The sequence below is a fragment of the Tasmannia lanceolata genome, unplaced genomic scaffold (genome assembly GCF_043159265.1).
Source record: "Tasmannia lanceolata isolate RefF3 unplaced genomic scaffold, GAP_Taslan_0.1 ptg000018l, whole genome shotgun sequence".
NCBI classification, from domain to species: domain Eukaryota; kingdom Viridiplantae; phylum Streptophyta; class Magnoliopsida; order Canellales; family Winteraceae; genus Tasmannia; species Tasmannia lanceolata.
Genome location: NW_027518695.1, coordinates 61556202 through 61617747, shown reverse-complemented (window position 1 = coordinate 61617747; position 61546 = coordinate 61556202). Strand labels below are relative to the sequence as shown.

At 37.3% G+C, this 61546-nt stretch overlaps 2 protein-coding genes and 1 long non-coding RNA gene across 5 annotated transcripts; 2 read left to right on the top strand and 1 right to left on the bottom strand.

Moving 5' to 3' along the window:
- Positions 1-3293: 3293 nt before the first annotated feature.
- Positions 3294-27892, top strand: LOC143849660 (Xanthine/uracil permease family protein). 3 transcript variants are annotated; one of them, XM_077358772.1, is made up of 10 exons: positions 3294-4256; positions 14063-14160; positions 14250-14420; positions 18103-18173; positions 20242-20377; positions 20594-20644; positions 20820-21107; positions 23626-23860; positions 25757-26037; positions 27456-27892. In XM_077358772.1, exons 1-10 carry the CDS (start codon positions 3563-3565, stop codon positions 27675-27677), a joined length of 2247 nt encoding a protein of 748 aa, XP_077214887.1. In that variant the 5' UTR covers positions 3294-3562; the 3' UTR covers positions 27678-27892. The 3 variants fall into 3 exon arrangements, with proteins under 3 accessions (XP_077214887.1, XP_077214888.1, XP_077214886.1); XM_077358773.1 differs by having other exon boundaries at positions 18103-18203; positions 20820-21008; XM_077358771.1 differs by having other exon boundaries at positions 3295-4256; positions 18103-18203.
- LOC143849661 (uncharacterized) lies at positions 25513-29964 on the bottom strand. Its single transcript, XR_013235756.1, has 3 exons — positions 29393-29964; positions 28694-28785; positions 25513-26056 (listed from the first exon to the last, which is right to left on the bottom strand). It is a non-coding gene; the product is annotated as an uncharacterized LOC143849661 (long non-coding RNA).
- Positions 29965-38022: 8058 nt separating this feature from the next.
- LOC143851173 (Inositol monophosphatase family protein) lies at positions 38023-56117 on the top strand. Its single transcript, XM_077360515.1, has 3 exons — positions 38023-38665; positions 54363-54759; positions 55492-56117. The coding sequence occupies exons 1-3, from the start codon at positions 38279-38281 to the stop codon at positions 55890-55892; spliced, it is 1185 nt and encodes a 394-aa protein (XP_077216630.1). The 5' UTR covers positions 38023-38278; the 3' UTR covers positions 55893-56117.
- The last annotated feature ends 5429 nt before the right edge of the window (positions 56118-61546 follow it).

The following is a 61546-nucleotide window of genomic DNA, read 5'->3' as shown; positions in this document are numbered from 1 at the left end:
TGTATGATGAACAGCAAGACATAACAGGAGCACGATCAAGTTTACCAGAACTAATGTGCGGGCTTTTTCTCTATAAGTTGGGCGGATGGGTTGAAAGTGGAGAGTAGGAAGGAGGGAGCGGGCATCCAGCGCCTTTTCCCTTTTCCCTCCCTTTTTGCTTGGAATTGAATGGTCTTAATGGTGGTTAAAGTTCCCCTTTAATGGTGCTTGGTTTAGGAATTTAATTTCCCTCTCTCCCCCTTAGGTTGGATCGGATCCCCTTCTCAGGAGTTTAATCGCTTATTTATCCCTCTTACCTGCATGCAAACTTCCTTCATGGGACGCCACGTGGTCCTCTCTCATCATTTTGGAGATAAAGCCTTCTTTTGTTGGATTGGATTGCCCCATGGCTCGGCGGCGCGCATTGCTTTGTCGTGTAATCTTATCCATAATCGTAATGATGGGTAATTATGCTTAAGATTTTGGTGGCGGGGAGGTGACACGTGGCGAGATCACATGGCTCTGCCGTGTCTTAACACCTTTCTTAATCATAATTAGATTCCTCTGATGCAAGGGTGACACGTGGCGTGATCTAATTGCCTCACCGTTTCTACTTCCTATCACCAAGTGCAAGCCGGACATCACGATACAAGGATTTTACAGCCATTGTAGATTCCCTGAATTAATTGTTATGAAGGCAAGATAATTAAAATTATTCAACACCAAAAGAACTCAATGAAATCAAGTAAGGATTGGTCTGAGAAGCCGTTATGGTGAAATCTTTGGTACGACATAGGGCACTATACAGTAAAGAAAGACGAATGACCATGCTAGGAATTGAAGTTAAGGAATTAGCTGTGGAATTCCCAATTAAATTATATTTAATTTGAGTGTCTTTAGAGGTCTCAAAAGATGCATGATAATTATTTATAATTACCTTAGTGGTATAGTACTCACTGAACCATCATGCCAAATTGAATTTTTATGAGAACACCTTTTCTGAAGAAAATTAGTAATGTATTTTTTGCAAAATTAATATACTATTAAATATTTATTTTATCAAATGATTATTTTGCTGGAGTTTATAAAACGAAAATATTCCCTTTTTTGTCTCTACTTTCCCACGAAAATCCCTCGTATGCTAGGCAACCTTATAATTCAACTAGAAAATGTGAGTGATAAATTTCCCCCCTTTCTTCTCCATCCAGCCCCTATATTATATTTATGATTCTCTTTTTTACACAAAAGGGGGCTGCCTGAGAAGAAAAGGGGGCCAATCTATCATTCCCCTAAAAAAATCCCACATTTTTTGGGGTATGGCCCATCCATAGTCGGCCACCACAAGATGACACTTGCCTCCAAAAAAAAACAATTATCACAGTCAAATCAAGATCAACATTGATTTAATAAGTGGACCCCACTTGCTTTGGATTTTTATAATGTGGCTAAATCAAGTGACCCTTTCTTATCCCCCTGCAGTGTTTTCTTCTCAATTATCATTACCTATATAAATTTCTTATTTATTCCTTTAATCTTTTTAATATATTTAATTAGAAAAAATGGAGACTATAGAATCTAATCAAGGAAGGGTCTGACCCTATCATAACTCACTACAAGTCAAAAGACTCAAAACTCGCCCGAGTCACTGAGTTAACTCTCCAAAGGTAAACGTTTTCGCAGCTGGCTTTTTTTGCATGTGAGAACAGCCACACAGATTGACTTTTTGATAGGTTTTGTCTTATTCATTTAATTCATATGAGGCGGCTGTTCTCATGTGCAAAAGCCGGCCGCGAAATGGATTTCCACGAAATTGCCCAACAAAATTCTTTTCTTTAATAGTCCTAAGCCCCAGCTTTGTATGTTCTGAGTTGGACATTCAAAAGATGGACCGTGGATATCAATGCTAAAGATTATTTTTTTGGGTCCCATGTCTAATCTAGACCTTTGACATTGTAGATCATCATAAGGAGACTCACATTGTCCTAGCAAAAATCAAAACTTTGTTTTAATTGATGAAATCCTAGACGAAGTTTAAAGAATCAAAGGCTAGGATCATCCGATAAAGGTGGGAATGATAATGGTCATTAGTTGCGGATCAACGGATTTGAACCGTTAAGAAAAGAGCCTTACTTTGAATAATAGAGGAATGATATAGCAACCCAACCATGGTTTAAAATTTCGGTTTCGGTAACCGTTTCGGATCCCACCAAAAACCGAAATTTCGGATTTCACCGAAATTTGGTAATTTGGTTCCAAATTCCGGACCCATGTTTCGAAAACACTTTTTTTTTTAATAAATAATGTCATTAAATTGAAATTTCGGTCCGAAATTTGGTAAATGGTGAAAAATTGAATTTCGGAAAAATTCGGTTTCGCTCAATTTCAGTCCGAAAAATTGAATTCCGAAATTTAAAACCATGAACCCAACAAGAAAATTCCTTAGAAAAAAAAGCATACAAACAAAATATAATAGCTGAATAAAAGTTTTTAATCAAATAGAAAATGTACTAACAAAATAAAATACCTGAATAAATTTTTCAATGAATCTTATCACCACTGAATCATGGTCAAACGGAAAATATAAGAAGCAGGCTCCACTTGCATTGAATTCTTAGAAGGTTACCCACATTAAGTGGGCCCCATCCTAATCACCTTGCATTCATCCGAGTGACCTGGATAATTCTTGGATAATTGTATTAAATACGTCATTGAATTTGGATGAGAAAGTACCCCTTAAGACATTGCCTGTTTGGTTGAATTTGGATTTTAAATTCAAATCACTAGTCCTTTGGCAAGCATTTTTGAGATTTGATTTGAGCCAAATCCACGTAAATTCCAAATTCTTTATTGGGCCCCAAATTCTAGCTCATGTATGTGATCATATCCGTTGATCCAAACGGAAACAATAAGTACTACAAAGAACATCTTGATCAGGTGATCCTAGGCCCTTGATCCATCAACCCAAGCTCAGGGTTCTACTAATAAAATCTAAACCATTGATTTTTCAATCCTTTATCTTACACATGCGATCTAAATTGGGGATGAGACCAAGATCACGTGGTTCACTTCATAATATACTGCAAGATCAACGGTCTAGATTTAACCTACCAAAAACTATTTTACCGTTGATGGTGAAAGTGACTTTCTGCCTACTCCTCTTCTTCACTGTTTTCCAAAAAGAGGGAAGGAGAGTAGTTGAAACGCCATTTTCAGAATTCAATACTTTCGGCCACACAGGGGCATTTATGTAATTTCATACCATCCAAACTGCAACGGACAACAACTGGACCTTACCAGACCTGAAAAAGATGCCTCACTCACTAGTCACTATGCACAAAGTAAAAAAAATAAAGTGTAACAGATGATGCTCTCTATTTCTCAATCTCCATCAAAATCTTTGTAAGTCAAAATTCTCAATCTTCTGATTACTTTGCTTCTACTCTTCGCTTCCTCAACATGATTTCAATGTCTGGCAGAGGAATTGTCTCCTTCTTATCCATCTTAAGGTAAAACTTGAAACATTCTTCAGCTTGTACAGTTTTTTACTTTGTATTCTGAAAGACCAAATTCACAAAAAGCTTCAATGGAATCTGGGTCGAGCTCAAAAGCTCCAGAAAAATTAGACACCCAAAAGGGTAGGCAAAAACCTGATCCCTGGTCGGATAAGATCGAACCTTTCGTCCCAAACACTGACCACAACCCTAGATTTTTGAAATCTTGGGCTAAGAGGACTGGTTTCAATCCTAATTTGTCTGGAGAAACGGTTAGTAGCATCGGAGAGAGAGACCCAATTGAGAAAAATGGTACTGATGAGTTTGATTTGGATGAGGGTCTTAATCGGCCAGGTGGGTCTTCGCCTAAAATCGAGATTGATCCAGTTTTGGGTGGGAAGGTTAGGCGTGGGAAGAGCGGAATTGAAATTGAGCGTGTTCGTGGTTCGGGGAATGGGGATCGGAGAACTGAAAGTGATGCTGTTTTGGGTTCAGTTGAGGGGCAGAGGGGAGTTGAAAAGGAGGCAAAAAGAGTTGGGATTGAGCCTGCTTTGGGGTTTAAGGATGATAATAGGAGGATTGGGGTGGAGCCTCTTTTGGATACTCAGAATGTTGGATTGAATGGGAATGGGAAGGGAGTTTCGCCGGCTAATCCAAATAAGGACTCTGGCAAGGCTGAAACAGGAGTTGGAATTGAAGCGTTTTCGGAGTCTCAGGAGGTTGAGATTCCGGCATTGCAGAGACCATTAGGAATGAAGTGTGGGTTGACAGAAAATCCGGGTTTCGGTTAGTGCATTAAACCCTTTTCATATCGTTATTCTTTTGGTTTAGTGTGTCCGATGCCTATTATGTTTAAGATAGTTATATAGGTTTATGGTTGTTTCATTAAGAATAGTTATTTGTTTGGTAACTGGTTACCTTGTTTAACCAATTTTGAGGTGTGATGTTACAAGAATTGGAGCTGGAAAGCAAGAGTCTCGAGTATTAAGCTCCTCTTATCTTTTATTTTCTGCTGTGAACAGTTTTTTCGTAACCTCAAGTAGACCAATAGTCTGCTTTCTTATTTTTGTTGTTCTAATTGAACGTTTTATGCTAACTTATGAAAAACGAGTGGTATGTGCTTGCTAGAATCAAAACCTCCCCATCTTAGTTATCGATTCCATTTCATTCGTTGTTTCGTTTTGGTCAGTGGAATGGAATGTTTCAGCGTTTCGTTCTCGGAAAAGACGCTATGACCGGAGAAATATTTTTGAATAGTTAATTTTTTTTAAAAAATCTAAAAAAATAAAAAATTGGTAAAAATTGGAACAACCAGGTCATCCTATGCAATCCAATCCATCAAACATAAAGGTTATAGAGATCCAAATTTCTTAAGATTCTTTTCCAATGAGGGTAAATACGAGGGGGAATCTATTTCAGGGTAAACCATTTCGGTGTAATCTACTTACCATGTATTGGTTTACTTCTGATTTAATTTTCGTCGTTCCATTGTACAAAGTAAATAAGGAGAGTATTTTATTTCTATTGTCCCAAGACCACATATTGTAAAGGGTAAATGTCATAAGAGTATTTTAATCATATTCCATGACCTAAGGGTATTTTGGTCATTTTCACTTGATATAGAGGTATTTCTATCATTTTTCATGATGGTCACGAGTTGGCACAGACCTGGTCGTCACGGGTTCGAGTCACGGAAACAGCCTCCTTGGAAAGCATGGGTAAGGTTGCGTACTGAAGGAAGATTATCCTCTTCCGGCAAGATCGCTATGCGCAGCAGAATAAAAAACGCATAGAACTTTAAAATTTTCTTTTTGATCTTGCAATCGCCCAAGATCCTAGAGTCTAAATTAGTTAATTATATTAATCAAACATAAAGAAATACCTCTTTGAAGAAGAAATCAAACAACCACGCTGCTTGATCTACTCCTCGAACAGTTGCGATCGTTCTGAACGTCGCGAACCCCGCAAGTTGAACCGATGGATTCTTTTTCTTTGCTCGGACTATTGGGGATGTGAATAAATCTTATTCACCTCTTTAAGGTCTGATCTGATCTAATCAATACCTTTGGGTGTAGAGAACAGAGAAATTGATTGGAAGCCTTTCTCTTTGACACTATTTCAATTGGAAGAGAGATAAAGAGAGAGAGATGGAAAACAATTTTTGCAAAGGGAGAAGCAAGGGGAACGAATTTTGGAGTATTCCTAACTTCAAATTTCGTTCAACCCTCTCTCATATATAGAAAATATAGTTTTGGTTTGATAAATCCTTGTTTCTCTCTCCCAATTCCTATCCAATTGAGAAACCAACTTGAATTGAAACTCTTCGAGTGAATAAGACTCTCCCAAACCTCTAAGGCTATATGGGGACACTCAAGATACATGGGAGAATGGGTATGGATGCCTCTCTCCAGCCTTTGTGGCCTTATCTCGTAAGAGTTGGTGTTGGAAACAATGTTCTGAAAATCAGAATCGTATCGTAAATCGTAAGAAGGGTCGAATTGTAAATCGTAAGATTTTTTCAATTTTAAATCATAAATCATAAATCGTAAATCGTAAGATATTATTTATATATAAAAATCTAAAAAAAAATAATAAAAACTAGGAAAAATTATAAATAAGAATAAAAATAGTAATTATCAATTTTCCATTCAAAACTATTAAAATAAATAATATGAAATGCTTGATAACAACTTAATCGATTGTCATAATTAAAATTAATTAACCATTCATTACCAAAATGGCAAAATCCATTCATTCTCCAGACTAACACTAGCAATAAGCATGGTTTCGGTGGAGACCGAGACCGAAACCACCAAAACCCGAAACACTCATTTATTTCAGCCGAAATTCGAAATTTCGGTTTTTCTGAAATTTGACCCAAAAAATCTGTTTTTTTTTTAAATTAATTCAATAATATTGAATAAAATATTAGTTTCCATTTTTGTACCAGATTTCAACCGAAATTTTGAAATTTCAGGATCTGAAACCTGTACCGAAACCGAAATTTTAAACCTTGGCAATAAGTAATAGTAAAATTAATAAACTTTGAACATGCTTTGAACCATCTTTTAAAGTTTCGGTTTCGGACCCTTGATTTTTCGAAATTTCAATCGAAAATAAATGAAAAATGAATATTCAAGAAATTCTAAAATTTCGGCCGAAATTTTGTAACCTTTTTTTTTTAAAATACATTTTCTCAAAATTTCAGACCGAAATTACCGAAATTTGGTAAAGGCCGAAATTCAAAATTTAGGCAAATTTCGGTTTCGGTCTCCACCGAAATCCGAAATTTAAAACCATGCTTTGAACTAACACTAACAATAATAGAAATATTTTTGGACATGCTTTGAAGTTTGAACTAACACTAACAAAGAGTAATACTAAAAATAATAAACTAACCGTAACATAAACAAGAAGCAAGGAAAAACAGGGCCTAAAGGGTATTTATTTTGGGCCCAATCAATAAATTAACAGTAACATGTTTGTTTTGGATTTTCAGAACTGATTGGGAGTGTAAAATTGGGTCCAATAATCAGTTTCAGACTCGTTTTGGATTTTAAGAACTCAAATCAATTCTCAGAATCCAAAACAAACAGGGCCTTAGGAATTTGAGAACCAATTTTGAGTCCAAAACTGATTGTTTTCCCTAAATTTAAGAATCCAAGAATCAGCTTTGGACTCACAATTAATTCTCAGAATCCAAAACAAACAAGGCCTTAGGAATTTCAGAACCGATTTGGAGTCCAGAACTGATTAATTTGGGCCGTCCAATAATCAGTTTTAGACTAAAAAATTGGTTGTCCAAATCCAAAAGGAACAGAGCCTTAAAGGGTCTTTTTACTTTAAAAAAAAAATTATTCTCAAAATCTAAAGCAAACATGACATACACCTAAGTCAGTGTTTGCTTTGGATTTTAAGAATTGTTTGGAGTTAAAAAAAACCTAACTCGCAAGAGGAGATTAGAAAAAAGTTTGCGCCAGTGTGTTGACTAGTGTGTTGACCAGTGCCTGACAAGATGAATAAGTTTTAGAGACCAAATTATGAGATTTTTTATACCGGACTTTTGGGATTTAATAATGTTTGGACATGATAGATTTTATGAATTTTTAAAATTTGAAAAATACCCCACCGTTTGGAAGTTATGAAAGTTTAAATTTTGACCCGACCCTTTGTCTTCGAATTTTGTACTAGAACAGGAGAGTTGACCTTTTTTCCTTTTAGATTTGGGTCTTGAAACTATTTTTAATAAATCCAAATGGGGGTTATCCCATTACTTATATGTAAATCTTAAGGAAATCTTAAGTAAATGGACAATAAAATAGTACAGGAGAGGAGAGGAGAGAGAAGAAGCAAACCCTAAATTGATATTATAACAAAAAACAAAAAACAAAAATAACAAAAACCAAAGGTAAAATGAATCGTACGATTGACATTCACTCCAAAACCGATTCAGTGCAACGATTTGAATCGTTACCTGTACGATTCGATTCAAATCGTACAATTTTAATCGTAATTCGTACGATTTTGATAACATTGGCTGGAAACAAATTGCTTGCTTTGTAGATCCTACAATTTAGCAATTCTTATCCAACAAGGAGTTTGAATGCAACTCAAAGTCTTTGAGCAATTGGGACTCTTTTCCCCCAGCTCTCCAACTGATTTAGGAGTGTTGTGGGCCCCACAAACCTTATCCAAATGTGTGTCCTATCCCAATTCCCAATTTCGTTCTAATTCTGCAACTTTTGCAAAACCGGTTTCAGAATAACTATCCTCATTCGGATTACACATTATTATGCTTATTATTAATCAAATTAATAATACATCATAATGTATAATAATTAATTAATAAATTTAATTAATTAATAACTCACATCCAATGGGAGTTATTTCGGCTCCAATTTGTCTTCGAAAAATTCTCTTACTGTCTCTTGTTACTTACTTAACAAAGACATGTATATATACATATATCAACATATATATATATATATACTTAATATCCACATTAATCTAATGGATCATATCCATCCGTGCAATTACATAAAATGCGGAACCCTAATCTGTTTGGATGTTACAGGGTCATTCGAGTTATGAGTGGGATCGTTGCAGGTATCCGATGGTCGATCCTGCAGTACCCTATGGTGGGCCCCACTGCGATCTCGCTCTGTAGTTAAACCACATTCGCATTAGGTCACTGGCCTCCATCGAGACGTAACCCTAAAGATGACCGTCAGATCATCTTACCCCTAATCACATCATGCATGTGCAAGTCCTTTCTTCAAACTACATCTACTGAGTTGAGTCATACGGGAGGTGGACACCATTTACCCCCTTGGCCCACTCTTGGTATACCATTTTGGTCAAGCGGTGTTCGACCTCCAAATGCATTTGTAAAATCCTTTGAGAACAATTCAATGTTTCATAAAACTTTCCGATAAACATTTTATCAAATCCGTCTGGCCAGGTTATTTAATAGGCTTACCTCTCTAACAAAATTGTAGATGTCAATCCCTAAATGCTAGAGCTATATCCAAGAGGAAACCCTCGAGACCAATAGTGATACTCAACAAGGGATTCTTCACCCTAAGACCTTAGAACGAGCCAACAGACCAATAAGATCCCTCAGGTATAAAGACATGTGAAGGGTCCTGTCCGGAAGAACAACTTTATACTTTCTTGTCCACAAGTTGTTCTTTATTTGATCCGGTTCGGATGCGCGATCCAATAGTCGCACCCACTCTTCTTGCTTAGGCTCCACTACCCAGATGACAGAGATAAGTCACCCCACGACACGTGCATGTAGGCAAAACTGGTGCTAGTTGTATACAGAAAGAGATGTCCAGTCTCCTTTCCCAACTAGGAACTATTAAAGCTTGCATAGAACTGAGATGCCATATCTCCTTGCTCCCTTGGATCTATGAATCCTTTGAGCATAGCAATTCTACAATGCTACCTAAGGACAAACATATGTCAATAAACAAGCACATCACACACATTCATTAATATACCCATTCATGTCATGAAATAAACCTTTATTAATTAATAAACATCATTCTACTGGCTTTTCAGGGCATATACTTTAACACGTACATCTAGCCCTCCCTAGACCCCACAATGGCGGGAGCCTCGTGCACTAGGCCTCCCTTTTTATAGGGGTATTTCTATCATTTTTCATGATGCGAGAGTATTGTTCGAGGAACCCTAGATGCTGATATTGGGGTTGGACTTGTCAATCGATTCATAACCTTTCGAGCTTCTCACCGGCAGTCTGTTCAGAGTTCCAAACGCCCTTCCTCGTCTCTTGGTGCCTAGGTATCCACCATAAGCAAGGAAGGGGATTCTTATTTGTACAAATAGAGATCGGAAAGAACACCAACGGCAAAAGCACTCTGCTGCAATCTTTTTCTGTTCGTGAGGATCCCACCAGAGCGCGGCTGAGGAAGAGTTATGGGAAGTAAAACACAAATATGCCGGGACATTGAGGAATATCCAGAAAGGCATTTCGGTAATCGGTGAGATAAAAAAATATTCGGGTAAAAATACCCGATACGACGTATTTTGATAATTTTTTGTCACAAGGTTATTTTAGTCATTTTTCATGACTCGGGGGTTTTCTAGTTTTTACCCTATATGGGGGTATTTTGATCATTTATGTCACAAGGGTATTTTACTCATTTCCATGACTAAGGGGTATTTTGGTCATTTTCACTTGATATAGGGGTATTTTAGTCCATGATGCAGGGTTATTCTGGTCATTTGTTTGAATGGTAGGGTATTCTGGTCATTTTTACCAGATACGACATTTTGATCATTTTTTATGTCATGGGGGGTATTTTAGTCATTTTTATGACTTAGGAGTTAGGAGTATTCTGGTCATTTTTACCTTATAAAGGGATGACTTGGTTATTTTCCATTGCTTGTTGGGTGAAAATGACCAAAATATCCAAAATGACTAAAATATCCTTATGACAAAAATCCTTATATTGGGTGAAAATGACCAAAATAACTAGACTGACCTTCTATGGGGGTATTTTGATCATTTTTATGTCACAAGGGTATTTGTCATTTCCATGACTCAGGGGTATTTTGGTCATTTTCACCCAATATAAGGATATTTCGTTCATTTTCCATGATGTAGGGTATTCTGGATATAGTGTATTTTGATCATTTTTTTCATGTGAGTATTTTAGTCATTTTCCATGTCTCGGTGGTATTATATTCATCTTTATCTTATATAGGGTATTTTGATCATTTTTGTCATAAGGGTATTTTAGTCATTTTCCTGGATCCAAGGGTATTTTGGTCATTTTCACATGATATCGGGGTCTTTCAATCATTTTCCATGACGCAGAAGTATTATAGTCATTTTACTCGATATGAGAGAAGATTTGTTTGGGTCGAGATTTCGCACAACTTCTGCGACTTCCACTCAACGCTACTCCGAATTACGTAGTTTCTAATTACTACCTCGAGGGTGTGTGCATTTCTCCTCTTTAAGGGTAAATGGATGGCAACACGAAAACAACTTACGAGGAAGGTTGCTTATATTTTGATTATTGGAACACCCTTAAGTTTTGTACAAGGGGTAAATGAATGTTTTACCCCCTATTTACTGTCACTGGAATAGAATCAATGTCAGTTGAAATGCCTGTGTTGACTAGTGCCTGATTAGATGAAAAAAATTTAGAGGGGATTTGCTAGCGTCCATCGCATAAGGTATTTCGCAGATGGGCTGTTGCATCTGACGAGCAGCCACCTCGTGAATGAAGACTTTTCTGCTGAAAAGTGAGCCTCCATGGCTGTTGTCGGATGCACAGACCATCCGCAAAATGCCTTCTGCGATGGATGCTAGCAAATCCCTTTTTAGAGATTACATTATGTGATTTTCTTACCAGACTTTTGGGATTTAAAAAGGTTTGGGCATTATAGAATTTAAGAATTTTTAAAATTAGAAAAATATCCCATCATTTTGAACTTAAGATTCTGAACCAGTCCGAAATGACTGAAAAAGGGTAAATGAACATTTACTTAAATGACTTTGCATGTCAAGAAGAGGCAAGAAGAAGAGAAGAGAAAAAAAGAAGTAAAAACTGTTTTAGCTGACCTGGAACGAAACACCCTGTTTCTTTTGAAACAAACCGAAACACTTGGGGTGAAACGAAATTGTGCCCCCCAAAGTAAAAAAGTGTTTTAGCTGACCTGGAACGAAAACCCTGTTTCGGTTGAAACATACCGAAACTGGGGCGTGGGCGTGGGGGTGGGGGGGTGGCCAGTTCCAGAATTCCAGACGAAACAAAACAAAATTGATAACTAAGCTTCCCATCGTACAAAACAAACAAACAAAAAAAAATTGTGCTAGAGAGATTTGGACACGTGGCTGGAAGACGGTGAATCTGTAGAACACTTATTCATACATTGCAAAGTAGCTAGAGAGATTTGGGGTTACATATTGATGAGGTTTGGCATTTCTTGGGTTTTCCCGTTTACTATTCCCGGGTTGATATTTAGCTGGGAGTTGGTGCCATGGAAAAGAGAATTTGTCTTCTGGCCACATGGTGAGTTATATGGAAGGAGAGAAACTCTAGGGTGTTTAATGGGGAGACTAAATCACCTTATTGGCTTTATATTAAAGTCATTTCTTTAGCTATTTCATGGGCGAAGAGTTTACCGGCATTCCGATTTACCTTGGCTTATAATTTGTGGGAAGGATGGGCATGTGGTGTGTGCTAGCATGGAGATTAAGCTGTGATTTCTGCAAAAGTGGGAGGATCCCACCTTCGGGTTTACTCAAGCTTAACTTTGATACATTGAGCTTGGGGAACCCAGGGCCGGCGGGCATAGGTCTATGTCGTGATTCGGATGGTGCCGTGTTATGGGCCTATTTGGGTCCTATTGGAGTGTGTGATGCTATTGAGGCGGAGAGTTAGAGCGGCATATCACAGGGTATTAGATGCCTCAATAGAGATATTCTTGATAGTATTATTGTGGAAGGATATTCTCAAAATGTGGTTTAGCTGTTCCTCCTTGGAGATTTTCCTCTCTCTTTGATGAAATTTCAGATTTGACTTTGGGGTCTTCCATTGTATTCAATCATGTGAGGAGATCTCTTAATAGTGATGCAGACTCCTTAGCCAGGTCCGGGGTTTATCGGGCAGGTGTCAAGTGGTTTGATTACTTACCTCCTTGATTTATCTCTATATGGTTTTTAGGTGTCAAGTGGTTTGATTACTTATCTCCTTGATTTATCTCTATATGGTTTTTATCTTTTACTCTATATTGTAATTCAGTTGGTCCATCTCGGTCCTTTCCTTTATTAATGATACTTTTTACCATTTCAAAAAAATAAAAATAAAATAAAAAATAAAAATTGTGCTTGTTTCTAGGTATGCGTCTTTGTCTTTTTTTTGGGTTTTGGTGGTTTATATCCAAAAGATGGAACTTTTATGTCGTTTGAGTCATAGTTAGAAAAAAACATATGATGGCAAAAAAAGGACAAGCCATAATGACAGGTAAAAAACATCTTTTGATAGAATAAAACAAAGTCCTAAAAGAACGATTACTGCAAAAAATTGGTGGATGGAAAAAAATTGGATTATAATGGCAGCTTCATTTTAATAGAATGTGATACAAAAACTTGTTTATATGCATCGAAAATTCTTAAATACTTGTCGATACATGTCATCAAATTTGAAAATATAAAATACTAACTCATGATCATTCCTCGTCATATTTTACCAACTAAATTATGCATAAATAATATAAAAAAAATTAGGACATTTTGAGAGTTACAAAAGTACTATGGAAGTATGGAGTGGTCACATGAACTAAATGGTCTCAACATCGGTTTTGTACCTCCTAAAATGAAGAAAAAAACTCATTTTTTAGTGCCAACAAAGCACTTGGAGCTTATTATCATGTATAGAATTAGATTATTTAACCATTTAAAAAAATCGAATTAGATTATTTAGAAGAAACCTCTAATTTGGACAGTGTAAAAATGTTTGTTTTCTACATCCAACACTAGATCTCAATTCAACACATCTTATATTTCACCCAAGACCTTAGGATGAATATAAAAAGACCTTTATTTGTCTCAGCGTCATGAATTTCCTCAGCGAGAAAAGCCTAATTCAAAGGAAAATGTGAAACATAAAGGAAAAAGGAAAAAAGAGAAGAAAACAAATTCTGGGAAAATATACACCAGGCCACCTTGAAGTTTTTTCCATTTTTTTTTTGAAAAATTGAATAATACTAAGTTCTTAAAACTTTTTCATACTTTTGATGTCTTGTAAAGTTTATTGAAAAAAAATGTCAATATTTTTTTATTGAAAAATATCAATAATATGTTTCTGAAAAAATGGAAATAGAACATATATTTTGAAAAAGTAGTGCAAAGTTTTGATAACATATGTTTGAATAAGGAAAGAGAATTTTCCGCTTCTGTGTGAACAAGAAAAAAAAAGGAACTGATTTGCAGAATTTTGCTATTCAAAAAAAAAAAAAACTGATTTGCATAATATTACATAACTCAGTGTTCCTGATTTATTTGTCGGATATGTGTTCCTGACTGTTCTTGTGGGTGTTTCTAACTGCAGTTCCCCTTATTTTTTACGGCATACAACACTATTTATCCCTGGCTGGTTCGCTTATTTTCATCCCTTTAATTATAGTACCTGCTATGGGTGGAACAGATGTAAGTATCTCATTCTATGGTTTCATTTAAGTTAAGAAAATTGCAAAAAATATGAATATTTATCCTTTATTTGTGAATAATGATGACAGGAGGAGACTGCCACTGTCATTTCTACTATGCTATTTGTGTCTGGCATTACAACAATTCTTCACTCCTACTTTGGCACTCGGCTTCCATTAGTTCAAGGAAGCTCATTCGTATATCTAGCTCCTGCTTTAGTCATCATAAATTCCAAAGAGTTACGAAATCTTAATGAAAATGTAAGTCTTTACTTTTAACTAAATAATGGTATTTCAGGTCTCTATCTTACGAAGGATGGTTGCTTAGGTCAGATTAGAAAAGTATTCATTACTCAAACCGGGACCACACTGAAGAAAGATGAACTTCTTGTATCTCATAAGATTGAATTTTTTTTATTCGAAACCCTAGTTGTGAATTTTGTTTCGTTTCATCCGGAGTGAACGAAACGTTTCGTGACAATAGTAAAACTGGTACATAAAGCATGAATGAAATGTACCGGTCAGAAATTTGTTCGACACTGGTCTATTTCATTCCATTTCGTCTGTTTCATCCAAAATTGTATTTTTCTGAAATTAAGGTTATTTCAGTTTTTTTCCTATTTTAACCTTGTTTTTGGCATATTTTATAGTTGTTCTAAGGACATTTTATGTTTTTTAGCCCTTCAAGCATATGAAAGAGTAAAGACTACATTAAATTCTCATGACATCAAGAATTTCCAAAATTACCCCTAAGGAAGCAAGACATCTGCATAGTATTTTTCTTAATTTTTCCGTACTTCTTTTGCTTCAAAAGCGTTCTACACTAAAGTAAGGAGTCTTGGCCTATGTCAAAATACCTATTTGAAACAGGTACCATATTTTCGTTGTATTTTTATTTTTATATATAATATTTATGGTTAGAATTTGGTATGTAAATGGTTAATTTCATTGATGTTTTGCACTAAATATGATATTAATTAAGTCCATCAAGTGCCAATATAATGCCAAAGATGTTTTTTTGAATGATGGAGATTTTATTAAATCAAAAGAGAGGTTGAGATTGTCAATACATGAATACAAAAGAAAAGCATATGTCTCTCCATTAGTCGACATCCTAATGTCGCGAAAAAAGAACTAGAAGAAGCCTTTAGTCTGATCTTGGAGCTCCTCAAAAAAGTCTGCACATCTCCAGGGGTAACTTTTCCTATCCAGGTATCTTATCATGTTAAGAGAGTCATCTTCCACAATTAGGTGACCCAAATTGCCTCTGGCTATATGCTTAATATCTTGAAAGACTGTGCTAACTTCCACCTCATTTGAATCCTTAAACCCAATAGGTCCCGAGAAAGGCCACACAATAAGGCCTGTCTCGTCTTGAGAAGCACGCCAATGCCGGTCGGGCCAAGGTTACCGGTACTCGAGCCATCGAAGTTAAATTTCACCTTGCCTTGCTCCGCTAGGAGAGGGTCTGTCCCTCTGTTCCTTGCTAACACAAATCTCCATTCAATTATGCCATGACTCCAATCATGCCATCCAATTATGCCATAACCCTGAAATTCGGCAAATCACTTGCCCAATAGATGATGAGAGATAGGATCTTCATGAACAAGAATTGAGGACCTTTAACCTTACTTTTAAAAATGCAAAAATTTCTCTCCTTTCATAGGACTCACAGCGTGGCTAGCAAGGTCAATCTCCAGACCTCCCTCCCTCTTAATGGCCATGGCACGAACTCCCAGCCATCAGCTAAATCAGATAATTGGAGCAGAAATACCCAAACAATGCCGAATCTCTTAAGGATATGACTTCAAATTATTCTAGCAGTCCTGCAATGAATAAAGAAACGGTCCACTGTCTCCCCTGCCTCCACACAGAGGGAAATCATCCACAATTAGAACCTTACAGTTTCAAGTTGATCAATCGTTAGGATCTTGTCCTGGAACGTTGCCCATCCGAACGCAGAGACCCTAGGCGGTGCTGGAATGCTTCTTGCTCTATGCAAGTGCGGAGAGGATGACATCGGTGCAATATGACAATAGAATGATTTATCACTAAAATCCCCATATGAGTCCCATATCTAGACCCTCTCGTTTTTGCTTATCTTTTCGATATAGGTCAACTCCAAGGATCCAAAATAAAGCAACTTGGTTCAACTATCTGTTGAAGAACTGGTGCCTAAATTCCACCTTCCACGAGATCTGGCCCTCTACCCACTCCACGCTGTCCTGGATCAGTACATCCTTATTATTAAGCATCCTAAATAGGTCAGTTAAGGATTCCATTAGGAGCACAAGTTGACACCATATATTCTTCTAGGAGATGTCTCTTGATTCAATGTTTTCCCATTGAGAACTCCAGGGTGGAATTTTCTCACCTATTGTTCGTCGATTACACCGATTTTCAACGAGGCCTGAGAGAATAAGGTGCTCAAACTGAAAGCTATATTTCGATGCAATGACGTGGTGGTATGGCAAATATCAAAATTTTGAAAATCTATACTAATGGGTATTCATATGGAAGCCGGCGAGAAAGACAGACTGGCAAACCTTCTTGGATGCTTGATTGAGCAATTTCTATCCATCTATTTGGGCCTCCTCTATGTGAAGATAGACCAAAATAGAAAGTCTGGGACCCTGTCACAGAGAGGATGGAAAAAAGATTATCAGCCTAGAAGCAGAATCTAATTTCCCTAGGGTGCATAATTACTCTAATTAAGGCAGTACTAGACAACATCCCAGTTTACCATTCTTCCTTATTTAGATGTCCAATTCTAGTGATAAAGCGTATTGAGTAAGGGAAAAGAAATTTCTTAGGAGAAACTCTGAGGAGAAGAGAAAGTATCATCATATTAACTGGGAAGAGGTGTGGAGGCCAATCATAGAGGGAGATTTGGACATAAGAAATATACGACTAAAAACTAATGCCTTGCTTGGAAAATTGTTGTGAAAATTTGGAGAGGAAAGGCAACACCTCTGCGCAAAAATGGTTTTCGTAAGCATGGAGCAAGGCTGCGTCAATTGGATGGACGATGATAGGTACAGTGACACAGGTTTAACATTGTGGAGGTGTATTATGAGGCAAACACATAAATTTATGGAAGGTGTTAGAACTTGAGAGTGGAAGGAAATAGGATTAGGCCTAAGATAGGTGTTTTAAGTAGTGAATTGTATTAGATAGGTGTTTTAAGTAGTAAAATGTGTCCTGCTGAATTTAGTTGATGTAATGGTTTCTTATATTTTTCTAACAAATTCTTATTTTTTTTATTTTTAAAATATTTACTATTTAAAAAAAATCTCCAGTCATAGCATTTTTTCCAAAACAATATGCCGAAACGGACGAAACACCAAACCTTTCTACCCCACTAAACAAAACGAAACGAACGCCCAAACGAAATGAAATCGGTAATTATGTCAGAAACATTGAAAGAGAACTTCAAGAAACATTGAAAGAGAACTTCAAGTGATGTCTAAACACAATATCCAATGTGGCCATATATGTGGAAATTAAATCACTCCAAAGTGGTACTTCCAAATTGGAGAGAGGCATAACCCATGCATTATGTATCAGGGAACAATGAGATGAATAAAAAAGGGAATGCTTGTGTGTGTGTATAATTATAATTCTTAAGATCTTAGTCTTCTGTCCTGACCGAGATATTAGATATATTTTAAGATGCCAATGAGTGAATTCTTTTGGTACTATCCAACCAGACTCAATTAAATCGTTTACTCATTCAATGAATGAATTCCTTAGCACTTTATATCCATTATTAAAACAAAATGTGCGAAGACTTTCCCAATTCAAAGTAATGTTGTCTTCATAATTCCCTCCATCTTGTTTCTCCAGATTCTAGTCAAGAGAATGCATGTTCTTAGTTTTAATGGATTATGATACCGTCCATTTTTTCCATCCCTTATAAAGTCAGTGCTTGCTTTTACTGCAGAAATTTAAGCACATAATGAAGGAATTGCAAGGGGCTATTATTGTTGGTTCAGTTTTTCAGAGCATCTTGGGGTACAGTGGTCTTATGTCACTTCTTCTACGGTATTACTAGACTACCTCGTAATTTCACTTTTATAATTCCACTTTACTGTTTTAGTTCCGTTGGTTGATATTTTAACTTTTAATCTTAAATGATAAGTATGCTTGTAATTCTACTGATTGTACAGTTCTGTCGATATTGTAGCAGTGATATAGTTTCCGTCACAGTTTTCTCAAATATCTATTGTCTTGGACCTTTTCTTTTATGTCTCAGTAGCCATTACATTTCACTTATTACTATCTTGTATAATATTTTATGCATCCACTTCAATCAGAAAATGATGAACAACATAATATACATGGAGGTAATAACCATAATATGATGACTAGCAAGCCATTATCTTGTGCATCATTTTCTGATTGAAGTGGTATTTTGATGTTTTTAAAAATAAAAAAGGAGGTGCTATTGTGATGACAAGGCTGATGGAAACTACAACAGAGCTTACTGAATTCTGAAGCAATTAGTACTTATGTAGGGTCATTTTCAAATCATAGTTTCCACCGAGTGTTATGTGGTAAAGTGGATAGCGACTGTAACTGGAAATGATGAGCTAAGTTTAGAATGGTTTCATGCACCACTGATACATTCTTAAAACAGTTCGGTAATGTTTTATAGTGCATTTTAGGATTCTTTAGGGATTTAGTAATGTTTGGACATGGTAGGATTTATGAATTTTTAAAATTGGAAAAATACCCCATCGTTTGGAAGTTAAGATTTTGACTTGACCCATTTTTTTGGAAATTTGTACTAGAACTGGAAAGTTGACTTTTTATCCTTTTAGATTTTGGTCTTGAAACTATTTTTAATAGATCCAAATGGGGGTATTGAAGGGAGGGGAGGATAGCGGAATCTTGGAAACAATTTTATGTATGGGCGGAAGCTTTAGATTGCGTGGGTTGTGAAGCTACTCAATTGGGTTTAACTAGTTTTGGGAATAATGGACTGTTTTGGGATGTTACTGTTACCTAAGCTAAGGACGGCTTTAAGGGTAAGATGGGCTCTTTGGATAGGCTACAATTAAGGAAACTTCGGTGTTGCTATTTATGGCTGGGATATATTGATCGAATGCAAGTTGCATCCCTAGCCTCCACTGACCAAACTCTACTATGCTCTTCACTCATTGACAGGAAAACACCTTCAAGGATCCTCAATAACTTCGACACCTTAGTGGACTCAAAGACTCTTTTAATCAAGACATAGGACACATGCAAGGCATAAACATTAAAAATTTTAAATACCACAATGGTGTCAAAGCACGTGGATGGTGGTCTGAGGCAATACCAATTTCAAGAAGTTTAGCCAGGTTCATCGATTTTTTGCATCATCCACCCTTGTAAGTGGTTCATGGGAGGCAAGATGACTTTGGGCTGCTGACTTCCTTATGGAGGTTGACCGAATGGATGTGAAGTCCTCGGCGGGGTTGTCTCCAACGCGGTAAGAAGTGCAAGTGATTGGAGAGAACGCAGATAAATCACCATGCAAACAATATATTATCATCTCTATATTTGTTATGAATTTCCTCCATATCTATGCTGATTATGTAGCCATCAACCGGATAAAGAAGTGTCCATGCCTAGTGACATGATATAGGAGACTCACATATCATAATAAGATGAAACGTAATGATCTTGGATGTTAATACACAATTTGATTAAGAGAGGTCATTGTTTGAAAAGCATAAACCTTATTTCTACTCTGCCAAGTTTCTTGATTAAGGTTCTGAACTTGACAAAATTATGTAAATTTGTTAGGAACCAAAAGAAATTAATTAAGCTTCGGGTTTATTGGAACTAGGTCTTACAAGGTCTACATCTTTGGAAGATGTTACATTCTATATGAAAAAGGAAGAAAGAAAAAAGACACGACAGTCTTCAAGTTGACTGTGATTACAAACAAAATGAGACAATGAAAGCTTAACTCTTCTTTCCCCTTTTCATTGACGTGTCAGTGGTGTTTGAGTGCATTTTATTATTCATCTTTTACTTTCAGAGGATTACCATGAGTTTCATTTCGTATTTCTGAACTGTGTTCCACTTCCAGGTTGATAAACCCTGTGGTAGTTGCACCAACTGTTGCTGCAGTGAGTTTGGCTTTTTTCAGCTATGGCTTTCCTCAAGCTGGTAGTTGTGTAGAAATCAGCATTCCCCAGATTTTGTTGGTGCTTCTTTTCGCTCTGGTAAACAACTTCCCACTCAAAGCTCACTAACTGAATCAAACTTTATATTTAGTACTTCTAACTTTTTTGTCCTCCTAAGGAAACTGTTATTATTTGATGTTTTAATGCCCGCCTTTTCTGATATGTATCTGTTGTTTTGCTTCCCAATGCATTTGAATAATTTTAAATTAACTGGATTATGAAACCACTTTTCATGGCATTCTACCCTGATTGCAGTACTTACGAGGAATTTCCATAAATGGGCACCACATATTCCAAGTTTATGCGGTAATTTTCACACTTTCTTCCTTTTGTTAGATAGCTGGATAATTTGATGGTGTCCACATTCATTTGACACACAGATTCCATGTTTGGATACATAGTATTTTTCTCATCGCCATTTAAAATTTATGATCACTCCCATTTAACACACATTTGAAAAATTGCCCCCTTTCTCTCTCAGGTTCCTCTTAGTGTTGCAATCATATGGGCATACGCTTTCTTTTTGACAAAAGGTGGGGCTTACAACTATAAAGGCTGCAGCTCAGACATACCTAGCTCAAACATCTTAATAGATGCATGCAGAAGACATGCATTTACGATGAAACATTGTCGAACTGATGCGTCCAGTGCATGGAGGACTGCTGCTTGGGTTAGAATTCCTTACCCTTTGATGTGGGGCATCCCCACGTTCCATCTCCGGACATCTTTCATTATGATCATTGTATCAATTGTTGCATCGGTGGAATCGGTAAGTAAATTCAGGACTTTCAACTGTTGTATTTTTTGCTTACTGAATGAGTTATCTATTATTATTAGGGAAATAATATCATGTATCTATTTGAGTTGATACAAATGACTATACGCTTACTTTTGCAAACGGGCTTACATATAAAAGAAAGGAATCTGCACTTGAAATTATGTCCGCCACCTATTTTGAGATTTTTTTTTTTAATTATGGCACTTTTTTTTGGAATTTTTTTTTAATGGTAAAAATTTATTTAGAAAAAAGCAAGGACCAAGACGGTCCAAACAGGACAGAAAGAACTAAAATAAGGAGTACAATGTAGAGCCCCCAGGACAAAGTTAGGAGGAAGGAAATTAAATATTCCACTCCCCCCCTCTCAATGCCCTCCCTGGCTAATCGCCTAACATGATGATAGGAGATATTGGTGTCACCAACATGATCTTGAATTTCATCAAAGAATGGTGAAAATCTCCACGGAAAAGGGTGGGAACCTTTGAGCTGTCATACCAAGCATCTCACTCATACCAGAATTGGATACAAAGAATCTCACTCATACCAGAACTGGATACAAAGAATCGATAAACATCTAGATGGCTGGATATACTTTTCTGTTGATCAAAGGGAAGCTAGTGGGATTGCGGATAGTCTATGTTGTTGGAGGGTTCTTAGATGCCTGGTAGTCCATACTGTCACCTCTTTTGTGATTTTTTTTCATTTTCATCAATGAAATTTCTCCCTACTATTCAATGACAAATGTAAATGAACTTATGTTGCTTTCTGCTGAGTTTTTCTTTTTTCTCATCAAGTCTGTGTCTTGAAAATAAATTACATGTGCTACCTAACTGTTCCTTTGTTAACATAGAAGCAGTTAATAGAACAATTTAAAAGGATAGAAATGCTTAAGGTCTCCAGAAAGAGTTTCTTATTAGGCCAACCCAATGAACAGACTTCTATTCTGTGAAACCTTAACTATGATTCATTGAAATGACATGAACTTCACTATTAGATGTTCTTGTAATAGCAATAGAGGGAGAAAATGGGATTATAGATGAAATTCATTTAGCATCACTATCTTTACTTTGCAAAAATCTATCTGCTAATAAATCCAATAAGGATCCATCTAACCCAAGTATCTGAAAAAGGAAACATTCTAACTTAATATAGTGTAAACAATCTGCGTCAGTCTTTCCAATTTTTATCATAACTTTTGAATATTATTATTGGAGATTTGCACTATACCTAGAGTGTCAGTGTCACATCTACACTGACACTCTTTTATTTTTGATTAATTCACTTTAAAATTTTTTAGCAATATTCTTTAGAACAAGAATATATATAAAAAAAATTCTCTAATGTAATATCTTGCACTCAAGAATGGCTAGGTATGAAGTTTCCTGACCTGTTTTGTATGTGGGGCAATGTCAGCCTCCTTTGTAATTCCTTGTCCTTTTATGTTTGTTCTTAAGACTGATTTCTACCATTTTGAAAAACAAAAATGATTAGGAATTTAAGATAAGAGGGACAACAGAGACAAGCTTTATGACAATGGATATGTGACTGAAGAAATGCCTCCCACTAAGGTTTTCCCAAACTGGAGACCTGATTCAAATTTAATTTATCGCTCAAATGGAAAAAGTTGTGATCGGATCCCGGCACTTGTCTCCAAGATATGGAAAAACTCTTGGCATGCAATTTTCAATCCTGATGACACCCCTGAACACTCAAGTACCTAATGTGTGCCTACAATAGAGCATTAGAAATCACATAGAACTCAAAAGTCAAAACTAGAAATTTGAGCAATAAAACAATTTCTATTCTTTACCACTAAAACCAACTCCAACAACAGTAGAGTAATACTAAAACATGGAGGTGAGTCTTATACATCCAAAGTATATACATAGATGTGAGCCACATGCATCGAAAGATCCAGCTTGCATGTGTGAGATGGGCCCCACGCATTTGAAATGTGTCGTGCATCCTTACATGCATTGTGGTTACACAGAAGCTTATTCATCTGTAGGTGCACACAGTTTGTGGTGCTTAGTAACCAATTAAAACCGTATCTTAACTGAGGAGTAGAACAGTCTATTCCATATTGTAAGCAAGCTGACACTAGGCTTTGTTTTGAAAACTCAATATTAATGATCTCCTACAATCAACGGTATTTGAAATAACACTACCACTGACTTGGATTGTTTTTTCTTTATTCTTGTTTTATACAAATTTCTGATTTGAACTTTAAGTAGGAAGTCTTTAGATGGTGAAGAAATACTGCTAAGTTGCTTAATATTTCTGTTTTGTATCCAGACAGAAATTGACTTTTCTGTAAGTGGGGACGCATGGTGAAATTCAATATCTAATACTTAGTGTTAACATTATGTGTGGCAGGTTTAAGACATGTAAAATACATCTTTGCATTTTATAATGAGTTCAAGTAGCCATTTCTCTTGAAATAAACATATGCATATGGATCAAAATCAAGTCAAGTCTAATCCCAATGTACTTGATGTCACTCATCCAGGTTGGGTCATATCACACTGCATCTGTACTAGTTAATTTAAGGCCTCCAACACCTGGAGTTGTTAGCAGAGGAATAGGCTTAGAAGGATTTTCCAGTGTACTAGCTGGACTTTGGGGCACAGGCACTGGTTCAACAACTTTGATTGAAAGTGTGCACACGATTGATATGACAAAGATGGCAAGCCGAAGGGCCGTGGAAATTGGAGCAGTCTTTCTGATCTTCTTCTCATTTTTCGGTAAGGATTTGCATGTATGTATGCATCTATGCACCATGTTTGTATGCTTGTGTTTTCCCATCTGTTTCTACATGTCTCTATGTCTCACTATTTATGTGCTGTATTGCATGGATTCTTTGCCCCCTGTGCCGAATCCATGACGACAAGTTTCAAAACACAAATCAGAAATGGATTCAAGTGGGGTACACCTGGGTTCTTGTCGTAGCCGTGGGCCTATTTTTTTAGGCGAAGCCGACACGTTGTTGTCTCTTTTAAAATGCGAATCCTATTTATTATTTCCTTGGAATAGGTTTTCTTCTTAACTTTTTTTTATAAAAGTACAACCCGTTCACTCTAAATAAAAGCCTTAGTACCTCGCCCTCCACCCTAAAATTTTGCCCCCCTCCCCCCTTTCTTCGACTCTCTTAATAAAAATTCTAATGTCGGGATTGAGCCTCTAGCTCATTGGTCAAGGCTGTTTTCTTCAACATAAAGGTCGGAGGTTCAATCGCGGCCTTCATACAAAATATAAAAAAACCTAACATTTTTTTTATGGGTAGGAAAACCCTAACGTCTCGACTCTCTACCCTCAAAATTTTCATGAATATATATATATATATATGAGGAAAATGATTGTGAGCTTGAAGCTCATATAGCTTATATGAGCTTGAGGCCCCAAACACATGGGTCCCACATTTTTTGTGATGATCCAAACCATTCATTTGCAAGGCCCCGTCATAGATAGGGTGTGTGCCAAAAATCAGATTCATTGGATAATCCTAACCCTTCCAAAAGCGGAGGGAAAAAATGGGCAGATTTGTGGCAAACGGTGTCTGTCCATTTTGCCCTCCACATTTGGATGGGTTAGGATAATCCTATGAAGCTGATTTTTTGTACACATCCTATCTATGTAAGAGCCTTTCAAATGAATGCTTTGGATCATCCTAACAGTGTGGGCCCACATGTGTTTGGGCCCTCAAGCTCATATAAGCTATATGAGCTTCAAGCTCACAATCATTTTCCTCTGTATATATATATATATATATATATATATATATAAGAAAACGGTTCCTACACATATGTGTAGAGAGTTCTCTACACACTAGCTTAAAATACAGTGGGGGCCCACATTGTTTGGGTGATCCAAGCCATCCATTTTAAAGGCCCTCACATAGATAGGGTGTCTACAAAAAATCAGATCCATAGGATCATCCCAACCCTACGATTTGTGGAGGTAAAATGGATGTCTTTAAACCTTCACAGATTAGTCCATTTTTTGCCTCCACAGTTCGAATGGTTAGGATGATCCTATGGATCTGATTTTTTGTGGACACCCTATCTATGTGAGGGCCTTAAAAATGAATGGTTTGGATCACCCAAATAATGTGGCCCCCACTGTATTTTAAGCTAGTGTGTAGATAACTTATCTACACATGTGTAGGAACCGTTTTCTCTCTCTCTCTCTCTCTCTCTCTCTCTCTCTCTCTCTCTCTCTCTCTCTATATATATATATATATATATATATATATATATATAATTGTTATGGTAAATTTTTAATTTATTTTATTTTATTTAATAAAAATCACCGAATCCATGAATCATACTTTTTGGGGTTTGCCAAATCTGGCATCTGGAATCCATCCGACATGCGAATCCGAATCCATGCAACAAAGTTTATTTGTGTCCATTAATATTACCAGAAATAGTTAATATTAATGTCCCACCATACTTCATCCAAGAAAAAAATTAATATGCCATACCAATTTGTTCCTCTTCTCCCTTTGCTCACTTTCTTTTCTTTTGGTTTAAAATGGGATGTCTCTATATTTCTACGCATCCACGACAAATTCACTCATCTCATGTCATATACGTCTGATGTCTTGCATTGATCTGATTTCTTGCAATTTTCTTTGGCAGGAAAAGTCGGAGCCCTTCTTGCTTCGATCCCACAGGCTTTGGCTGCTTCTGTTCTGTGCTTTGTGTGGGGTCTGATTGTGGCACTTGGACTATCCACTTTGCAGTATGGCCAAACTGCAAGTTCCAGAAACGTAATTATTGTTGGGTTTTCATTATTCATCTCATTATCTATCCCTGCATATTTTCAACAGTATCAACCCAATACGATATTGGTACTGCCAAGTTATTTTGTTCCGTATGCAGCGGCATCAAGCGGGCCAGTTCACAGCGGCAGCCAAGCAGTAAGCACAACATATCCACCTATAGATTAATCATAAATAAGCATAAGTTCAGGCATAAACACAAGGTTTTAAGTTTCAGTTGAAAATTTTGGTGGAAATTCTGTCCAAGGTTTAAAATTTCGGTTTCAGTACCGGTTTCGGATCTTGAAATTTCGAAATTTTGGTCGAAATCTGGTACAAAAATGGAAACTAATATTTTATTCAATATTAAATTTCAACCAAAATTACCGAAATTTAGGTAATTTCGGTGAAATATTAAATTAATTAAAAAAAAAAACAGATTTTTTGGGTCAAATTTCAGAAAAACTGAAATTTCGACCGAAATTCCGAAATTTCGGCCGAAATAAATGACCGTTTCAGGTTTGGTGGTTTCGGTGTCGGTCTCCACCGAAATCCGAAATTCGGTCGAAATTTAAAACCATGGTTAAATCACGGGAACATATAGAAACATATGCGAATGATAGGATTTTAAAATGAAACTTCAAGAAATGCTAGAATAAGTACAAATACACACTTAGAATCTGTAATGGTTTAATGTCACACACCTGGACATACGCTGGTTCGCTTATTTGATAGTTCTGTACATACTACATTTTACATGCAATTCATATAAATATTGATACATACTAGACAACTATATTTCACATGTAATTCATTTAAATATAATTATGTAATACATATTGATATAATATAGCACTAATACACTTACGGTTTTACCATTCAAAAAAAAAATGCTTACGGTTTTGGTTTCGGTATATGCTTCAGTTTCGGTAGCGTTAAAAATAGAAATATTTTGGTCTTTCATGTCAGTTTCGGTAGAAATTTAAAACCATGAACACATACAAAGAGTGACACTCGTATATACTTGAGCAGTGTTCCAATTTAACAGATAGTTGGTAGATTCAGCCACCGTAAAAACCCAACGTCTTTAGTGGTGCAACTCAGGTCAATTTTTTGGGAAATCAGGTTGAGCTTTTACCATAAAATCGGGTCGGGATTGGATTGATTCAAATTCATTTTTTAACAAAAGCTCAACCCGACCCAAGTTGCATCCCTGAACAAATTGACACATCAACTTAAATATAATAAAATATTTAGAAATCTACTATGATATGTAATCTGCATAGATGATGATGTAGGAAAATATATCTAGATATGTAAAATATTTAAAATATGCACAGGAAAATAAGAACATGGGGAGTACAGTGAGGCGAGACTGATAAATTAAAACAATATCTCAATCTATAATATGTAAAGAATGCTGTGTTAAAAAAAGTCAATGTATGTAGAAATATTTAAAATACTTACAGGGTTAAGTTGAGCTTCATTTACCTAATAGTTATGATGATTGGGAATTGATTTTATTGTCTTTTTTTTTTTTTCTAGAAATACTTATTTGATTCCTTTTTTTTGGCTAGCTCGATTATGCAATAAATGCTCTTTTGTCACTGAACATGGTTGTGGCGCTCCTTGTGGCATTTATATTGGACAACACGGTCCCTGGTAGCAAGCAGGAACGTGGAGTGTATATATGGTCGGCCGCCGATAATTTAGAAGATGACCCATCTTCTCTCTCACATTATTCCTTGCCGAAGAAAGTTGGGCGCTTCTTCGGGTGGGCGAAATGCGTTGGTTCTTGAGAATAGCAAGTGGAAATTTTGTAGAATTGTGACCACAGGTGAAATGGATTCATCTATGGATAGATGGAGTCCTTACTGTTGTGAGAAAATATTAGAGCAAAGTAAAATTTGTTTATTCAATGTTCATTTACTTGTAATTCCATGTTGTGAGAAAATATTCAATGTCCTTACTGTTGTGAGAAAATATTAGAGCAAAGTAAAATTTGTTTATTCAATGTTCATTTACTTATAATTCCATGTTGTTAATAGTCTAGATAAACAAAGCCATGTGAGCTGCTTTTATGTTCAATGACAAGGCATACCTTTCTCAAACTCTTTCCAACTTGGTAAATTCATTTTGGTTTTTAGATCAGAATCTAACTGGGATGTAGAAAATCCTGAAAATTTTGTTAGGCCAAGGATCTATGAAGAATGTTGTTCTCAATGCTGGGAATATATGTGGCGCCAAATACATGTTTGGAACTGTTAACAGCATGGCCCATCTATGCAAGGTTGCAAAATCAATAAGTCTTGGCTGAGTAATGGGGAACCTCGCTGCATGGGCTACTTATTGGATCCATATCACCCAACCACATTTATAACGGCACTGAAAATACAAAAATTAAAGGAGGGATTTGCTAGCATCCATCGCATAAGGCATTTCACGGATGATCTGTCGCATGTGAGAGCAGCCACACAGGCTCACTTTTAAGCAGATTTTGTCTGCATTCATGAGGCAACAGACCATTCGTGAAATTTGATGGTCGCTAGCAAATTCCAGTAAAGGAATGATAAATGTGGTTGGGTAACATGGATACAATGGGGTCAATGGGGTGTCCTTGGCTGGGGCTTGGTTTTTAAGCATCTCTCTCTCTCTCTCTCTCTCTCTCTCTCTCATGTATAGTGGACCATGTGTACATGTTGTTTGTTGGGCCAAGTACTAGTTACCTTCGATGGAAAATCTCACCCAAGGTTCAATTACCATAAAAGCCGAGGTTCAATTACCACAAAAGCAAGAGTAAGAGTCAGCATCTCACCCAAACAAAAATCAGAAGATACTAAAGCAGCTTGGATGGAAAATCTACGCTCTTGCTTTTCTCAAATCCACGCAGGAATCAAGCCTCCGGATCTGTACATGTAAAGCACGGGTGAGCTGACGCCCAATGAGATGATAAGATTCTACTATAGCAGCGTTTAAGCATGCAGAAAAAATAGTTTCAAAGGATTATAAACAGGGAATCCACGAAGGATCAGTAAACCGGGGTATACGCAATCAAAATTCTTTCACAAGCTTCATAAAGTAACAGAGTCCAGAACTGAGCGAAAGCAGTAACAAATCGAGACAGTACTGAAGCATAGCGAATTAGAACATAACCAAATATCAGATATCAGAATAGATACAAGAAATCAGAAGTCAATACACATTAAGGTCATAGATGTGCTTCTAACCAAATATCAGATATCAGAATAGATACAAGAAATCAGAAGTCAATACACATTAACGTCATAGATGTGCTTCTTGAAGTAGCATCGTAGGATAGGCTATGCACATATAGATTACTAGTAAGAAACCCCTGTGCAAAGAGCTACCTCAAATGGACTAAATTAATAAGAAAAGAATATACTGAAGAAGAGAACTTAAATGGCTTTATGCAAAAGACCATAGCAAATCCCTAGAAAAATAATAAGAATATTTAATGCGCTATTAGGAAGATATTTGATGAGGATTAATTTACCTAGCCTCGATCGACTTTTCTGCTCAAATCTGGTAATCAGATGGGTTAGATTAATTCTCATGGCAAGCAAAATAATATGATGCATTCATTATTCAGACTAGACCCAAGTGTACCCGGTAACCACTGCCGATCTGCCAAGGTATTTCATCAAACACCCGCTTTGTGTCGTGTCGATGGAGATTTTCGTGTTGGGTTGTACTTGGATAGCCTTGAGAATGAGATTTTTTCTGGGTAAAAACTGATCATTGTATTCCAATGATCGGTTGAGGCATTTCATCGAGCACCCTCATTGAGTCAGTAAGTAGGCCACACCGGTTAAAGAAGTTAGAGGTCTTGTGATTTCCTTATTGGGTTGCTTGGATAGAAACATAGCGTTGAGAAAAAAATTCTTTTCTGCATCAGAAGAAGAGAGATCTTCCTTTTCCTCTTATTCCTCTCCTCTCTTACTCGGAAGTTGTTGGGGAAGATGGGAATTTGAAAGGATGAAAATTGTAGGAAGTGTAAAATGTTAGGAAGTTAAGGACGTATCCCACTAAATCCCACAATTAACGGTGAGTAATTAGTTGTGTAAAACGAAATTAGTAGTGGCTTGAGTTTGTAGGGCAAAAATATTTCCAAGAAATTGTTTTCTAAATAAATACCGCAATTAACTGTAAGTCAGATTAGTGGGGGCTAGTGGGGCAAATCAACATTAGTAGTGACCCATAAATACCGCAATTAACTGCAAGATAATTATTTATTGCAGGCTGCATTGGGCCTTCAAATAGGAGTTTTTAATGGAGTTTGAATGCCAAATGGGCGGGCTCTGGATTTGGAATTTACATTTATTTGCTTAATTAATTGTGATCTTGGGGCCACACAAAGTTAGAAAAAAAATCATTAGCATATTGCAATCTAGGAGATCCGAATTTTGATTGATATCTAGAAGGGATTTATGTAGGGCATTACAACGACCGAGTTAGTAGGGCATCTTCGTTATTTGTGACAACGGATTTATAGCTGCAAATTCGATTTTGAATTTGAAATTTGATTTCGTGCGTAATTGGCACTTGGCAACCAAATTAAGTGCGGCAAACCAAAATTAACGTGGCAAACACGATTTTGTAGGAAGAAAAACTTTTCTTGGAAAAAAGACGAATGACAACGGAAAGAAACATGCTTAGTATAGATTATAGATTGATAGATAGATAGATGTGACATGGAGATATGGCATTTCAATTCTTTTCAAACCTAGAATGTTCATGAGATAGATAGATGTGACATGGAGATATGGCATTTCAATTCTTTTCAAACCTAGAATGTTCATGGTTGAGGTTGAGGTTAGACACCTCGTACCTATATACAAGCGGCATCAATCCTGCCTCCATACACGCATTGGGGTAGACTATCTCGATCACTAGGGCAGTGGACCCTAAGCAGGTGGAATGGGTGCGATGATTGGATCACCATTGAATGGATTGCTTAACAGAATAACCTTTAAACAAGGATTTGGTAATGCTATTTTGTCAGACTGGACCCTTATATATGTATTTAAACTTGAGTGTCGTTTTGGTCTGTGGGCAAGTCTTATGGCTTTGGTCTAACTAACTGTATTCCCAATAGGATTACCAGAGGCTGGTCCTGGTCATAGGGCAAACCCATGGGATCAATAGTGATGCCCAAAAAGGAATCCTCCACCTCTCTTGAAGAGTAATTAATTGCATTTATAGTTCAATTTCAGCTAAGCCTTGTAATGAAAGGCTAGTCAACCGATTTGATAATAGTGTTTATCAAAGGTTTTGGAAAAACTTTATTATTTTTGAAAAAGATTTTACAAATGCATTTACGGGCCCAAACTGATAGGTCGAAAGGTATATGATTGAGTGGGTCCATGGGGTAATTGATGTCCAACCCCAGTAGGATCCAACTACGTAAATGTGGGATTGGAGGAAGGATATGCACAATGGATGTGCTTCGGGTTATTTGATATGATGGTTTTGTTCATGATAATGTCCTGGTGGGAGCCACTAGCCTAATGCAATCGTAGTTCGACTACATTGCGTGAGATCGCAGTGGGGCCGATGGTGGGCCCCTGTAGGAACGACCATTGGATCCCTACAGCGATCCCACTCACAACTCGCTAGACCCATAAGGATTGTTGGACAATCTGGGTTCTTGACTTTATTTTGCATGAGGAATAGATTGGATGCACTTTATGTGATACAAGGAGGAGTTGCGTCATACATAGGGTGTGTACACTTTACTTAGAGGTAGAGATGCACCATAATATGGAGTATCTGTTTAATTAACAGGAGCTAATTAAATACTTAATTTCGATTGGCTAGAGTTTAAGTGATTCAATTTTGCTTGTGCTTAACTAAATCTTTAATCCTATTGGTTGAGGACTAATTGAAATCTATTGGTTGGCTTCTGCTTATTTCCTATTGGTGTAAATTAAAGAAGGTAGGGGAATTTGAGTCAGAGAATGTTTCCTAATTGAAAGAACCCTACTGAATTTGGAATTCTAGCAATATCAAAAAACATTTTTGGCTAGTGCATGTTTTGGAAACTAAGTTTAATAAAAGAAGGATTTTTACTTACACTAGGATTCCAAATTCAAAGGCAATTCAAATTGGAAACAAACTGTTATGAGTGCTCTATAAATAAGAGCATAGGACTAGACGGAAATTACAATCATCCCACACGAATTTTCCCTATATCAAAATTCATCCAACCCTCTCGTTCTCTCCCCCTCTCTCCCCTCAAGTTCTAGTTCTAGTTCTAGATCCAGTTCCCTTCTAGTTCTAGTTTCAGTTCTAGTTCTTCGAGAACTAGAAAGCCGGATTTCAAGTTGGGTTTCGAACCCAAAGTTCATCATCTTCTTCCCCCTTCATCCTTGTGTGGTTTAGAAGCCACTACTTCGACCTTTGGAGGAGCTTAGGTTTGAGAAACGCTGAGCACTCCTAGCGGGGACTAGATCAAGAAGCGATTATCGAGTAAGGATGATCCAGTTTTGTAAGTATTTATTCCCTCTTGTATTTCCAATTCATAACCATAATGAATCTAGTAACTAGGATCTTGGTTTGGTCAGTGGAAACGATTTTTTTTTTTGTTTTTTCGTGCAATCAAGCTTCCGCCGCAGCTAGAAATTTCACCACCAACTTTCACATATATGGTCTCGTGTTTTTAGATCGGAGGGCTAGGATCATCGGGATGATTTTGGGGCATGGACTTTTTATATTCTAACCAAGGTTTGAAATTTCGGTGGAAATTATTAAATTTTCGGGGAAAATCTTAAAATTTCGATATAAATTTCAGTTTTGAAAAATACAATGAAGCCCACCTTGTTTAATGACCATTCCATTGTTTGGCCTTCATGTCACTAGACTGTGCCCCAAAAATAAGCTTCATTGGATGATCTAACCCTTTAATCTATAGAAACTACACCATATAGAAATCTATCGAAGAGTTAGAATCATCCAATGGAGATGATTTTCATGGTACGCGTGTTTACTTTGGGGGCATAACAACTTAATGGTTTAGATCTTTTAACAATTGGACCCCTCTTTATTTTTAAGAAAATACTTGCACCTCCGTATATATAGCATATCATGCATATTTATTAGACTATTCATTGTGACCGTCCAATATCCAGTTCATTTGACGGGCCCAATGTAAATAGGCCTTTCCCTAAAAATCATCTCCATATAATGATCCTAACTCTCCAAGTTTGTAGAGGCTGATTGGAGGGTTTGGATCATCCTATGGAGTTGTAAATTGACTATATTTTTCATCTCCATATTTTTCAAAATGGGATGTATGGCCCAGTCCATAGGATGATCTAAACTGCCCATTTGATGGGCCACGATGTAAGTAGGTCGTGCCCCAAAAATAATTTCCATAGGATGATCCCGGCCCTCAGATCTATAGAGATTTCCATTATATGCAGTTACTCTATAGATCGGAGGGCTAGGATCATCCTATGGAAATTCTTTTTTGGGCCACAAACTATTTATATTGTGGCCCTCAAATGGACAGTTTGGATCATCATATGGTGTGGGTTTTACCGTTTTACAATCCACTTTATGCACGTGCGAGCCATTTAGATTGTCATTTAGTATTTAAAGGGCTTGTTAGAGCTTTTTGGAAACTGTAATAACCTTTTGACAGCCATTTAAATAGTAAATACTAAAAGACAATAAGATTTCGCGGAATATCAAAAGATTGCAGCGGTGATTTCATTTCCGTATAAATATATCAAGTTTGAAGAATGGTACGTCAATTAGTTGTGAGCCGCTTCAAAACAGCCAGAATTTTATTGGACAATGTGTTTTTTAAAAAACAATATATTCACTGCTTCAGGTGTTCAGCAAAAAAGAGTTGATTAAGGCAACCCACTGAATTTTATTGGACAATGTGTTTTTTTTTTAAATAATATATTTCCAATTTCTTATTTCCACTGCAAAGAAATCTGATTTTTTTCACTATCAGATGCTGTTAGAAATGTGAGAAATCCAAATCAAAATCTTCTCGGCATCCAAACGGGCCCTAATAGGATTTCATTTTTTCAAGGAGAATTAAAGATTTATTACAGAATCTTTATATTGGTTTGAAATTGGTCTAAGAATCACTCATTTCCAATTATTGTGAGTTTTTCCTACTCATGAAGCATTCTTGTCTGTCGTCAAAGCTTCTGATTTCTGCAATGTCATTGATGAAATAAACCCATCGAGAAAACTGCACTTAAAACGCCTTTGGGAGAAGCTTCCGCTTGATGCTAGCATTCCTCTCTGATCTTTTTCGGATAAGTGAAATAAAGCTTACTGTGAGAACAAACAAAACAGACATAAGGCAGCTATTAAAGCCTACATCTAAAATATGTGCATTCAAAAAATAAGAGAGAGTAAAATGTAAGCTAAGTTTAGGTGATGAAATATTTTAAGAACAAAAATAGGTCCTCATGTAGAAGAAATAGATAGAGTAATTAGTCACAAAAAGACAAGTTTATGCAACGACGACGTTATTGAATATTTTATTATTTCTCACATCTCTTTTGGCTCAGAACGGCTACGTTATTGAATATTTTATTATTTCTCAGGTCTCTTTTGGCTGAGAATGCCGTCGGAATATCAAGTACGCTGTCGAATTTTCCAAGTTCAAATATGTGTTCCAAATGTATCGAGTACGCCGCCGGAATATCGAGTACGCCGTCGGAATATCGAGAACGCCGTTGGAATATCAAGTACGTTGTCGGATGTTCTGGGTTCAAACATGTGTTCCAAACGTATCGAGTAAGCCGACGGAATATCAAGAACGACGCTGGAATATCAAGTACACTGTCAGATTTTTTTAGGTTCAAATATGTGTTCCAAACATATTGAGTATGCCGCCGGATTCTGGAGTACGCCGCCGGATTCTACATGAAAATACTTTCACTTGTCAAGGATCTAACAGTCTTTGCTTATTGTAGACGACAACGATCAAAACGAACCCAACGCTTTTTTGGGTTCAAACGAACGAAAACGATGACAGCTAAGATCAAATAAATTAAATCTAACTTTAAGATAATGATTGACGTTACTGTCATCATGTTAGAACGGTATTGGGGTCTTTTTTCCACCCATTTTTTGAAGAATCACCTTTGCTAAAAAGATTTTGGGTGTGTACGGCAACACTTGTTATCCTCCCATATAGAATCGGGTAAAAATGGATCTATGATAATCGAAGTAAGCGACTCCTAGTCGTGCCTCAGATTCTCATCCTTTTTTGGAAAAAAATGGCTTGAATGTCATTCTTTATACATGTTATACGTAAAGTTTGGAGAAATGGGCTTGGCGGGTCTAGTTTGTAGATTGCAGAACTACATTTTTTGGATTTTATTGGGTTGCATCCGAGCACCTACAAAATGGGCAGAAGCCATTAAATTATGGTTGCGAATACGCCCTTTACTTATTGAAAATTGTTCCCAGTAAGTTAATTCCTAGATGCTACTACGAAAGCATAAGGTATAATCAAAGAAAAGGATAAACATATCATTTAAGCACTCTATAGAATGATAAATTTTGTTCAAATTCTTAGTTTTCATATCGAAACTTTCAACTAATTTTGATGTTAGACGCATTAATATTGAATTTCATAAGAGAAGAAAACATAGCATTAAATCCATTGTCTCTCGGATATGATCGGTTCGGCCAAGCATATCAGCACGCATGCATAATGTTCAGCGGTCTGTCAATCTTAGAGAATTTTGGCCCTGTTTGGATTACAAGAAAGACATTGTCGACGGGATTTTTTTTTGAGAACTTTTTTCTTCCCACAATTTTTAGGAAAATGATATGATTATAGTTGATCTAGTGGAAATCATTATACATTGAAACTCTTTCTAATTAAAAATTAGGATCGGTTCGAGTTATCTTTTCTGTGCATACAAAGAAGTCATAACTTTTATAAATATTTCCCATTTCTAAAAAAATTCCAATAATCTTAAAGCCCCAAGCTTTCATGAAAATCAACCTGTGGATTCGGTGTATAACCTAAAATCATCGTTGTCCAAGTGTTTACATTCCAATGAGGGATTTCATAAAACACTAACTCACATTACCTTGAAATGGGTTTAGGAAGGAGATGAAGGGTTGCAGTATGTTTTTTTAGGTTTTACTTGGTGACAACTGACAGGGCATAACGAAGAAATTGATGAAAGACTCTAAAGATCTATTTAAATAAAAGACCCTGTTCGGGGAAACTGGAGAAAAGAACATCCAGAACCAAAATTTGTGATAGGAAAAAGCCAAAAAGAACAAAAAAATTGAAATCCTCTTTTAGAAGAGAAAAAAACACACAATCAAAATCCTCCTATAAAAAAAGAATTAATAATCCCTGTTTGAAGAAATCCCCTAAAATTTGGTCATCCTATAAACCAAAACAAAACTCAGGATCCCTAATTAAAATCCATCCATTTAAAGGGAAAAAATAGAAAATAAAAAGAAGCAAGAAAACTCATCTTTGGTTCTTTCCCGGAAGGAGAATAGCCCGGTTCGGAATCCAGATATAGTTCTTACCAGTCTCCTTCATTAATGAATGAAAAATAAAAATAAAATATATTTATGTTCAAAGAGAAAACGATACCCAGAGCAGGACATAGAAGAGAAGCAAAAACAAAAGCATGTGACGAGACTTTGAGAGGAGAGGCGGTGAGAAGGAGGCGGTTGAGAGCAGTGGAGTTTTCAGGAAGGGAATCCAGCGAATGCCAAACGGGCAGATAATATGGTTTCTTTTGGAGTCTTTGGACGGACATGTAATGGTCATTGGCATTGGAATTGAAAAAAGTAGCCATCAGAAATTGGATACACAGGGAACTTTTCCTAAAATACAATGGGATGTAGAAAGAATTTAAGCAAAAGTTGGGAACGAAAGCGATAACTTTTGGATGTTCTCCAGAGGCAAAGTAAGTGACCGGGATGACAAATATACCCCTGCAAAATTGATCAGGGCGGAGACAAATGTACGGTATGGTCCGTACCATAGGATGATCCAAAACGTCCATTAGATGGGCCACTACCTACATAGGTTGTGCCCCAAAAATAGTTTTCATAGGTTGATCCGAACCCTCCGATCTATAGAGGGTTATAGGTTGATCCAAATCGTCCATGTGATGGAACCATGGTTTTAAATTTCGGTCTGAAATTTCAGTAATTTCGGTTTGAAATTTGTTTTAAATGCCATTATTTATTAAAAAAAAAGTGTTACAAAATTTTGGCCGAAATTTTGGTTCAGTCCAAAATTTCGAAAATTCGGTCCGGAATTTAGAATCAAATTACCAAATTTCGGACAGAAATTTTGGATTTCGCCAAAATTTCGGTTTTCAGTAGGGTCCGAAACGGTTACCGAAACCAAAATTTTAAACCATGGATGGAACACAACATGAATCGGTTGTGCCCGTAACATCATTTACATAGGTTGATCGTAGCCCTCCAACCGATATAGGCTGATCCTAGCCCTCCAATCGATAAAGGTTTCCATAATTGTTGTTCCTCTTCAGGTGTCCGGAATCCGTCAATATTTTGCAAGTGTCTTTCACGAGTAATAAAAAGTAGTTCTTTCGTCATTGTCATATGACTTTACCTCTTCTTGGTAGTTTTTGCCATAATTGTCGTAGACAGGTACCATGTGTCGGTACTTTTCGTATGTAGATTATAATTTTACCCTCAAATAATTTCGATCATTAGAGATGGATGTTAGATATCAGCAAAGGGTTTAATGGTAAAAGAAAAAGTTAAGGGCATTATTTTTGGACGTTTGCGCTAGGGATTTATTGCCCAACATGAATGCCAAGAATACCCCTAAAGAAAATCAAGAAATGTCAATACAAAAGGCTGTGGGATATGAACGGAAATAACGAAAAAGTGAGGATGACTTTAACCCCTGATTCACGCTTTATATATAGTACACGGATTATAAAAAATAAGCTTGCAGAAATAAAATCTCGTGAGGATAAGTACGAAAGATTCATGTTGGGGAGAGAGAGAGAGTACATGTCGTAAAGGTGTTTTGTGCTTCACAACCGGTTAAAGGGGTGAATTTATCTAGAAGGGGTTGAAATTATTCCTGCCCTATCATTATATATATATAGCTGTCATAAGTAGCCTGAGAGCAACCCAAGTTAAAGACATCACAGGTTTAGTTATCAGGGGTTACATTGAAAAGCCACCCAACTCCCTCACTTCCCTGCTCTTATCCTCTACCCTCTCAATTCTCCCACACAACTCTAAATCAGCTAAACCCACTACTCCAATTCCAACAAAACCCATATTTTCAACCTCCAACTTTTCCCTTTCAATTTCAATTTTCCCTTCAAATGACCCAACCCATCTCCTCCACTTCATCCTAACCCACTCACCAACAAATACCATGCAATCATTATCCCCTCTCTTCTTAAATTCAAATTTAAATTCCCACCCAAAACCCATTTCTTTCCCACCAAAACCCTTCACTTTCCCACCACCGCCGATCCGAGTCTTCCCCCGAATGGCGACTTTCGTGGGTCTGAAGGTCGAACCCACGACGAGTTTTTCAAGTAGAGAGGGTTTCAAAACATTGATGGATTATATGGGGAAGGAAGGAGCTAATGTGGGTAATGATCTGGTGGTTCTGATCAGTCATTTACAGTATGCCTGTAAGAGAATTGCGTCCCTCATTGCTTCGCCCTTCAATTCTGAGATTGGGAAACAGAAGGGTTATGGCAGCATTGATCAGTTGAGTGGAAGAGACGCCCCAAAGCCGCTTGATATCGTTTCGGTAATCTTGTTTCTAATCTTCATTTTAAAATTTTCAAGGTAGATTTTGTTGTTTGATGAATGGCAGTTCATTTATAGTACTTATTTTCATTTTTTTTTTGTTCTGGGGGCTTTAGACTGTCAGAATTTGATTATGTTTTTGCTTCAATTTTGGTACCGAAATGAGTACATGATAGGGAGCTCGAATCTCTATCAAAAAGTTCTGTTTTCTTCCCATTATGTGCCAATTCCGAATAGTAAGTGTTCATGGGTTTCACATTTCCTGCTCCTAAATTCTATTGCTTTTCTTGGAGAACTTTTTGAAAATTAATGGTAGAATGTGTTGTGTTTGGTGTTTTAACTTTTTTTTTTTTTCATGATTACGAAAAACTTTATTAAAAGAAAAACAGCAAAACATCAAATCACCAACATGGTCAAAAGATACAAGAATAGCAAAAGAAAGATAAAACAAGAGACAAGGCAATGAGGATTGTTGATGGGATAATGGTTGCAGAAAGGTTCTTTTGGATACTCTGCTATGAGTAAGCTCATCAGCAGTCCCATTAGCCGATCTGTAGGTGTGCTGAAAGCGGGGCGAGTAGCATTCAATAATGTCTAAAATCTTCTCCATCACATTAGTAAAACGCCAAGGGAAGCCTCTCCTCATTGAAGCCCATTGGATGACATTAAGCAAGCCACCCTCAACAATCAGCTCTTTTAAATCCAATCAGTCAACAAGCAAATTTCCTCTCTGCAGTGCTATACTTGCCCCGAATTGGAATAAACAATATCAATGGGCCCAAAGAGGCCCATCTCACAGAGCTATCATGGTCATAAATAATTCTGCCAATCCCAGCATTGCTGGGTTCCCTAAACTACACTCGTCAAAATTTAGCTTAGAGAAACCTGGAGGTGGAGGGGACTGTCTAGTAGATGATCTTTGCAAATATTGCTTGCAAAGAGAAGTCTTTGTCACCTCATTGAACTCCTTTAGGCTTGTCACCCATTTCACCATCAGAGAGAAAATAGCTTGCCTAATAGAGTGCGACAACCGCAACATACTTTGAAAATTCTTTGATTGCTCTCTGTCCACACCAACCCCATGGTAGTCGCAAAGCAAGATTCCACATAATTCTTCCCCATCGACCCCTAGGCAAAAGCCTGGGGACCCAATTAACTTGGAAATATGCTTCGAGAAGGTCCACCACAGCTCAAACAAACATGGTTCGAAATATTGGCTGATATGTATTCTTATCTTTGGGGTCTAATATGACATGGACTCCAAGTACCAACGCTCACAATGCTCTGCCATCCATAATGTGTCATGTTCACATGAATACCCTGAACTTCAATATTTCAGTTTTTGTCATTTTCAAAGGGGTGTAGAATTAAAGTTTATGACTAAATCAACATAGAACTACTAGATTCAACCATGAAAATCAAGATTTGAAGAGTGAATCCATGGATCAAAGTTAGGTTCACAAAGTTTTGAATTTTTTCTATTCGAGGTAAAATTTCTACTCTCTCTCTCTCTCTCTCTCTCTATTTATGGTTTAGTTGTCATACATCAAAATCATTCACGATTCATTTGGCATGATTGTTTGCTACAATGTTTGAAGAGATTTGGGTGTTATTTGTGCAGATTTTATTGTTTTCTCTCTTTTTATATTTTCTATTTTTTAGTGGTCTTTTAATGACAAATTTATGTGTGCATTGATTGTTTTACACATCTATTGGGCTATATCTATCAAGATATGCATGCTTTTTGGCATGTCTTCATTTCATTCACTATTCGCGATTCGTATTTTAGTTTTCCATTTTATTTAAAAAATGCTATTTTTTAATTGATATATAGCTAGACCTACATGTTATGAGCATGGTCCATGTATGTATCAGCCTATGTGCCTATTTTTATCAACTCTTTAAGTTTTTTTCTTGTTTTTCATTTGTTCCACTTTTTTATATTGAACTTTCCTTTATGTTTGATGTTTTAGAAATTTTGACCTAGATCCCTGTGTATAGGCATATTCTTTCTTATTTTAGTATTTTTTATGTTTCTATTTCGTAGTTATGGGACATGCTAATACTTGTGGAATTATATTACTGTTTTACCTATTTTTTATTGTTTATTTGATCATTTCTGTTACGCCCCCAAGCCGTACACATAAGGCCTGGGAACACAACATCTCAGTATACCTGCAAGGAAACCTTACAAGCATACAAGGCTAACAAAGCGATAACAAAACCATACATATCATAGCATCCATAGAGGTCCACACTTGCGTAAATAATCCAAATAATCAAATGTTTAACACTTACTCTCACTCTCCCCAATAACCATTAACAAATAAAATTACATAATCTCAATAGTGCCTAAACAATACTCACTGTCCAATAAAACTAGAAGAAGCAACTAAAAAAGGGAAATTGAAAAGTCACGCCTCCGCTCCCTCGTCCGCACCACGAGGGTCAAATTCTGAAAATGATAAACCACAGTCAGTTGAAGAGCTCAGTACATAATGACGCACTACAAAAGTGGGGTCAAAGCATGCTACAAAGAGAGAATCAATAGGTAAACGAAGATGGTATAAGCTACACATGAAGTGGCTAATACAAGTACAATAACTGTGAAGCAAATTCCACAAAGCCATATCTCAAAGTGTCACATCAAAGAGGGTCCTAAGAGACTATTGAAAGCAATAAAAAAGGGACAAAACCACCTAAAGGTCCTCGGCTTAGCCCAAAAAGCAAGTTATTTTACCAGACTGCTTGCGGTTAAAAACTAGTTTCTGTGTTCGCATACCTGTCGACAGGGTCAGCGAATAGCACCCACTAACGGGACCCGAAAGACAATGTACTACGCCCATTGGTGCCGGCCCTTATAGTTCATATATATACCTAAGCCTCCACAAAAGGTGTCCACATATGCACAAAGTCCAAAAGATGTTCAAAGGTACAAAGATAGTGATTCACGTTGGTTCCACAAAGGTTTTCCAGAATAGTTGGTATACAATGATCAAAAGGTTCTTATATCAGAGAGGGTCACATATTCAATACAAAAGTCATATGCTGTCAATGAATATAAGATTCAATAGATTTCATTCAATGAAAGAACAAGCATGCGAGACCCAAATTAAAGTCTAAGGTTACCGAGGATCGCACCTATTCAAAGGGTGAGGAAGTTATGATCAAAGAGACTTTATCGAATGGTAAATCATCACACTAAAGTAGAGTACGAAATTAAGTACCTCAAATGTTCCTCTCTGACTCTTCCTGACTCGAAATCAATCTAACATCACAATTATCCCATTATTATCAATGCGGGATCTAAGGAGATGAATTACGATACAAAAATCCCAACCCCAGAATAAAACGAGGTCAACAAAAGAGGAATGGGAAATAAAACTAGGATCTTTTTTAAGTATTTCAGCATTAACATCATTATAATGTTTTCAAATATCTTTGGAATAATTTTTAATAGAAAGAACGTGTTTCTGGCATGTCCGTAGAGTGCAAGAATGTCTAAAACGAAAGAGAAACAAAGAAGTTATGAATTTTCAAAGTTTGAGCTGCCAGGGGAAAACCTGCTGCGCCGGACGTCCGGGATTTTTTGCTGGACGTTCGGGAATGTTGTTGAACGCCGTCTGAGATTCATACTCGCCCCAGGGCCGGTCGTCCGCCGTTTTTGCCAGACGTCCGCCCCTGCACGGACCCAGTTTCCTGAAACACGATTATCCACCCTTTTAGGTACAAAAACAGTCATACCTCATTCGTTTCTCATCGGATCTGGGCGCGGTCGGGCTTGTTGGAAAGCTTAGAGCAAGGAGATTCCAAAGAGGCCAAAAACCTCACCGAAATTCAGTTGGAAAACGATTAGGGAAGAAACTTAGATCTAGGTCAAAATCACAATTTTCACTTTTAATGATCAATGCATGATGATCTAGGTTTCGATGGGGATCCAAAGACACGATCAAACCTAAGGAACTCTAGATCCATTGAAGGGATTCTCCCAAGCGCTTACAAATCCTAAAATAAATCCTCACAACTTAAGAATACAGATTTTTAAGGTTTCTAAAAGGACGATGTTATCAAGGGATGAAGTTCATACCTTGTTTCACGTTCTAAAGCTTGCGAACTCGGTTCTCCTAGATCTCTTGTACGAAATTCTTCTCCTTTCTCACGAAAACCGTCTCTTGGGGTTGTAGAAAACATGTTTAGGGTTTTATTTAAACTCCCAAAAGATGTATTTATAGGCTCTCTCTTAAGAAGCCCTAATCAAAGCCAGATTCACTAAGATAAAAACGCCCCTCACTTAAAGGGGCAAACGAATTTAATAAGGGGGTATTTTCGGGTATTTACAATTTCTTTAGTTAAAATAATTCTTTCTACGCTTCTAATTCAAGTACTAACAAAAGAAACTTGACAGATGTTCAAATAGAGAAGCAATTTATATGCTTTCCAACTCGGTTCAAGTCTAATTAATCATGTTAAAATTACCAAGCCATAGTTTTTATTTGAAATAAATATGCCCCCAATCATTAAAAAGTAAAAGTAAAGTGTAGACACCCCATTTTGCCAGGATCGGAGTAATGATAGGTTGCTGTGAATCCTATGATGAGTCCCGAAGCTTTTCTGGTCTTTCTCTCTGTTAAAGTATAAAAGATAAATAACGCCTTTCTCCAACAGCTTTAGCTTTTGGAGAAGTTGGTTAGTTAACATGGTATCAGATCCAAAGGTCTCGAGTTCAAACCTCCCGTATAGCAAAAATCCACATGCGATGGTCGGCCCAAAGTGGGACCACATGTGCCACGTGTTTGCCAAGTGGGCCACACGTGCGGGGAGTGTTAAAGTATAAAAGATAAATAACGCCTTTCTCCAATAGCTTAAGCTTTTGGAGAAGTTGGTAAGTTAACATGGTATCAGAGCCAAAGGTCTAGAGTTCAAACTTTCTGGATAGCAAAAATCCACATGCTATGGTCGGCCCAAAGTGGGACCACATGTCCCACGTGTTTGCCAAGTGGGCCACACGTGCGGGGGAGTGTTAAAGTATAAAAGATAAATAACGCCTTTCTCCAACAGCTTAAGCTGTTGGAGAAGTTGGTAAGTTAACACTCTCGATATCCCTCTCAATATTTCTCTAGGTTTTCAACCAACACAAATTTGTCAGAACCACCAAAACACCCAACAACCAAGCCTACATCCAGAACCATATGAGTTCATCAAATACCTTCTGACCGAGCCTTGAATTGGTCAAACAAAGGTCCCAAGGGCCAAAAGCCCAAAGCCCGATAGCTCGGAACCCGCCTTTTACGGCAACACAAGATCCCGAAGATTCGGTTACCAAAACTCAGCAAAAGCTCTACCAGAAGCCATTTCGGTGAACAGAACCACTACTCGATCACCAGAAACCACTTTTTGGGAACTAGAAACCTCTTTTAGAAACCCAAAACAACCTTTTGGGAACCAAAGGTCACCTGTTAGGCAACCGACAAACCCAGAACCTGCAATCGGGAACTCGGGAACCAGAACCCAAAACAGGGAACCCGAGAGGTCTCCCGACGATTTTGGGAGCCCCCACCGACGATTTTGGAGGCCCTCCAAAATCATTGGTGGGGAATTTCTCCCCAAAAGCTATATAAGGTGTTGGATGTATTCGTTGTTAGACGCGCCACATTGTAAATATGACTGGGCCAACGCATATTTTAAAGGGGTAGGTGGATTATGTTGACAATGAATGCAGCAGAGTGCTTCAACAATGTACGAAAGGGCGCAAGGGAGTTGCCGATTGCTTCGCTCGTTGATCATTGTAGATGGAAAGTACAAGACTTTTTTCAGGTCCGTCGGAAAGAGGTTGCTACATGGCAAACACGTTTGACTCGCAAGGCAGAAAAGTGGTTAGAAAAGTCATGTGAGTATGGCAGTAAGTATACACCATACGCGTGTAGTTTCACTGAATATGAAGTAAAGTCGTTAACTAATTCTGATCGGGTGGACTTAGAAAAGAGAACATGTACTTGTGGTCTTTTCCAAACGATTGGATTACCGTGTAGGCATGCCATAGCAGCCATGGGAATGAACAATTTGGACCGATATGATTATTGCTAGGAATGGTATTTGGCCTCAAAGTATCGGAGTACATATGAGGAGGTGGTTCATCCTATTTTAGATCGAACACAATGGGCGACGCCTTCCCACGATCTGGCAAAAGTATTGCCATCACGAGTAAAAAACCAGCCTGGACGACCGAAAGTACGAATACAAAGAGGGCTGCAAACTAGAAAACATAACTGCAAAACATGTGGGGAACCTGGACGTAACAAAAGAACGTGCAAAAATACGCCCATTGTAAATCGTCAATTAAATATGACTCCTATCGGTTCTGCTGATCCTACACATGATAGGTACGTGGTATATATATATATGTGTGGAATTAGTAGTCAGTAGGGTCTTTCCATAATACATCCATTATTAAATTGATCGGTGCCACCTTTTTTGTAGGTCCGACGTGTCCTTCCCACCTCCATTCTTTTGTTAGGGATGAATATGGATTTGTTGGGTTTTCGTGCACAAAATTTTGCCCTTGCATTCCTTGGTGACCACTAGTCAATTGTATTTATCAAATATTTTGTTCTATGAATTTTTTTGTACCAAGGGAACTTTTTTGTATATTTTGGTAGAAAAAGTTTCCCAATGTCTTTGATCCTACTCAATTGTCTTTGGTTCTACTTAGAATTAGAATTGTGATACCATTTCTAAAGGAACACATGACCAACAGTTTAAAACAGTAATTGATCTTAGAGTTTGGTAGAAAAAGCTTCTCCCCCTTCCCCTTGACGCCCCCGCTGTGCTTTTGCCCCTTCTCTGTGTGACTCTTGAAGCCATGGCAAAGGATTAGGGTGTTCGAAGATAGGGTTTTGTGGAGGGTGGGGAGTGGAGGGATTTAGGAGGGTTTTAGAAGGGTTTTAGGGTTTCGGATGTAATTGATCTTAGAGTTATGGTGGAGGGAGAGGAGTGGAGGGATTTAGCGTTTGGGGAGGAAAAGCACAACGGCTGTAATGGGGGGAGGTGTGGAGGTGTTATTTATAGGGAGTGGTTTCCGCTTGGTAGATGGTTTTTTTTTTTAAAAAAAGGGGAAAAAGCCGGTCGACCTGCAGGTCGGCCCGTCAAGGCTTTTGCTACCTGTTTGTCCATATGGTAAAAATGTCGACTTGCAGGTTGACCTGTATTCGTCTTTAGTACCTGTTTGAGCTAATGGTAAAAAGGTCGACTGGATACTCTTTTTTTTTTTTAGAAGTAGATGCAGACATGATCCAATTGGGGCCGGGGGGGGGGGGGGGATGCTAACCAGTACACCAACCAATGAACCTGTAGAAATTACATGAACCTGTGAAAATTATATGCATGAACCATCCAGAATTACATTCATGAACCATGAACCAACAGCATCAACCAACAAGAGCATGAACCATCCAAATACATAGATGAACCAACATCACAAGTGCAAGCCAATTACATGAACCTGTACAATGCCAAGATCTGTCATGCATGAACCAATACAATACATGAATCATCCAACATTTGTCTTCCAATACAAATCAACATTTGTCATGCATCAACCATCCACAATATGTCATCCATTTAGAATCTTCCAATACAAATTAATTACAAGCATTCGCAGCAATTTTACAAATCCATTTACATCCTACACGGTAAGTCTCACATATACCCCCTGCAACATTTCGGATAACAGAGACACTCTCATAGTCGTAATATCTGGCTGGCTGAAATCAAAAGTGGCGTCACGGGTGAGGTACTCCATTTCCTTCAAAACGAACAACCTACAATCGTTTCTGCAAAATAGGAAGAGTATTCAACAATAAGAAACACAATGTCGACCTACTAATAACAATTAATTCCATGCTACATCACCTGTTCTTTTGTATGGGCCGATTAGCCACTTCTTCTAAAGGGAATGCACTTATATCAACGCCATTTACCCTTTTGAACCATTCAACAAGGTATTCAACCTAGGAATTAATAATCAGTAAGTTAGCGCAATACTTCCTACGAATTAATCTTTCGCATCCAAAGGAACATTAGGGTTATACTCACAAGGGGTTGTGCTATTTCAGAAAACTCGGGACCTTTAAGAGAGTTGTATAGAAAGAAGGTTGGTCGAACCATATCCAAGACTAGAAGAAGCCAATGACCTGTAGTGTTGATTGGAGCAAAGACTTTTCTTAGCTCTTCAATGGGGATCGTCTGTAGACATTGTACGAACCTTGTACATGCCTCAGGTCCGGGATAACTACTATCACTTATACATTGCTGCAAACACGAAAAAATGTCATAATTGAATGTACCTTTATACAGAGAATGCAAGAGATATACATCGGTATTATCTTACATATAGATGGGTAGAAACACAAACACGTGCTCCCTTTCCTTCTTTACGGGCATCTTCTTCCCGCTTGTTCAAATAGTCTGTATATACGTTAATAATCTACAAAACAAAGCATAATTCACTTTTTTAAAAGCCAATGAACAATATCAAGCAACCATGTCTAAGAACTAATATCTAACTAATGTAAACAATACCAGAGAACTTTACCACCCTCTACGTTTGGTTAGTATAAGCAAGTCCTTTGAACACATGTAATACCCATCGTTATGAATGACCTTCTCACTGCAAAAGCAGTAAAAAAACAGTGACCCCTACGGACCTTAGCTGATTTGATCCTTAGGAAACAAATGAACCTTAGCTACTCTTAAATATATGGCATGTTATCTATGACAAATCAACCACAGTAAGTTAGAAAATTTACCCCGGTTCAAGCGCTTTCAATGCGGCCAACATGTTGGCATCTGGTCCGGTGACGTTGCCAACATCATCCTTCTTCCTCCGGCTGCGTACGGTGTATGGTGACTTCAATGCCTTAATAGGTTTCATTTTTCTCTGGTGTTGCTTCACTTTTTTTTCAATGCTCTCGACTGGAAGGTTCTTTTCTTGAGTATCACTTAAGATAGGAACTAAGTGAACTTCATCATCCCTCATATATGCTGACTTGGCTATCCACGTAGTAGATATGGTCTTTTTCATCTATGCTCACTTGGTTGTCAACGTAGAAAGGGTATTTTTCATCGTCGTCCCCATCTTTCTTTTCACCCTCTCCTATTTCCTCCACTATTTTTTCCACTATTTCATCGAACACCCCATCTTTCTTCCGACCCTCCCCTATTTTCTCCAGGTCACATTCTTCCTCTACAATTTTCCTCTTCTTTAAAGCATCTTCTTTTTCATCTTCCCCCATCTCCTCCTTATCAGGGACACTCCCTGACCCTATACTTTTCCTCTTCTTTAAATATCTCACTTTCCTCTTCTTTAAATCTCTCACTTTCCTCTTCTTTAAATCTCTCAACTCACTTTCTAACTCCCCAACTTGACATTCAAGTTTCTCCACCCTCTTCAACAAAAACCTTTCTCCCCCCGCTTTCCCATCTGAAGCTTTTCATTTCCTCTCCTCCTTTCATCCATCTTCAACGAAAAACTTCCTCTCTCCGCTTTCCCATTAGAGGTGCAACTCGGGTCGGGTTGGGTGGGGTTGAGGCCAACCCAACCCAACCCGAGGAGCTCAACCTCCAATCCTAACCCAACCCAACCCGACTTTCAACACAGGATGGCTAACCCAACCCAACCCAAATTGGTTTTTCCATAACCCGAACCCAACCCAACCCAACCCGAATTCCCAAGTTGGGTCGGGTTTAGACATTTCAGATGAGATATTTAGCAAGGGAAATGGCACCGAAGTTCAAAACCAAAGGAAAAAAAACAGTAAAACACTACTAGAACACATGCTCATATTAAATAACTGCAAATGATGCGAGGAAAACATGACAATCACAATCACAAGGATATGCGGGTGTTTAGTCCAGAAAAAAGAAGGTTGAGATCATCCAATCAATCGATTTTTGCATGCTTCAATCTTGCGGTTGAGATCTCTTCTAGGTTAGGGTTTTTACTTTAGTGACTTTAGCCCTTTACTTTTTGTTTTTGATAAGTATCTATTATTATATTTGCTAAGGATGGAAAGAAACAACAAAACGTCAGAAGCTACAAAGTACAAAAAGTAAAAAACGTGTATTACTCTTTGTCGGGTTACGGGTTGGGTCGGGTTGCCTGATACCCAACCCAACCCAACCGGACCCGAATTTTGGTCGGGTTTGCCAACTCCCAACCCGGACCCGAACCCAACCCGAATTTGGTCAACCCAACCCGCCCAAAAATCGGGTTCAACCCGACCCAAGTTGCACCCCTATTTCCCATCTCCTACTCTTCCTTTCTTCCCTCTTCAACGAAAAACTTACCTCTCTCCCCTCATCTCCCACCGGAGAAACATTTAGAGCGATGCTATCGTCCGCAATTATAACGTCGTCAACCTCATTCTCGGCGACTAGTAGGCATTCCTCTCTTCCCACAGCTTCTAGCCTCATCACAACCTGAAATGCATTTAATTTTTGGATCACAAATTCGACTATAATAACCCAATAGATAAGTATTAGAACGACCAGTAGGAATTATTCTCTCACCAGTGATGCTTCCAACACCCTATCAACAATCTGCGTAATCAACTTTCTATACTCCCTCGTTATATCCATCTTACCGGTCCACTTCAATAGACGTGGATACGCATCGGGATGAGAAGGTACCCATAACACGGTATGCTCAAATAGCCATACCTGAAATCAAGCAATATGGTTTAGACAATCCAATAATTAACAAACACGAAACATTAAAGACTCCAATAATTAACAAACATGAAACATTAAAGACTGTATGTGAAATTTACCTGTAATAAGATAGAGCATCCTGCTATATGCCCCTTTCCATTCGCAACATATGAATTTAATGACTATATCAAGAAGTCATAGATGACGTAGGCCCATGTAACATTTCCTACCGTCTCCAGATCAATATACGGAAATAGGCAAGAACATGCCTTGTGATCTCCCTGTGCAAACAAGAAAGTGCTACAAAACAGCAAGATCACATGCTTCACAGTGGACCTAATCGATTCTTCCTCATTGGAGAACATTTCGTCATTTATTACCTCTAAAATCTGTTCAACGGTGGCTGTTGGAGCCCCAAACCTCTATCCATCCACAACAATCGTGCTATCCCAAACTAATTTGGCCTCTCGCCTCTCATACTTAAACCTAAAATTTTCGCTACATCACTAGCTACAAACGGAACCACAATGCCACCTATTTTGAATGCTTTCCATTTCGGTTCCCATGATTTCACCAATATCGTCAAAATCTTCTTGTGCAACTCAGCACCTCCATGGTGTAGTAGCAAATCTCGAAACGGGGTTTTACTTATCAAATTTCTATTTGCCTCCCCTAAGTGAAACACCTCGACGCACTCGTGAAAGCGGGAAGGACAACATCTAGATGTAACATAGTTAGCCTGTAAATGGAACATGGAAACATTAACAGTTGAAGTGGTACCATTAAGAGATTCAAATGAAAAAAGAAAAAGTTCATCACCATGAGAGGAGCTGCAGATGGAATAACAACTTCCGGCCCTTATCTGCAGAAACAAGGGGAAATTAGAATTAGTGCTTCAAGCACATTATATATCCACTATTAAACGGAAGATTGCCTTCAACCAAATTTTCTGCTTTCATCCATTCTAAACTCTTACATATCTAAAAAATATTACTTTGAGATACTTGGAAACACAGTTACAACCCTTGGAACAACTATTCAACTAATTACTGGTTCCAAGAGTCCTAAACTCTTTCAATCTCAGAAATAGTTATTCCAAGATTACTGGGACACACAATTACTGGTTTAAATGGTTCTAAACTCTTAAACATCTCAAAATTATTAGTTTGAGGGCCTTGGAACCAGAGTTAGAACCCTTGTAGCCATTGTTTAAATCCTTGCATCAATCTAGTGGTTCCAAGGGTCATAAACTCTCCCAACTCTCGGAAACAGTTGTATGACCTTCTAACAAATATTATTGGGTTGAAGGGTCCATGGAACCACATTTACATTAAAGGAACAACAATTAAATACTAACAATTACCTAGAACCACAGTGGTTTCAAGGGAACATGTCAACAATATTGGTTTCAGATACTTGGAACCACAGGTACAATCAGTGAAACCACTAATAAACTAATTACTTCTATTAGTAGTTCTAGGAGTTCTAGACTCTTCAACATGTAAGAATTATGGGTTCCACAGCCTTTGAACCACAATTACAAGCCTTGAAACCACTGTTACAACCCTACGAACTACTTTGTGGTTCCAAAGATTCTACAATCTCCAAAATGTCAGAAATAATTGTCCCAGCATGCAAGGAACAATAATTACATCCATGGAACCACTAATTACCACTGGTTCTCACCTCTTACAAATTTCAAAAAATTCTTCAAAATAAATGGAACCACAGTTACAAGGCTGAAAAATAATGGCTTTAGAAGCACACTTAGTGCTGGATTGAAAGGGTTACAAACCCTCCAACAATTTTTAACGATTGTGAAAATGAGCACACCAAATCAAAGCATAAAAACCCTATCCAAAACCCTTCAAAGGGTTTCTTATTCGAAACCGTATCCCAAAAACTACAAACCACATGAAATATACGAACCAAGATTTTTGTTCAAACATTTTGAGGAAGAAAATCATAAACAAGGAAACCCTAATCTAAAAATTGAACACATACTCTAGAGAAGGAGATTTCTAGCGAAAGGAAGATGATTTCTCGCGAAAGGAAGGAGATTTCCGGCGAAAATTTCGTCTTTTCCAGCTAAGAGCTCGTGATATCAGGCGAGGAGGGAGATTCCAGTTTGAAAAAAAGTAAAAAAACCAGAGATAAAGGGAGAAGGTAAGACATGGTAGGGGAAAAGCAACTCAAGGGCATTTTTGTCTTAAATCATGCCTTGGGATGCGTTTCACCCCTTTTTGAGAATTTAACCAACTCAACCCTTGTTTGAGATTTTCAGATAAAAATCACATTTTTTGAGAATTTTCCCTTAAAACTATTGTAGTGTTATATACTATATTTTTAAATATTATTATTTTTTATAAATTAAAAAACCATTATTCTTTCTGAAAAACTAACAAATTAAAGGCATTTTTAGATTTAGCCATGCACTATTTTACATAAAATTTATGTTGCGTTTTCTCCTATGATGTGGACACGGACACGGGTGTTCTGTGTCGACACCGACACGAAGTGTCGGACACGGCGAACCCCCAGAATTTAGAAACAGGGACAGGACTAAAATAGAAAGTATATATATATATATATATATATATATATATACAACAAAAAATATTAATTAAAGAAGAGCTAAAAAAGAGTTTATCTTAAAAGAGAGTTACTAATAAAAGAGGTAAACACAATATGCAATAATAAAACAGAATGTCACACTCACACAACACAAAAATGATACAACAGAAAATATTAATTAAAGAAGAAGTAAAAAAGAGTTTATATTAAAAGAAGAGTTACTAATAAAAGAGGTAAACACAATATGCAATAATAAAACAGAATGTCACACTTGACACAACACAAAAACGTGTCCACACACCCACACTAAGTAGCAGTACATTTAAAAGTATCCAAAGGAGTGTCGACACGGGTGGGCACGCCTGTCGTGTCGGATACGGCAGGACACGTGTGTCGGCAATAAATTCGAAGTGTCGGCTAAATCATAGGTTTTCTCACTACTTTTAGTTTGGTTGTAAGTTTTTAATTAAATGTTTAAAAATATTTTGGAAAAGAACAATTATCTTTCTTTGTCATTTAGTGTATTAGTGGTATACTTTACCATTATGTGTTACATAATTAAATTTATATGAATTGCATGTGTACTTTGTTGTATGTATTATCCATAAAAATTTATATGAATTGTATGTAAATGTGGTATGTATAGAATCATTAGACATGCGCGACAACGCTTGTCACAAGTTGTTCGAGGTTGTTGTTTCTTGCGTATATGATTGTTATTTTTGCTTATTCTAGCTTTTCCTAAAGTTGTCTTAAATTTCCATCATTTGAATACATTTCTGTGACTTTTCAAGATGTTTACTGAAATTTCCATATGGAATTTACATATTTACATTTTTGCCATGACCAAAACTCATCCAGAAACGGAAACCTAAATTTTTGCCCAAAACGGCACAATAACTTCCCCGGCAGTGCAATATTCACCACTTTGAGACCCCTTCCATAGATAAAAGCACTATGAGGTTTTGAAATGATCCTCCCAAGCTGACATAGGACACTAGGATTAGTTCCTTTATTTCTTTCCCATTAGGATTAGTAACTTTCTTTGGGTAGAGATTTTTTTTAGTTGGCAATATTATTATTCTAATTACAGTTGCTTTAGTTATGTAATAAGATTTAGTTTCTTGTTTTTAGTTTCTTGTTTTTCTATAAATATGAGAGTATGTATGAGGAAAATGAGCAATCAAGAATATTGGAACAAAGTTTCTCTCTTTATTTCTCTCTTCTTCTCCCTCTTCTCTTCCTTCTTCTGTCTTCTTTCCTAGTGAATCCTAGGTTTATTCTTCTTCCCTAATGGCTTCTAGGGCCTATTTCGGATCATACGCTTCGGCTGCGATTCCCGCATTGTTGAGAACTGAAAACCACTTTCATAACTTCATCACTAGAAAATGGTCTATAAATTTCTTCTATCCATATCTTCCATGAGCCAAAATGAACCCCAACAGGTTTCAGAAAAAGGCCACCTTCCGAAGTGTATAAAAACATATAGAATCTTGCAATATCATCTAAAATGCTAGTAGGACAATCTCACCGAGTCTCTCCAGTCATCAAACTCTAAATTTGGTTGGTCGTCGTTCTAGAACTATCAATGCCATGAATCCAAGCTGTTTCCGTATTCCCTTCAATCATTTTGTTTGAGCCCATTGCTTCCACTAAGTTTCTTCCGGGATGATGATCCTATTATAGCTCTTCTTAATAATCCATCCCTCACGGTTCTCCTCATCACTAAGTGGTTACCCTCCTTTACTATCCAGCTAGGAAATATTACCTAATAACTGAGATTTCCTTTGACCAGGTTGACTCAGAGATCCCTTGGCCCTCTCCGCGAGCTTAGTTTTCATATGCTGAAGTTTCTGAGCAAGTCTCGCATCAGAAGCCTTCTTGTGTAGGCACCCTTCACTAATTAGGCCCTGGTGGTGTGTCTTGCGGCTGTAAATGATTTGAAACCTCGACGGGAGTGTTGTGTGAATTGGTGTAATGCAACATGCTCTGGATGGGCTACTTGGTGGTAGCAACAGATGTCATCATCGAGATGGACAGATGACTCTCTTATGATGCTCTACTCACACATAAAATGAATTCATATTTATGATTAATGTCTCTTAATTAAAATGAGGTCAAACAAACACTAGTATCAACTGAATCTTTTTATCTACTTTGGATTGTGGGCTGTCGAAAAATCGGCCTCTCCCAATACAGCCTCCCTCGTATTTGTATATTCTAGTTACTGAGAGGCACTGCAGTTCCATGTAAACTTGATTATGAACCCAAGATGCTTTGATTTCTGATCACCGCTGTGCATCCTCATGAAGCTACTCTGGTAAGACATGGTTTTAGAGATCCTTGAGAGTTATAACTAAAAAAAGTAAACAAAATGAGGGTTATGTTTCTGACTGCAAAGTTTTTTTCTTGTACAGAATGACATTATCTTGTCTGCTCTCCGGAGTTCTGGTAAAGTTGCTGTCATGGCTTCTGAGGAGGATGATGTCCCTGTTTGGATAACTGATGATGCCCCTTTCGTGGTTGTTATTGATCCTCTAGATGGCTCTCGAAATATTGATGCCTCTATTTCCACTGGAACAATATTTGGGATATACCACCACCTGGTAGAAGTGGACCATCTACCCACTGAGGAGAAGGCCTTGCTCAATTCACTCCAAAGTGGGAATAGGCTCATTGCTGCTGGTTATGTTCTCTATTCATCCGCCACCATATTTTGCATTAGCTTTGGTTCAGGAACACACGCATTTACATTGGATCATTCGACTGGTGATTTCGTTCTTACACATCCTTATATAAAAATCCCATCAAGAGGTGATTTCTTGACATTGATACTGACTTGTAGCGTCACATTTATTAGTTGGAAACCTCTTTGTTTTTTTTAATTGCTACAACGTTATCCATATCAGCGTAAAATCTGAGTGTAAGTGTTATTATAATATTGTTTTTTTTTAGGAAATATACGGTCAATGGGACATTCTCAACTAATAAGAGTGTAAATTTTGGTTAGTGAGATTAAGTGATGGTTATCCCTTTTGGAAAAGGCTCTTAACAATACTCTTGTTGCGTAATGAGGGATGAGACTTATTTCTGTCTGACCGTATTGCTACCAATATTTCCAGGTGACCAAAATAGCCAATTATTGAACTTCTCTTACTTTTGGTTTATATTTAAAGAAAATAAATGCAAATAAAGAAATGCTATTGATTTTTATAATGTAGTGCTACTATTAATCCTGAGGATTCCCATGAATTAATTAAATTTTGGGAAGCAACCTTTTGAAAACCAAACTCACCAACACATCAACTTAAGAAAAATGAAGGGGTTTTCTCTCTGTCAAGGCCCACAACATACTGTTGTTTTTCCATTAATGTGAGCAACACACCCACATCCTTCTTTATTTTCATAAGCCTATTGATAGATCATATTTATAAAGAAATTGCTTGTGGAGTTTTGTACAGTAATGGTGAAAACTTACATGATTTTGCATATGATATTAAGATTTCTGAAATTTCTGTTTGCTAATGGCCACACTCTTATGATCAGGTCAAATATATTCTGTCAATGATGCACGATATTTCGACTGGCCTGAAGGTTTAAGGCGATATATTGACACTGTCAGACAAGGTAAAGGAAAATCCCCAAAGAAGTATTCTGCTCGTTATATCTGTTCACTAGTTGCTGATTTTCATCGGACTCTGCTTTACGGTGGATTGGTAATGAACCCGAGAGACCATCTTCGTATAGTTTATGAAGCAAATCCTCTTAGTTTTCTCGTGGAGCAAGCCGGAGGAAGAGGGTCTAATGGCAAATGTAGAATTCTTTCAATTCAACCAAATGAGCTGCATCAAAGGCTTCCTCTGTTCTTAGGGAGTTTGGAGGACATGGAGGAGTTAGAAAGCTATGGTGAAATTCAGCAGAAGATAAATCCTGGATATGAAGTCTGACACTGAAGTGAAATCTATAACTGCTTGTGTTCCTCATAAAGAATGTATCATTCCAGTACTTGAAGTGGTCTAAAGGACTTAGTATGCAATAATGTCAGAAACCATACATCAATCTCCAATGCAGTGTCAAAAAATCCAATATATATTCTGTTTCTTGGTCTATGCACAAAAATGCAATATATTAGCTAAATCCAATATATATTTTGTTTCTTGGTCTTTGTTTAACACTATGACGCCCCATTTATCATTGTACAGAGTTGCAAACATGTGAAATAAATCATATTTATCCAAGCTGATTTGCTTAACCTACCCACTCAATGAATCAACAAGACTTGTTCTTGCACAGTGAGTCTTGGTTCACATCTTCTTGAACACGAGGCTACAGTCATTCTGATTTCCTTCACAAGAGTTATACAATGGCTGAAAAATTAAATTGCATATGTTGGTAAAAACCCAAGATATCATTTTGAAGGATCTGACCATTACCAAGAACTCTTCAAGTTTTGTTGAGCTGTAACAAAAGATGGTATCTTGAATAAAGCTTTCCTCTATTTGGTTGGACATACATTTGATGAGAAATTATAGAAGTTATTCCTTTTGTCCTTGGGTGGGTGGGAATAATTGAGAATGTTAAGTTTTTTGTCAGTCTAACAAAACCTTGATAGATTTGAAGGAATATACATACGAAGTTCCAACCAAGAGAGGTCAAAGAACACTTAGGCCCTGTTTGGATCGCAGGAATTTTCTAGAAAAGTTTGTAAAGGAAAATATTTCTAAATTTTTCTACTTTTGTACACAGGAAAAAAGATATCTTGAACTAACCCTATTCAATTTTTACTAGGAACTTTCAATTTATGACAATATTCCTCTAAATTAACCATAATCATATCATTTCACTATAAATCGTGGGAAAAAATTCCCAAAGAAATTTTCCTTCAGAAATGTTTTGGTTGTTGTGCCCTGTATATAGATCCCATTGATGCACAACTCATTATTATAAATATCGGCCCAACTAATTCTAGTCTTATCTCTGAAGATAAGTGTTCATTTTTATTTCACAGGTAACAGACCTCCAAATGGGAGAACTGCTTTTTTTAATAGACTTTGTGTCTAGAATAACCTTGTAAGCCTTTTACCAGTTCAGTGCATAATTCGATCCGGTTCAGTACATAAACCTTTTACCGCATCCATGATGCCTACATAGGGTCTCTACTCCAACTGAGATAAGTTACCCAATATGTGTGTATAGGTCAGACCTGATTAAAGTCGTGCATCAAACCCAACTACAAACTTTTTAGGTGAACAAAGAGCTAGAATATCATATCTCTTTGCCACTTAGGACCTATAAATCTATTAGCATGATATTCCTACATGGTTACCTAAGAAAAATGCGCATCATCTTAATTCCCAGCATCTCACACAACAAATTATCCTACAAAACTTGGAGGATTGTGGCATGTCTCTAAGAACTCGCACTAGCACCCCAATGCCCCTACCTTTAATAGTATCTCATGGAGAGATTACAAAGTCCTACTAATATACATCTCACTAATATAATGACTGTGCCCTCTATGTATGTCTTACTCAAGGTTTCAAATTTTAGTTTCGGAATGCGTTTTGTTCCTCACCAAAACTGAAATTTTAGCCGAAATGTAACGAAATCAAATAAAATAATATTTTATTTCGTACAAAATTTCGAACAAAATTACTGAAATTTCGGGAAGATATTAAATAAAGAATAAATTCCAGATTTTTTGGAGATTTTCCCGAAATTTCGGGCTAATAAAATTTCAACCGAAGTTTTGTAACGTTTCGAGTTTACCCAATTTCGGTTTCAGGGTTGACCGAAACCCAAAATTTCGGTCCGAAATTTCGTATTTCGGTCGAAATTTAAAACCTTGGTCCTACTAATAGACAACTCACTACTTTATATTTGGGCCCATTAGTTTTTGGGTATTGGCCGATCAATAGATCATTGATTCGTATGCATGTGGGGTCCATTATTTTTGGTCGTTGTGCCCTTTATATAGATTCCATTGATATATAACTCATTATTATAATTATCGGCCCAACTAATTATAGTCTATCTCTGGAGATAAGTGTTAATTTTTATTTCAGAGGTAACAGGCCTCCAAATGGGAGAGCAACTTTTTTTTAATAGACTTTGTGTCTAGAATAACCTTGTAAGCTAATCTTCAACCAGTTATTATAGGTTAATTTGACCCAGTTCACTGCATAAACTCATGTTCGAACCGGAGTTCGAAACCAAACTTCTCCTCAGGAGATAGATGGGGCCCAAACCGAAATAACATATACATTCTCATTATAAGAAGGGATCATAAGCACACTGGGAACGTAGATAACTGTGACCATATTGTAACCCCAAGGGTACAACCCATTGATGTTTTGATGGTCAACAAACCCAAATTGATGGTAGATTGCTAATGACTTCACAAGTGTTGTGATTTAGACATGATTTATCAAAGGAACACTTGAAGCAAGGAGAAGAAGGGCAAGCTTGGAGATGATCCAACATTATTGGTCTTCCCATGATCATGAAGGTTTATTGAAGATTAAAGGAAACCACAAGGAAGAAAGCATCTTAGAAGATCCTCTCTCAAGTCAAGAATGTCCAAGAAAGTGCAAAGGAGACAAGACAATTAGGAAGACTCAAGCTTTAACATTTTCTAGATTGTATTGGAATCCTCTTGTCATTTAGAATTTGCATAAAAATGGTTTTTCAAAACTATTTCAAAACTAGTTGAACACACCCCAAAATCTTTTTTAAAACCTTTGGAAAAAAACTCAAAGACCATGGCCCAAGCCCTAAAGTTTTTCAACTTTAAAACCAAGTTTTCAAGACAGGACCGGTCGACCTCCGTATCATGGTCGACCGCAGAAAGGAGCTGGAATTCCAGCACCCCTCTAGCACTAAAGGGTTGGTTGACCGAGACACCTCGGTCGACCGCGGTTGAGCTTCTAGAAAATCCAGAAACCATCCAGCGTTGTTGGGTCGGTCGACTGAGGTAGGGTTGGTCAACCGCACATAGGAATCTGAAAATCCTAAAAAAATTAAATTTGGTCGATCTGGTCGACCGCGATACCTAGGTCGATCGCGAGGTTTTTGAAATTCAAAATAAAAAATTAATAGCGCTCAAAGGGCGGCCGACCGCGACACCTTGGTCGACCGAGTCTGCGCGAAAAAGTATCTGTTAAAGCTTGAACGACTAGTTAATTTTGCCCTTATTTATTGCCATTTTGCACCCAAACGGTCATAACTCTTCTCGGCTATTTATACCCCACTCTTGACCTGCTAAGGAACTTTTTAAAAGATCATTTACTCAACACTAAGTGTATTAACTTTGAAATCAAAGGGATTCCTTCTCCAACCTCTTATGCATTCTTTTTAGCATTTACTTCTTGACAAGAGGCACTTTATAGGCTTTTATTTGTAATCATTTGGAGTGATTTGTGAGCTTTTACTTAATCTATTTGCTTATTAAGAGGCTTTGAGAGACTTTCATTCTTCTTCCTTTTACTTGTACTTGTAAAGAGGCGGTGTGCGAAGAGGGATTGTTCCCTTGGAGGCGGTGAAAGCTTTGCAAGGCCTAGGATCCGGCTGTAGTGGAGATCCAAAATAGTGAAGAAAATTCCAAGGAAAGACCAAGTAGTGGAGTAGGCCAGTTTGGTGACCGAACCGCTCTATATCCTTGCGACTTCCCCTCTGTCTCTCTATCTCTTTGGGTGATTGGTAGCATTCTTCCTTTGCCTTTTTTAATTGAACAAGGGTTAGTGTAAACTAAAATCAACTAGCAAACCCTTTTATTTAGGCTAAATTTTTTTAATTGCCCAATTCACTCCCTCTTGGGTTTCCCTCTGGGATTTCAATTGGTATCAGAGCTAAGGCTCTTACTAGAGATTTCTTAATTGAAATCTAAAAGAGAAAAGATCTATGGCAACCTCATCTTCCTCTTCAAAATATCTTCAGGGTCAATCCTCATCTAGGCCACCATACTTCAATGGATCCAACTATGGTTGTTGGAAGGCCCGGATGAAGATTTATCTTAAAGACCAAGAATTTGGGATTTAGAAGATAATAGAAAAAGGGATATATTAAACCAACTACGGATAGTGAAACATGGAAAGACACTGAAAAATCCCAATTCACAATGAATTATAAGGCCATGAACTCCCTCATTTGTGCTCTTTCTCCGGAAGAGTTCAATAGAGTGTCCAACCTTAAAACTACAAAGGAAATTTGGGATACACTTGAAGTAACTCATGAAGGGACTACTCAAATAAAGAAAATAAAAATAAACTTACTTCTAAGTGACCTAAAGGCCTTTAAAATAAAACCCGGTGAGTCTGTCACTTAAATGTATACTAGGTTCACTAACATTAGGAATGAGTTGGAAGGTCTAGGGAAGGTGTTCACAAATGAAGACATAGTGAACAAGATCCTCCTATCTCTCCCAAAGACTTAGGATTAAAAAACTACTGCAATTGAGGAAGCTAAGAACTTAGACACTATGAAGCTTGAAGAGCTAGTAGGATCACTCATAACATTTGAGTTGAAAATGAAGAAGAGAGAGACAAAAGAGCAAGAAGCTCCGAAGGAAGATCCAAAGAAGAAAAATATAGCCTTCAAAGCTCAACAACATGAGAATGGAAGCGGAAGTGAAAATGAGAAGGAGAGTCTCAAAGCAATGAGAGAAGACATCTCTCTCCTCACAAGGAAATTCAAGAAATTTTTAAGGAACAGTAGGAGAGACTTCCAAAAGGACAAGAGTTCTAGAAGAGAGATGGAAGAGGAAAATGAAGACCATGATGAGTTGAGGCGTTTTGGGTGTCACAAGCTTGGACATGTAAGATCCGATTTCCCACTTAAGAAGTTTGATGACAAGAAAATAAAGAGGAAAGGAAAGGACAAGAAGAACAACTTTAGTGCAACCTATGATGGGCTTAGTTGCTCATCCGGAAGTGAAGATAGTGATAATGAAGAATCTCACCTTTGCCTCATGGGGATTCAAGAAGAACAATGGTAAATTCTCATCCATTCCAAACTTAGAAATAAATGAAGAAGATGATACTATCTCTTTTACTTATGATGATCTCTATGACGCTTGTGAGAAATTTCAAGAAGCTCACACTCTTGAAGTTTCCAAAAACATAAAGCTCACAAAAGAGATAGAAAATTTAAATCAAGAACTTTTCCATCTTAAAAAAGTAGTGTGAGTCCCATGCTTGTATAGTTAGGGAGAACAAGACTCTACTAGATAAAGAAAATCCTCTTGAGTATGTGAAGGAAGAATTTTTAAAAGAAAATACGAATATTTATCTAAATATTGAAAAAATGTATTTAGAAAACAAAGAGTTAGAATGGAAAAATGAAAAAATTTCCCTAAAATTCAAATGTGGTAAGAGCAAGCTTGATGAAATTCTTGATATGAAGCTCTCTTATGAAAAGATTGGTCTTGGTTACCAATCTTTTCAAAAGAAAACTTCGCATAAGAAAAACTCTTACAAACGACATATTTCTTTTGTGAAAGCTAGCTCATCACACTCCCATTCACACCATCATGCTAGCTCTAGCTCTAGCTCATTCACACCCACTTGCCATTATTGTGGGAAACATGATCACTTCAACTACTCAT

What these genes read in the sequence shown, in the direction of transcription:
- LOC143849660 (XM_077358771.1), top strand. Translation starts at nt 3,563, where the DNA reads ATGGAATCTGGGTCGAGCTCAAAAGCTCCAGAAAAATTAGACACCCAA. An exon ending in CTTATGTCACTTCTTCTACG is followed by an intron (nt 18,204 to 20,241) that starts GTATTACTAGAC and finishes TTCCACTTCCAG; the next exon opens with GTTGATAAACCCTGTGGTAG. An exon ending in TGGTGCTTCTTTTCGCTCTG is followed by an intron (nt 20,378 to 20,593) that starts GTAAACAACTTC and finishes CCCTGATTGCAG; the next exon opens with TACTTACGAGGAATTTCCAT.
- LOC143851173 (XM_077360515.1), top strand. Translation starts at nt 38,279, where the DNA reads ATGCAATCATTATCCCCTCTCTTCTTAAATTCAAATTTAAATTCCCAC. An exon ending in AGCCGCTTGATATCGTTTCG is followed by an intron (nt 38,666 to 54,362) that starts GTAATCTTGTTT and finishes TTTCTTGTACAG; the next exon opens with AATGACATTATCTTGTCTGC. An exon ending in TATAAAAATCCCATCAAGAG is followed by an intron (nt 54,760 to 55,491) that starts GTGATTTCTTGA and finishes TCTTATGATCAG; the next exon opens with GTCAAATATATTCTGTCAAT.